Here is a 66,317-nt window from a genome sequence, read left to right as displayed (position 1 = left end):
TGTTTGTTGAGGGGGGGGGGGGGGGGGGAGCATGTGTATATTATAGAGGGTTTTTAAACTACATTTCCCAACTTATGTTTGAATACCAGTGAAGAAATCATAAACATTGGACAACCCAAACACGAGATTTAATCATATTATTAAAATATTAAAAAAGTGTGAAAACTATACGTCAAACTATTAAAGAAGATTTAGAGGTCAATGGTTTGGCTATCACCATGATTTGTGATAGAATAATATGGTGTTTGATTCATGTAGCCAACCACTGGGTCGGATAAGACTTAGTTACTGTTGTTGTAAAAAATGTGTAGAAATTTTTTTCAAGATCATCGATTAGTGCCATCATGCAAAAATTACAATTCCAACAGCTTATACCTGTGCATCCTTTTCTAGTTTGATGTAATAAACACAATACCTGCATCTTTGACGTAGCAACAGACTTATCTTCAATTGATCCCTCACTTTTTGCACCAACATTCTTCTTTACTGAGCCACCAGCATTGAGATGATCTCGTGATGGTCGGAGCTGCACCACTGCATTAACTGGATGCAGGTGCAACTGCAACCAAGAAGGAGGCAGTCAAATTTACAAATTTTCCCAAATTAAAAATCAACTAACGTATCACCGTGATATAATTCATAAATCTCTCGGTAATCAGAAGAAACAAGAAGACATAAATCACGAAATTGAAGATAACACTAGTGGATCAGAACTCGAATATACTTGTTGGTTGTAGTCATAATTATAATTATACTTTCTTAATGTTGTTGATACAATTCCCTTAGATTATTATTTTCCATATCTTTACAGATCCTCATTTTCCCCATTTTCACAACTATTTGAAACATACCCAGTTATACACTTCTAGCTGGATTAGCTTTTCAATGAGCTTTTAATTAAAGATACACATTAATTAATTGCCCCTACTTCAGTTCAAAACCTAAATAAGCTATACCCCATCTAAAACAAGAAGAAACTCATCCTCAGAAGTATTTTTAAGCAAAACTCACCTGACCCAAATTTATTGAAGAAGAATTAAATGCTTAATAAAAAAAATGACAGTCTTCGCCATGGCAATGGCATACCTTACACAATGTTGTTCAGGTAATTTACCACTTTGAAAGGAAACTACAAGTACCTTATCTCCCATAAGAAGCCCAACAGCACAGCCATCTGCAGGAGGGGGCTTCCATTTAGTTGATAGAGTCTGGAAAGAGTTAAAGTAGTGTGAAATCATTAGTTATAGTATATAATATTTTTCTGAGACTGCTTCACAAACAAAACACAACCGTTCACATTCATGTTTTAATCATATATAACAAAAGTATGTCTAGCAATTCAATAAACGAAGAGGAGTACATTTAGAAAATAGACTGAAAAATTAGAAACAAAAAATACATTGATAACAGTGCATGTGTACAACCAAGAATTACCATACTAGACAGGATAAACTACATGAATTAAAGTTCAAACAATGTATTGGGGTCTGTAATATTAGCATAGTTGTATCATTGATTCAAGTGATAAATATTTTACACAATTTCATGTTCATATGTTGATTAACTGACGTGCATTAGTAATCTGCCATGCAAGCTTTTCACATTTTATAATTTTTTGCAATATTTCAAGAAACAATATGTTTTTTTAGAACAAAGCAGCAGACTTTCTGCTAACAAGTGAAGCAAGCTTTCCTCAAAACAAAAAATTTATTGTAACATCGAACTGAACACACAATGTGCATCAAATTCTACAATTGAACCGCAACAATTAAAGATAGGTATAGAAATATCGTCCTAAACCTATGCTCAGAAGCAGAAAGTAAACAATAACACACTGCCCTAACATAGAGTCAACTTGTTGAAAATTTAATGTACCAATTATCATGCATAATTTATGTTAATTATAATCTTGGTTCCCTCCTTTTAATCATTAATTAATAAATACTCTGTTTTGAACCTTTGTACAGGATCAATCAAAGGTCCAGACATCCTTCTTTTGACCTATGGTGAAAGTAAGAAGTAGAGTCGCCCTTGAGAGAGTCCTCCTAGACTAACACCAATTTTCCTAAAGGATGATTTCTTGCATGTTTATTCCAATACCAAACTACCCTTTTTATAGGCTGCAAATAATGAAGATGTCTTAATCAAACTTACACAGCTAAGAATTCTGATAGGCAGGATCTTATCTAGTTAAAAGAGATAGAGAAATCCTAATCAGCAAATCCTAAATAATAGAAATTTAAAAAGATTAAATAATCCTAATCGGTAATTCATGATTTAAGCTGGTTTCTTCTTCTTTCTCTAGTATTACATCCACATCATATTTTCCAGCAAAAGTAACTGGCCTTGACCTATTTCAAAGATGCATATGCCAGTAAGTAGAAGCAATATATAATGATTTTGGGGCCTATAGTTTAAAACAAGTAGCCCACATATTAAGAAGGAGCATTGAGCCATTGATATATTCTAGAGTCGTGGATTCTAAACTATCAAGCTGTCAACAAGATGGCTACAATCTTTTCATCAAAATACACACAAGAAATGCACAACCATTACTAATTTCAATGGCAATGAATCATCGAGGCTTCTTTGTCAAATATTTAACATTTGGTATGATTATTTACTAATTGAAACATGCACATTAAAACACATGTTGTATTGCTGATCTTGGTGGTGCGTTAACTTTTATAGCATATCATTTGATTAACAATACATTCTTATAGATAATGAAAATACCTGCTTCTTATAGTTGAGTTTATTAGCTTGATCTTCGTCAACATTACTTGACCTCAAATCAACAGACAAATCAATTTGTACTTCTGAACTTTTAGGATTCAACCTAACCTACACAATCAAAAACACAATAATGAGTCAATAGGATTGTCAATTTGTTCCCTAAAAAAATTAATAAGAAACTCACCTCTTCACATTCTTCATCAAAATCATATGGCCTCCAATTAGGTCTCAAAGGATATTGCAAAATGTACAACTAAAAGCAACAAAAAAAACAAATTAGACTACCGAGGTAAATTGCATAATCCAACACTCAAAATTCAAAATTGCAGAATCAATAGCAAACCTGAGTGTCAGCATCGATGGAAGGTGAAAAGTACACGTCGATTACGCGCACAACTGCGTCCTCTTCCTCCATGGGATCGTCAACTTGTCTAGAATCTTCTTCTGCTTCAGCCATTTCTTCATCCACGGAATCTACTCTTGTTGAATCTTCTTTGGCTTCGGGCTTTAATACAACATCATTTTTAACAGCGTCGTTAGGTTCTGGCTTCGTCTGAGTTGGTTCTGGCTTCGTCTGAGTTGGTTCTGGCTTCGTCTGAGTTGGCGCCATAGTTTCAAAGCAATTTTCATCCTGTTTGGCAGTTAAACCTGGTTCTTGTGGCTCTGTTTTGGTGGAGGGTAACGATGATGGTTCTTGTTTGGGAACGAGATGTGGTTCTTTTTTAGGTTTGAGTTTTGATGATTTTGGCGCGAATCTAGAGACTCGAGAAGCGACGGCCTGATTCGGCGGTTCTAGGTCGTCGAAATCCATAACAAAGTTTCACTGATAACAAAACAACTGAGGAAGTTGAAAAAATCATAAAAACAATCAATACGAAGAAAATACGATAGTAAAAAGAGAGTATATAAAATTTTCAAGTAACTAAATTCCTTCTTCATCAGTCTAATATACCAGTTCACAATTCACAAATAGTAAAAGAGAAAAAACCTACATGAAAGTCGGAGAGAGGCTGCGTGCGCAGCAGGGAGATGCGAGAAGAGAGAGTGGGAGACGCGACGCAAGACAGAGGGAGAGGCACGAACGAGCGGTGGGAGAGACGCCGGAGGCCAGCCGGCAGAAGTGAACGAGCGGACTGAGACAGTAGAGGGAGATGAATGGATGAGGATGCGATTATTTGAATGCCCGGGGTTCCGCGAAAGAATTGACGGCAATGGCCACAGGGTTTAAGGATACAATGAAGCAACTGTGCACACCCTAACACCGCCAGAATGAAGAGGTAATAACGGACCACTAAGCTTGGGCTTTGGGCAGCTTCGTTTGGTATTATCGGAGAAAATAGAAAAACTAAAACGCACTTTTCGCTTTCAAATTTAAAGACTCTGTTTGGGTTTTTTATTTGTTAAATATTATGTCTTTTATAATAAATATCATTTAATTTTTTAGTATAATTATTAAAAAAAATATAATAATAATAATAATTATTATTATTATTCAACTTTTTATTTTATAAAAAAAATTAAATTACGAAATCAAATGAGGTAGATAAATAACTTATTGGAGAAAAATGTTTGATGGGAATATTTGTGAATGATGATGATGTGTGAATCGTATTAGTCACAATTGCATAGTCTAATTTAAAAATAAGTAAAGTAAAATTGAGTTGTTGTGCAAGCTTGATGCATAATCTTAAAGTCCAAAGTTCATCCCACACCTTAGAACAAGAACCAATTCTAATGTAAAAAAAACATTTGACAAATTTATCATCTATCACGAACAAGTTCACTACATGTAGAACTACCAGAAGAAGCCTTAGAGGAACAATTCACATTTAATTTGAACCAACCTTAGGGGTTTGTGTCATGCAATATCTACTTATTGATTAGTTGAGGACTGCTGAGGTTTCTGCTGAAGAATAATTTTATCAATTGATTGAGCTTGATTGAGAATCTGAAGAGAAAAAAAATACAAAGTTTTTTCTAAGGAGGAAGATTGAAAAAACACTAGGCTATTGCGACCATTCCAAACCTCGTATACGTTGCACGAAATAAGGAACTCTAATAAGATTTAACTTGACCAGTGTCGTTGGTAGACAAATTTCACTATAACCAAAATATACATACTAAAGCTTAAAAACCTAATCACGTGGAAATCCCTCTATAATATATTTAATCATTTGTAATATTTTGAGACAACGAGGGGACGATTAAGATCATTTCAACTCCAAAGATGATCAAATATAGGATCATGATTAGGAGTGGTATCTTATCAACTAATTTTATATTTTGTTGTAATGGTAATCATAATTTGTAGATGTATTAAAAGTACCCAGTTCGAAACTAAATATTTACAATTTTGTCAATCAAACAACTATGTTTACGATAAAAATAACAAAAATAAGTCTCGTGGAGACTTGAACCAAAGAGATGAGATTTTTGAAAATCTGAATTACCACTAAGCTACTTCACAATTTGATATTATTAGTGTGACATTGGTTATATATACCGCAAATTATAAATAAATATTATTATAGATATACCTATTTTTATTGAAGAAATTTTTTTGGGGTGGTCGTGGCCTCCTCCTGTCACAACTAAGATTTGCCCCTGGTCTTCCTATAGCAGGGGTTTAATAGAAATAATTGTGTCATAAATCTCTCTTGGCACATACCTCTCAATCTTGTTTGAGTTCCATCTACCTTCTGAAGCATAATTAAATATTGAAAAATCAGATTCCCCGATAGGAATAACCTCAGATAAATGTGATTAAAGGTTATTAAAGTCTATAATCCAATGGTTCTTCAAAAATATTGTACCATGATCATCTTGAATTACCCAAATAATTTGTTCTTTGATATCTTCCAAAAAAATTACAATAGCCTTCCAAGTAGAGGAGGAGACATAACGAAAATTCATATAAAGGATACTGGAAGAACCGTAAACATATTTGACTCTCGTAATCTTAACCCACAATTTATTTGAATAGGTTATAAGATGTCAAGCTAATTTCATCATGTAAGCCTTATTTAGCATCCTCAAACTTTTGAAATCAAACTCTACCTCATATTAGGATGACGCATTTTTTTGCCAAAAGACAAACTACACTTTACGTTGATTAATAGTAGTTCTCCAATTAAAATATCTATAAATCTTTTATGATTCACCACAGACAGCCATATGAATTTGGTGTGATTGAATAACATATTCAAAAATATTGGAGAACGAAGCTTGAATTAGGATTACCCTACCTACAAAAGAAAGGCAATAATGTCTTCCAACCTGTAAGCTTCTTTCTCATTTTATCCAAGATAAAGCAAAAATAATTATTTGTAGCTCGTTGGTGAAACATTGATGCTCCAAGTTAAATACCAAAGTCATTTTTGGCTTTTATACCTAATTATTGACTCAAAGAATAATAAGCTATTTCATGAGACATATTGTTTGAAAAAAAATTGTGTAGATTGACTTGTTAGCCGGAGTTAGCACAAAACTTATCAAATATTTATTTGATCCGCAAAACCAAACTACGCGTATTGACTATTGGTGGATATTGTTATTAATATTAATGCAAACCATAACAGTACTTTGAAAATTGTGTATTTATTAATCATTGAACATAACAATAAAAAATAATAATTAAAGTTGCATTAAAATTTGTAAATGATTATTATTTTGAGACAAAACTTTTAGTTAAAATCACACTCTCAAAAAGATGAAGTAGTAATTTTCACCCTTAACTTTATATTCTTGAATAATGCAAACAATACACTTTATAACATAAATTTTTGTTGCTAAAAATTGACATAGGTGTCCCACAAAATTTATATGGAATTAAGATGATTTAGTGGAATCTATGTGAATTTCAACTAATCATAAATAATATGTTAGAGAATATGTTGTCTAACACTTCTTATATTATGTTTTATAAAAGTCAAAGTCCTTTTAATTTTGATCCGATATACATTGACGCTCACTCGTTTTGATTGGAAACATTTATGTGGGTTTATTTTTAAAACATATGTATGAATATTTGAAAATTAATTAAATAAAAAATTATATATTAATTATAAATTTTAATTACTTAAAATAATAAAAAAAATTCATTTTATTATATTAATTAAATAACTATACTTTTTATTTAAAATTTTACATATATTGGTATATGTAAGGAAACTAGACTCGTTGACGGTGAATATACTCAATTTTAAAACGTGACGACTTCAAAGTAGTTGTCATATTTTCGCGGATAGTTGAAGCAAGATGTGAGAAACAAATTCGTTATCGCTCCTTCGCTATACCAATATTGGTTAAGAGTCTTTAAGTGATAATTTAATTAATGAAGGACATTTACAATTGGGGGTGCTTTCTCTATTTAGCGTCAAATAAGCACCTGAAGTGTGGAATAATAAATTTGGGTGTCTATTAGGAAATGTGACAATATTGTTGGAATTCAAGTGTGATTGGTAAATTCCACATCAGCTAATAAATGACAAAATATAAAAAATATAAATCATATATTAGTCTTGAGGTTTTTGGTTGAGATGTGATGTAAAAGTTTTTTGTGGATCATAAAACATTTGATTCGTTGTTGTTTTTTTTGCGCTCCTCGATAAGTGGTATCAGAGTCATGGTTCGATTTTGTGGATGAACGAGAGTAGATCCTGATGTTGGACCCTAGTACCTAATGTCTTCTTGGACCTGTAGTTAAGAGACGAGTCTCGTTGGTAATAAATATAGTACAGATATATGATGTGAAAGACTCTTGAGGAAAACAATATTAAGTTCAAGTGTGAACGAGTAAATCTCACATTGAGTATGAGTATGACAAATATTATATATATAAGAGTGACGACATCTATATCTAATGTTTTTAAGTTTTAGATTGAGGTGTGATGTCAAAGTATTTTATAATCTTAAATCATATTTGATTTGTTGTTGTGTCGAAGAAAATAAGATTATTAAATATAATATATTCATATGAGATCCATTTAAACTTTAAAATAAAAGTGTTCTATTATGCATCTTCTAAGTATCTATTTACTATGCCTACAAAAAAAGTAATTTAAACTTTAAAATAAAAGTGTTCTATTATGCATCTTCTAAGTAAGTATTTACTATGCCTACGAAAAAAGTAGTTGTTTATCGGAAATAATCGGGTTTTTTTCTTTCAATATCTCATTTTATAAAATAAATTACCAAACTACTCCATACTTCATTTTCAAAACTATATATTAATATACTTTTTTTTTCTTCTCTCTTAGAAGACGCCGTTGCAAATGGCGACTTTCTTAAGGAAGTCTGCATTTGTAAAGGCAACTTCTTTAAGCAATTTTAAAAATAAAAAAAAATATTCATTTTTTTTCAAATTAACAAAAATAAAATATTATATATCTATATATATAATTAATATAATTCATAAAAATACATAACACACAAGCTTTAAATTACATAGATTAACTAGAGTTATCTGTAATATTTGAACAATATTTTTGAGTATGACGGTTAACTCACATGGTCCGCATTTTCTTGGCACTTTTTCAATTTTTTTAATAAATATATATAATTAATATAATTCATTCATAAAAAACATTAAAATTTTTACAAAAATTACTATAAAAATAATATCGAATGTTGCCTCCAATACCATATTGTCGAGGTTTTCTCACACGCAATAGACATAAATTAACGTTTTAATATATTATATCGTTAACGACCATGATAAGGAGGTGTATTGCCAAATTTCACTCTATTTTCACTATATTTACGAAATTAAATTTGAACGTTAGTGTATTAATTAATAATTTTATAAATACAATATTTACCTTTTTATGAACAGAAAATGACGATGTACACTATGTAATTATTTCTTCATCCAATGATTCAGGAGTTAACATTGAAAATATTTTTCTCAGCCATTTTAATTTTATAAATTTTTCGTACGTGTGAGAAAACCTCAACAATGTGGTACTAGAGGTCACATTCGATATTAATTTTATCGTAATTTTTATAAAATTTGTGATGTTGTTTTTTTATGAATGAATTATATTAATTATATATATTTGTTAAAAAAATTTGAAAAAGTACTAAGAAAATACGGAATATGTCGGTTAACTGGTCATACTAAAAAACATTGTCTAAATGTTACATGCAACTCTAATCAATCTATGTAATTTAAAATTTGTGTTTATGTTTTTTTTGTGAATTATATATATATAATATTATTTTTTTGTTATTTTGAAAAAAATTTGCTTAAGGAAGTCGCCTTGACTTCCTTAACGAAATCGTCATTTGCAAAGACGACTTATAAGAGAGAAAAAACAAAAGTTATATTGATATATATTTTTGAAAAGGGAGTAGTATGATAAAAAAAATTGAAAATAGATTATTAAAAAAAAAGAAAAAAAAAAGATATATTGGTATATAAGAAAAAGGAGTAGTTTGATAATTTTTTTTTGAAAATAGGTTATTGTAAAAAAAAAAGGCTTAATTGCAGTTTTGATCCCCCTATTTTAGCTGAATCGCGAAAGTAGTCCCTCCATTTTGTTTCTCCCCAGTTTTGGTCCCCCAAGCAGAATTTTGGTCCAAAACTTCATGAAATTTTATTTTTTTTGCATTTATTTAAGTCATACCATGTCTCAAGATCTCATTTGCAACAATTATACCTGAAATATATGATCATAAATGGTGTAGTATGACTTTAAAAAATAAAATTTCATCAAATTTTAGACCAAAATTCTATTTGGGGGACCAAAACTGGAGAGAAACAAAATGAAGTAACTATTTTTGCGATTTAGCTAAAATGAGGAGACCAAAACTGCAATTAAGCAAAAAAAAAACTCGTAATAAACCCCTGTTAAACGAGAATTCCTTAAACTTATTTTCTAATAAGCAGTGCAAAGTGATAAATTAACGAATTGAATTTAAATTGTTTGAAAGAATTAACTGATAAATATAAATTATACAATTCAACTCATAATTTTTTTTTTGTCAAAACAACATTTTTAACTAATATTTAATTAGTAAAAAAAATTAAACATTTCAAAAAATCTAGACAAAATGTTTATACAGTTCTTTTATCTTAAATTTGTCTTTTATGTTATTTAAATATAATGGTTCATTGATTTTTTTCTTCTTCCTATTAGATAATTTAGTTTCTGATAAGTGGACAGAGTTATTTTATTTATGCTAATGTGTATATGTTAGCAATATTTCATTTTTTTGACAATTTAAAAAAAAAAAATCTAACTATAGACTTCTAAGTAAAATACGAATTGTAATAATTTTTGTGAATATTAGTTTATATAAAATTACAATAATTTATTGTAATTTTATCGATACAAATAGAGAACTACTTATGCACAATTCATTTCTCTTTTGATCTTTATCTTAAAATTCAAAAAAATCCAATCTAACAACCACCATTCAAATAATTCTCATTTTCAATAATAATCTTCATCATCAAAACATAGAGACACTTAAATCGAAAACATCTGCATATAAAATACAAATACCATACTTGTTGTCTTTAAATATAAATATTCTTTTAAATATACTTGTATTTATTATTTTTCTGAAACATAGTCCATAATAATAATAATATTACTAATTTATTTTTTGAAAAAGTCAATTTAAATACATAAAAATAGTGTACGAAGATTGTTATTATTTATAACAATAAATCCAATTATGCGATATAAAAAAAAGAGACAGACCCAAAATATCCAGAAAAAAGAAAAGATAAATCGAAATAAAAATGAAAAATAAAAACCAGTTGAAGGCGGACAAATAGGAATTTGAGATAGCATTAAATTTGAAACTTAAAAACTCTATCTCCAAACTCTCTAGGTTTTTTGTGGAGAGGCGCAAACTCTCTCAAAACCACAAACAAATTATTCGTATGATATTGAATTCAATTCTCATGCAATTTTTTTTATTTTCATTTTCTATCTCGGTGTTTCTTTTCATAATATTGCTAACTTTAATTATTAAAATTTCAATGTTTCAGAATCTGGGTGCACTTCAATCCTCTTGAAAGAAGGGTTGGTTCAGGAAAGGAATGTGCCTTCTCACATCATTATCTGAATTAAGGGTATTTTTTTGCATTTAATTAAGATGCTATGTGGTAGTAGTAACAATCTCTCAAAGCTTAATGCTACAATTTACTATCATATTCATGAAGCAATAACAAGCCAAAAAACATTACCTATATCATTGTATAGGAATAAGAAAAATCCCGTTTTGTATCTTCCTTCATTAAGTAATAAGTTTGGTAGAAAATCAATGGCTTCTTCATCTTCCAATGCTATGTTGGGGGATGTTTACGTTGATGAATTGATCTCAAGTTACGGCGGTGTTCAAGACTTCACAAAACCTGCTGGTGTTTACTTTAAAGAAAGATCTCATAAAGGTTTGATGAGAGGTAGTGTGAGTTTGAGAAGACCACATCAGCTTTTGTATGGTCCTCTAAATTTCGGGCGTTCGAATTTTTATTCTAGTTGGAGTATTCAAAATTCAGGTTTGGTTCATGGACCATGGCAGAAGAATTTCTCTGCATCTTCTTCTGCTTGCTGCTTAGCTAGGGCCGAACACGATGTGTCGTTGGACAGCAGCCTTCCTGATGAACAACCGGGAAATTCATCCACTTGGCCTAACCTGTATGTGATTATTGTTCTTTCTATTTTAATTTCTGCTTTGAACTATTCTTAGGTAAGATAAGATGATTTAGATACCAATTCCTATACTATTGAAGATTTGAAGTTTATCCCATTAGTTTATACTGTTTGAAAGATAGGCTAATGGTTACAATGTGATGCCTATTATTACAGAAAATTGCAGACAAATACAACCACAATTGCGGCCGCAATGCAATTGTAGTTGTAGGTCTCCAAAACCTTTATACTGCAGCTGCAATTGTGGTTGCAACCCATAATTTAAAACCATGATTTATATTTTCCATACTGTCACTGATTTTCAGTGAGATCTCAAGTTTCTGCTGTCGTAGATTAATTAAATATACTACTTGTATTTTCAGAACTACTCTTGGTCGCAAGCCCTTGAAGATGTTATCAGGATCATGTTACCTACCACATCCAGATAAGGAGGCGACAGGGGGAGAGGATGCTCATTTTATTTGCACAGACGAACAAGCAATTGGTGTTGCAGATGGTGTAGGTGGCTGGGCAGATGTTGGTGTTAATGCAGGACTGTTTGCACAGGAACTTATATCCAATTCAGTAAGAGCAGTTCAAGAGGAGCCCAAAGGTTCTTTTAATCCATTAAGGGTATTAGAGAAGGCTCACTCAAATACAAAGGCCAAGGGTTCATCAACTGCCTGTATTGTCGCTCTTGCCGATGAGGTACTACATTTTTTATTCTTCACTTTGATGGTCAAAACAATTTTGTCAATTTGTGGATGAAGGTGTGGACTTAATCTTATAGTATGCTTCATGCATACTGAACATCCATCAACATGGAAATTTTAACTATTTCACTTGTGTCTGGTATAATGAAAATCATGATCACGAATCATAATCTGCATTTTTCTCCAACCTTCATGTTTACTTTCCTCTACAACACGGGCATACACATAAACAAGTGTATAGTTGTTTATTCTTAAATATTGTCTTACTTGTTCACGAGTCATAAGCTCTTAAGTATAATGTTTGATTAGTGTTTTATCCGCATCTTGATTGGCTGCTTCTTGAGCTATATGAAAGGAATATTAACACCACTGATTTCCTTGTGGTTGGTTTCTTGGTTCAGGCACTAAATGCTATTAATTTGGGGGACAGTGGATTCATTGTGATTAGAGGTGGAAGCATCATTTTCAAGTCCCCTGTTCAACAGCACGATTTTAATTTCACATATCAGTTGGAGAGTGGTAATGGCGGTGATCTACCGAGCTCCGGCGAGGTAAAGCTCACTCATTAAAATTAATGGAGGATGGAAGTTAATTGTTTTTTTTTTCTTTTAAACAAGTTTATTAATTTCTGACTTTGTGAGATGTTAAAAACAAACTAAGCACATATTTTGCAATAATGTGTACAGGTTTTTACAATACCTGTTGCACCAGGAGATGTGATTGTGGCTGGAACAGATGGATTATTTGACAACTTGTACAACAATGATATCACTGCAGTGGTTGTAAATGCAACTAGAGCTAGATTAGAACCCCAGACAACTGCTCAGAAGATAGCGGCATTGGCTCGTCAGCGAGCACTGGACAAGAAACGGCCGTCACCGTTTTCAGCTGCTGCTCTCGAGGCTGGATACCGATATTATGGAGGAAAACTTGATGACATAACAGTTGTTGTGTCATACATATCCAGCTCAATCAGTGAGTGACGATTTTGTCAATTTCATTTTGACTCATTTTGTGTATATTTGGCTGCTGTGGGGTTAAGACTCCTTGCATTTTTTAATTTGAATCCACTCTTACTTTTTCTAGTACTTATCTCAAACATTAGTTGTTAAGCTACGTTGATGAATACATTTTTTTATCCTTACAAAAAGGTTATTACGGTTTCTTTATTTACATTATACAATATCCCTCCAAAGAAACAAAATAAATACTCAGTTTTATTGTCATTTGTAAAACATTATTCTGAAATTGAACGTGAAGAAGTAAAGTCTGTTATTATCCCCTCACACTTATATTGGTCTGAAACGAAATTTGAGAATACCGCGGAGGCAAGTTAGAAAGCCGTTGCCAATCTTTGTTAACAATACTTTTGATTTCAAGTCCTAAAAGGGTACCTATTATTTTATAAAAAAACACCTTCATTATTTTAACATTTATTGTTAATTTTGCTCTGTTAAATGTTTGATGTGAAAATAGATTATCACATCAGCATTATCATGTGTGTTTTTGGTCTTTATTGTTAGTTATACACTCTTATTTTTTTATTTTAATGAAGTTTGATTTTTCAACTAGTTATTTATCCTCAACAATCCAAGGTATAGCATAGTATGGTGTGTCTCAACAATATATAAACAAAAAAATTAGAAACACTAGCTTTATGATGAACTATATGATGAACTACATATAAAAAGGAAGTATATACGTTCACCCTCTCATTGTCTTAATCTATATCTATCGTATTATTTCTTTAGCACATTGTTGTAACAAAAACAAATTTATACCATCCAATAAGCTTCATGAAAGAAATACCTTCAACTTTGTAACAAGCTAGTAGAAAACAGATATTGCAAAACATAACAATAGATTGAAGACTGAAGGTTTTTATTGTAATACACATGAGTACCTAACAATAGCTCTTATTCTAATTAACACTAGACATGAATGCCGGGCAAGCTTCATGAAACATAGACCTTCAAATTTTAAAACACACAGAAACAGAAACAGGGAAACAGATGTGCATAAAAAAGTTCTTATTTTAATACACATCATTTACATATAAGTAGTGAACCCTCTTGATAGTTAAGAGTTTAGACACAATCACACATTCCTCGGAATCTTCAGAACTCTCCTTCCATCAAAGCTGCTTTCATTGCTTTTTCCTTTCATGGATTTGTTATCACTGCCATGCTCTCTTCTCCTCTCCCTTTCTTCTTGCTGTCTTTTGGCTACTTCTTCTTCCCATTCTGTTGTTTCTTCTTCTCTGCTTCTTCTTCTTTGTCTCCTTCCTCCTTCGCTCTCGGTCTCTTCTTCTTCCTCCTCGGTCTTAGCTTCACCCTCCCCCTCTGATTCTTCTTCTTGCTCCCTTTCTTCTCGTTTCCTTTCCCTCTTCTCTTGTTGTCTTCTAGCTGCCTCTTCCTCACTCTCTGCCTCTTCAGTTCTTCTTTCTTTTCCCTTCTCTGCCTTCTTTTCTTCCCTTTCCCTTTCTTTCTGTCTTCTAATTTCTTCTTGCTTCCTCCTCGCCTCTTCCCGTCTCCTCGCTTCCTTCTCTTCTCGCTTCCTTTCCCTCTCTTCTTGTTGTCTTTTAGCTTCTTCTTCTTCTCTTTTCCTTTCTTCCTCTCTTCTTCTAACTTCCTCCTCCTCTTCTTCTTTTCTTCTTCGTTCTCTCTCTTTTTCTTCTTCCTCTCTTTTTTTAGCTTCCTCTTTTTCTCTCCCTTTCTCCTCTTCTTCCTCTTCCTCTCTTTTCCTCTTCTCTTCCTCCTCCTTTTCCTTCTCTTTTTCTTCCTCCATTAACTTCTCCTCTTCCTCAGCGCAAGAATTACACCCGAAAATGATCGAATCATCCGGAGAATCCAAAAGCTGGTCAATAGTTCTTTTGCTTACACATAAAGAGGTAGCCACTATCTGTTTGTCTAGAATCTGAAGCACCGATCCTTTACCTGCCAAAAACTGAGGATGATTTTTCTTTGCAGCAGTGCTGAACCCCATAAAAACAAGTGGCTCTTTATCAAATGACATGTGAGCCATTGGATGAAACCTAGGAACCAGAAAAACATCTCCTTGCTTAACTCTAAACCTCTTGTTTTGGCATTCATCAACATTGTTGCTTCCACATACTACTCTAACCATGCCTTCCCCTTCCAACACCACCGCTATCTCTGTTGCCAATGGATTCCAATGAGGCCCCAACATTGATTCCTTTCACAAAACAAATTCAATATATAACTTTCTAAACATGTACAAAACAATCATGTAAGTTATAATATTAACTAATTATGAAGTTATATATAATATAATCACTGACCATGGTCAAATTCACCATGAGAAATCCAATGTTGTGTTGCTTTAATGGTTTAAGTTGCTTTTTGGTAACTGTTAAGGTCCAACCATGACTGTTTTTGAAGTCAGGGTCATTATCAAAGATATTGTATGTTTGGAGCTTCTTGGAGTTGGATTCAATGCCTATGAAGTATTTAAGAAACGAAGGCTCCAATTCCAAAACACTGTTATGCTTCCTCTTTGAAGGAGCATGCACTATAGCTGGTGTCTCTTTCTTGTTTGTGATTGCCTCAACCAAATCTTCCGGAACCTTCCAAAAATCAGAATATAAATTCAGAATTTTGTGCACACTATTTATATTTGTAACAAAGGACTCTTTATAATTGCTAAAAAAATAAAATGTGTAATTTTGCTATTTACTATTATGAACACAACATATTTAGTGTTGCACATTGTGAGTCTATGTACCTTAAAAGCTGCTTGGATGATTTTCTTATCAAAGCCTTTGACTAGTTCATTGATCCTTGAGTAAGCACCAATTGATGGATCCTGCAATTTTTGTTAACATGAACAATTACAAACAAACAAGGCTTTGAAAAAGAATACAAGTGCATAGGGCTTACAAAAGTGCTATCATCTGTATTGGTGAACATTGCATAAATCCTTAGTTTCTTCCTTTGTGCTTCCAAGTTGCTGTGTATATAGAAAACAGATCCTTCTCTGAGGCTGCCTACATCTCCTTCACATATTTCCGTCGTGCCAGTTTCATCTTCATTTGCCCAACTCAGCTTTCCACTCCCTGAAACCCCTCTAAGTTGAATATAATTTGTTTTTAAGATAATATATATAAATTGAAAGGGTACCTACCTGTATGAACATAAAAGACCATAGCTGCATGGAGAAGCACAGGAAGAAAGACAGAGTTGGGTTCCAATGTAAAGAATTGAAGATGGTATGGTAGTGTTTTGTTTCCATCTTTGACATCAATGGCAGAGATCTCTCCATATTCAGTGTCAAATAATGTCCTCCTTTCATCCCTCTCTACCACAGGTCCCTTATGAGGCTTCACACTGTGTTCCTCACTTGATTCCTTTCCTTCACACAAGGAAATGGTAATAACAAGGAAGAAAATCAACAAGGAGGAAAATTGGGAAGCTAAGAAAGATTTTCGAGGCTCCATTATCAAAAGAGTGACAAAGCAGAAGTTGGATAGAAGTGATTTTGCACGTAACAAAGGTGTCACTATATAGAGAGCATTTTTTAGAGCTGCATGTCTTGTTTTCAGACACGTTAATTGTTTGAACAGGTGGCAGTTTGGTAGGTGCATGTGTGTGTGCTACTAAATTCCAAACAGATGATAACGAATGAGTGACATCACTATGAGTATTTGTAAATTGGATTTCAACAGCAAGCATCCTTGTACACTCTCTCCGGTTACAACGAAGTGGAGAGAGTGTAATATTTGATCATGTTTGTGAATTTTACCTTTTATTTTGAAAATACCAAAATACATGTATATACACATACAATTTTGTGGCTGTGAAATTGATTTGTATAAGACAAATTTTTTTAAAGGTGATATCAAAAAAAACAATAAATCAACTTATAAAAGTTGTAATTGGCAAATTAGAAGTAATAAGAGATAAAAATTTGTAAAATATGATTGTAGTTTTCTTTATTATCTGTTAAATTTTTAAACTAAAGTGAAGCAAATAAAATTTAAACAAAATTATAAAGACAATTTATTAAATGTTTAATTTTATTAATGATAAACTTATAATGTGTATGAAAGTAGTTTTAAATTTTTTATTAATGATAATTTATCACGTGTATGATAGTTTAATTTCATAAATCATAATTAATTATTTTAAAATAATAAGCAAGTTATTTTGTATTTATTTACAATAATAAGATTTACTTTTTCTTGAAAATAAATAAACAAATAATCTATGAAAAATATTTTCTATTGAAAAAATACTTAAAATAATATCTTATTTGAAAATTCTTTTACAATTTTTTTTCAAATTCACATTTTCTTGATACATAATGTGATTATTTTAACATTTAATTAAATAAAAAAACAGTGACAAACAACCATAATCCTTTCAGTTACTTAGTCAGTTATGATTATTTTTCCATTCTAACAGGTCAAGACGTTTAATTCTTTATGATTATTTGTTAACTATGTCAGTTATGATGTCACGTCAATCAGTAAAAATCATTAGAGGATACCAGCTAAGAAGAGGATACCAGCTAAGAAGAGACAAAGATCTCATACCTTTTTATTTTCATGGAAGGTAGGGTGATTTTTTTTTCCTTCTTTCTCTTCTATATCTCTTGGTTGAAATTCATATATATAACATTTAGGTTAATTTTATAAAACAACAACATAATATAAAATAATAATATGATTATAAATATAATAAAATTAACATATTTATAATTTTATATTAATAATGTTGACAACGTTGAAATTATTGATTAAAATTTATAATAAATAAGTTAAAATTTATTTTATTGTATAAATTGAACAAACACTATAATCAAATAAAAAAATTAAAACAAATTAAAAGGATAATTCTAGACAAAAAAAAGAGAGTTATAAATTTCTCTTATATCACTATCACTCATTTTGTATATATAATTACTCTTACATTTTTTCCTCATAAAATCTATTAAAATCATCGTTAAAAAAAATAATATTAAAATAATATTTTTAAAATTTTCCACCACAAAGAGATACAGTGTCAATGAACATCTATGAGAGTAGCTCTGATTGCTTCCAAAAAAAGAGTATACTTTAATTTTATAAATTTTAAAATTTAAAATTGATTTAAATATTTATAAAATTTAAAACTTAACATTGAGACAAATTGAACAATTAAATCATTCAGAAAACGTTGCATATTAAATTATTAATAGATTGGTTTTGTATTACGGAAGTTTCAATTAAAAAAAGTCTAACACATATTAACGTGTGAGTGTTTTAAACTCTCAAAATATTAAATTTGAATTTTTTTTTTCATAAATAAAATAATAAAAAAACTCATATACAATTATAAGATTTTGAGTTTAAATTTTAGATATAGTATTACATTTAAAGATATTGATATTTGTCAATTAAATTAAATTTTATGGATATTAAATTTGATGTTTAATCATAAAACAAAATTTAAAATATAATATATATTTGATTTAATTGGATTGAATAGCTAATATTTTTCTGAGGTAAACTACTATTTATTATTATTATGAATTTAATTTTTATATATCGTCAGTGCATATAATCTTTACATGTTAATGATAATAATTAGATTATTAAAAATAATAGACTTTTATCATAAATATCTTTAAAATTATGTATATGAATGATTGCGATATAATAATACTGTTAAATTTTTTACAATCGATAAACTGGTAGTGCATAACAATAAAATTATATTATTATTATTTTGGTATTTAACAAAAATAATATAAATTTAGTTACGGTTTTGATCTCCTAATTTCATTAATTTACAGAATTAATCCCTCTATTTTTAGATTTAACAGTTTTGATCTTTCTCATATTTTTGAAAAAAAAAAATGACGATGTAATATATTTTAAATGGCGTAGTATATATATGATAGAACTATCTAAATATATTATTTATTTATATGTAATTAATTAAATTATAAAAATAAATTATTTCAGAAATTAAAACTAAAATTTTTAGAGAATTTTATTGCAATTTCATGAGTGTTAGTTATTCTATATCATATATCATATAAAACTATAACTACAATTAAATCAATAATATATTTATTGTTTTGTTTTAAATTCATAATAATAATTAAAAATTTGATTATCTATGAATACATTTGGTTATATTTTAAATTTAACATAACAAATTTTTAAAATTTTATCTTTTAAATCGAATTTATTTAATTATTTAAATCAAAATTAAATAAATAATCGTACAAAAACTCTTAATTGTTATTACTGTCCTTTAGTAAAAACTATAAAAATACCGATATGAACTTATTAGAAAAAATGATTGGTAAAATCTGACATGATTTAAATCTTAAATTTGCATCGTAGTATTGTATAATATAAATAGAGAATAAATGTTGGGAAGAAAGACAATGGTGGTTTGCGGTGCGACTTAGAAGAATGGCTCTCCTCGGATCAAACATAGCAAGCGAGGTATTCATATTCACAGCCTTATCATTCATCTTAATTTGTATTTATATTATTACAATCATCATCATGTTCATTATTTCTAGGTCCTCACAAAATTCCCCAATTGCCATAGCTTCTTGCCCTAAACCATACCTATTTGATTTCTGAACTATCTGTTGCATTGCAGGTTGGACTCCGTTTACTCCTTTCTCCTCTTGGTTCCCACGTTGTAATTCGAACCGCATGGTAACCTATTTTTCATTTCACTATTACTACCATTTCTAATTTTTAATTAATGTGGGTTCTTGTCATATGGTTAAAATTGTATTTTTTTAAAGCTGTTCTGTGGGGATTGGTTTGCCTGTGTACTCTACATTCAAGGCAATTGAAAGTAAAAATCAAGATGCTCAACAAAGGTGTCTTATCTACTGGGCAGGTATCAATTTATTTACCGTTTTCTTGATATATGTTTATCTCTTTTTATTAGCCCCTAAATAATCACTTAGATTTTCTCCTTCGATTTCATATATAAGCAAGAAAAAACTAGGGTACATTATTATAGTTGATCTCATTTGATTTTCTTAAAGTAACAAAATAAGTAATTGCATTATCTAAATTGCCCCTCATGTAATCTTGTTTACGAGAATACAATCCATGTGCAACCACACGGTCCCAATTAGGGAGCGCCTCAATCTTTCTTTTTTATTATAGAAATCTTGATGTTAGGGTGTTCTGTTATTTGTTTGAAATGGTTGATTTATTTATTCAATGATATTATGAACTTATTAGTTTAACTCATGTTAGATTTTTAGATTTTAAAAACTCATTTTACAATGGCACTAATAAGAAAATGTCAAATAATAAAATGTCTCGAAAACTAATTAAGAAAGAGAAGGAAAACTGAAGAAAAAAACCAAGTTTTTAAAAGAATTACTTCAATAATGAAATTCCTTTTGAAATATTATCTAAATTTTGGGTTATATAGTCGGTATATTTTATGAGTAGAATTGTTTTTGTTTTTATGAGTAGAATTGTGGTTGTTGTGTTATCATCATCGAATATGAGAAGGTGACATAGTATCTGTACATTTTTTCTTGTAGATTGGTATGTGTAGAGTGCATCATGTAGATTGGTACGTGTTTATGGACTAAAATTTATTTTACCAATTTTTTTAATTATTAGAATTGCACTTTTTTTATTAGGGACTCAATTTTGAAGATTAGAACACGGTTTCCAAAATCTTTAAGACGACTCTGATTAAATCCAACTTAATTAAAGTGTATTTCATGAATAATACCATTGAATATGATAGAATTAGTTAAGTTTTTTCTTATATTTTAAACCACAAAACATGATTTTGTTGTTGCTTATATTCGAAGATGAAGTAGATGAAAAAAAACGAAACTTTTCTAATGACTGGATAGTTCGATCAGTGATGTGGCTATCCAACATGGCTATGTTGTGCCAGGCTCTCTGTTTTTTTCTTCTTAAAACCTACCTGGTTTTGCTATATTGTTGCTAATGACAGGAAATGTTAATTGTGTCTCTTGTTTTGCCGATGGTTGTCATTTTCAAAATTAGAAGGAACCAAATTGGGTCCAAGAAACCCATTGATTTATTTTCTGCCACTAGCACCACAATCTATTCTGATATCTGGTGTCAAGTTACTGAAGTTCTAAGTTCTAACAAGCTCACACCTCCTAATATGATAATTGAATATTATATTTACCATGATTTATTTTTCTCTTCTTTTGACATTTACAGCCTACGGCTCATTCAGTCTTGTAGAAGTATTCACGGACAAGCTTATTTCCTGGTATAGTTTGATCCATTCTAATCCATTAAGTTGGTTGTATGGGGATGTTCCTCTTTATATTTCGAAGTTCAACCTTTTTTTGCTTAATATATGACGCACTCTTTTCTTGATCAAAAGATTCTATCTCTCTCTCTTTTATTTATTATTAATTCTTATGGATGGCAGTATTTTTTCATTTGGATTAACAGCTTTGTGACCTGCAATAACTAAATTAGTTGTCGTTATTTTTCATTTTTTTCAGGGTTCCCATGTACTATCACTTGAAGTTTGCATTTCTTGTTTGGCTTCAACTTCCACCTACCAATGTGAGTTTCTTAAAAACTCAGGTTGATTCTTTATGATGTTTTCAGCCATCTGTTACTGAAATAGATTTTTATTGCATTCTATCTTTGTCCTTTTGTTTTTTTTTCTTTCTTTTTCCTTTGGTCCTTAGTCATTTACTGACTCTCTTACCTTTTTTTGTCCATTAGTTCCTTTTTCTTTTACTGTGATTCGATTATCATATTTCTTAGTTCAAAATATGTTATTCACCATGTGTTTAATTAGAGTATTAATTTCTTTGCAAAAGTTGAAATTTTCATCATTTTCTTGTGGTTGACACTTGTCTTTTCTTTCTATGCAAAAGGTAAATTGCGTTAAATAGTACAAATAGATACTTTAAACATTACTTTTATATTAAGTTTAAACATTAATTTTATATTTAGTAAACTCTTCGGAGTCTACACAAACTCTCGTGTTTGACAAAGTTAGTTATAAGTTGATTCCCAATCCCACATTTGGATATATATCTGTAATTTGTAATTCTGAGGAATTTCAACCCCCCCTTTATTTTTATTTTTATTTTTATCTTTTTCTCATATTCTTACCCTAATCCTATTTTGTATATGTTGAGAGTTCCATATTGGATAGTGATATGACTTGGACAATAGTTACATGTGGGGGGAATCCCTCATTCATGAACTAGCTTGTGGCCATAAGTTAGTCGCAGACTCATTCTAAGATGGTACTACAGCCTATCCTAGATCCTTTGGATCTCCGGCAAATGTCCAATCGTGCAAACATCACGCTCCAGATATCCAGTCCTTGGTGTGAGGGATATTTGTTCCCACATTGAATTATGATATGACCTGAACAATGGTTATAAGTGGGGGCAACTCTCACCCGGCAAGCTAGTTTTTTGGCGTTTAGTTAGGCCCAAACCCAAAAGGGCAATTTATTTCGCGGTCATTTACAGCACTATATTGTTCTCTAGATTTAACACGTTATATTTTTAAAAATTTGCCTCTTTAATGCCTCAACTCGGTTATGTTATTTTGCTAATGAACTTCTTGCATTCAAGCAGGGAGCAAAACAGTTATACACGAACCACCTACGTCCCTTCTTGTTGAAGCATCAAGAGAATGTTGATCGCGTTTTAGGCCTTGCATATTGTGAAGTGGTTTGTCCTATCCATTTTTTTAACTCTAGCAAGAAGAATCTTGTGTTTTCATCAATGATGAAAAAATGCAGTGTAGCTTGTTTATATTGAGTATCATATTGATTGGTATTAATCTGCCAATAGCTGGCAGAAGGAATATTTCTCAGACTCCTTTTTCAAATGCGGCGTTTGTTTTTAAGCTTTTAAGAACAAACTGTATTTAACAGTTGAATTCGTCTAAACACATGCAGATCAAACTCGTCAATTCATATCAAAAAGAGATCCAGTCAGTCAGGAGTATAGTAGGAAAGATAACTGAATCAGGTGAAACATCATGTTTATGTGTTCTGCAATAGCTTTTACCTATTATGTAGATGATTGCAAAATGCAAATTGAATTTCTTTATATGAATGGATCAGCTGATCATTTGCTGAGAAGCCCACCTGCATCAGATAGAAAGTCACAAGGTGGTTCAGAGGATCATGTGGCGCCTTCTCACGCCGAGCCTGACCAAAACAATAGCTAATCAACCAGAAGGGTTCGGTGCACCGAGACTCATGAGTCGATGAGCGTTGTCCCCAACAGTTCCTGTTAGACTTAAAATAACAGATACTAGACTTACATCTATTAGTCTTTTCTAAAATATTGAAACTCGTTGTCACCCAAAAAACTTGAAGCTTTCTCTTGATTAGGATATATAGTAGATAAATTTTATGAGGTTTGCTGCTTTTTGCAAAAACTGGAAGCTGTCAATATTATATTTTGTTGATACATTTACTAAACACTCCACATGTCTCTAATTTGTGTGTTGATTTTATAGATTCACTTACTTTTAACGATTGACATGCTTAATTTTGAGGAAACAAAGCTGTTAATATTTAACTATTTAATTCTTTAACTTATTTTTTGATTTTACTTTAGTTTTCTAATTATTTTTAGTTTCGTTTTTAGCATTTATTTATATTTTCATCAGTCAAATTGGTCAATTCTGTAAAATCTGTCATTTTTTTCTTGTTGTTGTTGTCATCTCTTTGATCTCATTGAACAAGAGAATGTGACTAAAAAGAGCTTGGAGAGCTTTTTCTGCTGTAATTCTCTTTGATCCCCCAAGCAGCTAATGTTTCAGTTTTTATTTATATTGTTTTATTTTTTATCTTAGAAGATATGGTAAAATTTATTATAATTAATTTACATAATATTTTTTTATTTTATTTTTAGAAGATATAATAAATTTTATTATAATTAAATCAAACATTCAGTATATTTTTTTATTTTAATTAAAACAAGCTCGTGACAATAAAAAAAGAGTCAACGTCTGTCATTTTTTTTAGGATGAGTTAACGTCTATCGTAAACTTCACAACACCAATTTATGGCCAATTTATTGAGGTTATCAACAATTGAAACATTTCATGTTGTAAAAGTATTAATATTCAATAGTTTATTTCAAAAAAATTGATTTTCATTTTAATATAAGTGATATTCAAAAAATATTAATCTTATATATAATCATTTATTTGCATGCTACTTTGGTTTTATTTAGTTTTACTTTATTTCTAAATTTCTAAACATCTCACTATGTTTTTATAATTTTTAATAAAAATAAAACTCATTATAAAAAGATAAACGTAAATTTATTGATAAACATTATCTGAATTCTAAAATTTTCTCTATTTTAGATTGAGAGTCTATTCTTTTATCTTATTTTTTTTTAAACATTAAGAACAAAACTTTTATTTAAAAAATAATTTTAAGCCAAAAAATTGTAGAATTAACAAACAACTTTTACTTTATTTTCAATGCCATTATTTTAGCTTAAAAAAATCTGAGTTGAAAAATTCAAAAAATACATCAAATATATAACCTTTAAAATTCATAATTTACAAATTTAATAGATAACTTAAAAACTCACAACCTTTTAAGTTTTTATGGATCTCTTGATATAATAGACAACTTAAAACTACGTATTTTTTATTAGATAGAAAATATTTGTAAAAAAATAATTTATTTTAAATGTTGTTAGTTTTAAGGAAATGGCTTGTGGTGTGAGGAGTAAATTTGTAAAACAAAATACTAGTTTGATAAAAGGGTATGATTGATTTGATAAAGAAAAAACAGTTAAGTACGAGAAATTAATTACGAGAGTTTGTTGAATTGTGTTATCTAATTCTTATAAAACAATTAGCACTGTCCAATTTATTCATTTATTTTTCTTTTTTCTTTTTTACTTTGTATATGGTGATCAGGCTTGTAATTGGCCCATGCCACATGTGAAGTATTAATGGATATCCATATACAAGGATTTATTTCTCACTTATAAATTTCACATTAAAATCACACCATTACGTGATTCAGATTAGGTAGCATGGATTGATTAAAAAAGTCTACCGAATATTTTAACATTTTTATGGCTCATCCTTAATTTAATGGAAATCCAAAAAACAATCCACCATCTCAAGATCTTGTTTAGAAGCCGATTATAACTGTTTCAACCATCCAATTCCTCTCTACCGTATCAATAAATTTCACTTTCCATAAATGCATCAAACACATCCACATCGTTAAATATGTTTTTTTGTCTTCATATATAACAAATTTTTCCTTTAAATTTTTGTCTCTCCCACATATATATATATATATTTCATAAGCCGCTAAATATAATCTCTTATACTATTTTTAATCATGGTCGTTCTATAAAGTGACACATATTTAACGCATTCGACGAAGTAGTAACACAAACTCAAAATTAATTATTAATATTCACACACCGACATTGATAATAATTAAAAATAAAATAAAAATAATTGAATTAAATTAAATGAAATATATGTTTGGTGTGATACACCAAAAAAGTCTTTTAAGTACGAGGAGCATTAAGCTATTTGACATGTGATATCAAGAAGCAAAGCAACAACGAAAACAAGAAAACAAACGGTTGATCTTATTTTTCTTTTTTGGCTTCCTTTGCACTAAGGCTGGGAGAATTCCATTGTGAGATTGAGATTGAGACTTGCCATGTGTTCCATCATTGGGTTTTATAGTCTCATTCTCAAGTTTGGGAATGTTTTCATTCTTCTTAGAGGACTCTAGGCTTGTTGTGGAAAGTGTCTTTGCACTTTCTTCCTCATGAATTTTGCTATCAACTTCTTTTATATCCCCATGCTCACTAATATTCTTTGTTGAGTAAAGATTTTGGAGAATCCTTTTTAGTGTTTCAACTATTTCGGTGAATTCGGGTCGGAGTTTTGGATCATCATCCCAACAAGATTGCAACAAGGGGAGTATATCTTTTGGAAATCCATCCACACTTGGTCTCATATTCTGCATTCATATAACCAACAACATTTCTTAATTATACAACAATACGCTCTATAAATTTTAAGGACGAAATGTGAAAAATAAAGTTACCATAAATTTTTCTATTCACAAAATTTTCGACAAATAAATTTATTTGAGATACCTAAATATATATTATTAAGATAATTAACTATGAAATAGATATATCAATTTATTAAAAAAGTGGAGTAGTTAAGACTATCCTATACACACATAACTACGACCTTAATCTTAGTTATATTTAGAAGTAAATATTAAATTTTGTTATTAAACTATCACTTTCATTTTCACCTTCTACGGTTCTTGGACACCATAGGAATATAATAAATTGTCCTTAAACTATTCATAATTTACCAAATATTATTTTCTTTTGTATTTTTAAAATACGAGAAATTAACTTGATAAATTGAGAATGTTTTAAGGTATTTTTAAAGTATGAGAAATTAACTTGATAAATTGAGAGTATTTTAGGGAAGTATATTATATTTCTATAATTTAGAGATAAAATACTAGAAAAAGTAATAGTTTAGATATGAAATTGAAGGCTTACTCTATATTTTGCATTTCTATATACTAAATTTTACTAGTTACGATGTCAATATAATATAATAGCAAGCATATATGGCAAGCACCTCATCAATTATAGATAACACAAAATCTTGTGAGAAAAATCTATTAAAATATTATGTTAAAAAAATATACAAAGAAAAGAGTAAAAGATTAGAGGTGTAATTAATTACATACGTTAGCCATAGCATATGCTGCCATGAAGTCTTTCCTTTCTTTAAATGGAGTTTGATTTTTGATCAAAGACCACATAACTATTGCAAAACTGTACACATCTGCCTTACGATCATAGCTTTTCTTTGCTCCCTTTGGAAGTGGATCTTTGCTGAATAGCTATATAGTGCATGCAAATATAGGAACAATTAATTAAACATGTAAAGTAACATTACGATTTCAACAATATTTATATACAGATCCTATAATTAATTATGTATTCTTACGTGGAAACAAATTATATTTACATCTTTAACTCATCGTCATAAAATCGATTTATAAAGTAAAGAGAGATATCTCCTATTTATAATATGATAGTATATGGACAACATGTTATAATTTGATTTGAGCTTAATTCATTCTATAAATTAAACTGATTTATAAACTAAGTGATCTGATAGCGGATGAGTCAACAAATTTTAAATAGATTATAATAACTTATAACTTTGTTTAGCTTACCACAACGTATAAAATGATTTTTAAAATAAATAATATTTTTTATTTATAAATTGAATATAAATGATGGATGACTCGACCACTAAACTATGATAATATATTTGATTTATACCTCAGGAGCCATATATCTATAAGTACCAGCTTCACATGTCATCTCATCACATATATCCTCTCTAGCTGTTCCAAAGTCAGCAACTTTAACATTAATCTTGTCTTCTGTAAGCAGTAAGTTACCTACAAAAAAAACATTATAATTTAGCTTAAGCATTTATTTAACTTGATTTTGAAGCATTCTCAAAAGCACAAGCAAAAGATGAATAAAAAAAACCTAGAAAAATTACCAGGCTTGAGATCACGATGAATGATGCCATTTGCATGCAAATATTCCATAGCTTGAGAAATATCCAGAGCATAATTTAAACATTGTTCTAAAGAAAAAGCTGTTGGATAAATGCTCTTCAAGTTTTTTTGAAGTGAACCTCCTTCTAAAAGTTCTGTAATTATCATCATTGATGGTTTCACAGTGGCTCCAATAAACTGCAAAAATAACCTAAGTCATCAGCTTGTTTCTAAAAACTTGAGCAAATAAATATTTTGGAAATATAAATAAGAAATTTGATTAAATCAAAGATAAGACATTTCACAAAAGATAGCACTATATATATATAAATAAATAAAAAATAAAATAATAAAAGCTTATTTTGGTCGTTGAAAAATTTGGAGAGATCCAATTTTGTCTTTGAGAAAAATAAAAGTTTAATCTCTAAGAAAAATAAACCAGACTAAATTAGTTCTTTTGTAAACACAGTTAATTTTTTTTATTATTTACTGATTTGTCATCAACTTGATTATCACACATGTAATTTCTATAAAAATGACAATTAGATCATTGACAATAATTAAAAATAGACAATTAAGTCTTGAAAGGGACTCTAAGGCTGTTCATTAATCCATATCAGAGAATTAACTGTCTATTTTTAATTATCATCAATGATCTAATTGTCCTCTCTTATAAAAATTATATGTAGGATAATAAAGTTGACAAGTTATCGAACCAAGTCAGAATTAAAAAAAAAACTCAATATTTTAAATGTGATTTATATAAGAAATAATTTAGTCTGATTTATTTTTCTTAAATAATAAAAGTATTTTTATTTTTTTTCAAATATTAAATTGAGTCTCTCAAAATTTCTCTTAGATCAAAATACTTTTACTCGAAAAAATAATAACGACAGAATTTTTGTTTTTTATAAGCAATTAGCAACAAAAATTTAGTGAACAAAAAGTAAGAAATCTCTTTCACAAAATTTTGCAACGATAAAATTAGTGATGAATTTAATTTTTTTTTCTTCTCTATATTTGGTTACTAATTCTATTTTTTTTATAATAGTGAGAGAGTGTGCGTGAGAGAGATTAATTTAAGTATATTCAAATTAGTGATTAGTACCGCGTTCGATTTTACTTATTGATATAAAATAATGAATAGATGAATTTGAATACATAGAGTTTTAAAGTAAAATACAAAGTATTTGATTAGAAATCCATAGATGTAAATACTTCAACATTTGGAACTCACAGCACAAGCAACTGCCTATGAAAATTAACTCTAGTTTGGGATCGACATAATTAACTCTTGACAAAATTTTACACGAAAATAATATATTAGTTATTTATAATTTTGTATAACAAGTTGGTCTTTTATTAGTATCAAATTCGCTGCAGATATTTACACCAATGATTTTAATTTCAAATCAGCAAAATTAAAATTTAAAATTCTTAATTTTTTCAATAGACTCGTACAATTTTTAAGGGGTTTTGATTGCAATAATAATAAGAACATAAACACTCGATCTAATTTAAAAAAAATGATTAAACAAATGAGAAGTCGAGTGAGATATATTTTAAAGTTTTTAAAATTAAACGCAAATTTTAACTAAAAATGATTGAAATGAAATTATAATAAAATTAATTCAACATTATAACTTTTATAAATACAAATAATTAATTTAAACGATCAATTTAATATTTTTGTGTCACTACACATGTATTTTACCTTAATTTTTAATTAACTAAAGTTTTGAATAAAAGAGAATTTCATAGTTTCTTTTAAAGGAAATATACCTTCACAACATTTCTATGATCAATCCCAGATAATAACTTCACCTCCCTCTGAAATTTGGCCTTACATTCTGGTGTAGCATCCTTTGTTCTTTGAGGGAGTATCATCTTAATAGCTACGGGACGACTTTCATACCTGAAATAAATAAATTATTGATTATATTAGTTTTCACGATATAAACACATAACCAGGCCCGATTCCACACGTTATTAGGTTTAAAACGAAATGTTAGACGAATAAATAAATTATTAAAATTTTATTTAATAATTATAATTTTTTTAGCTGAATTAATGATATTTTTAAATCTATTTTATTTATATTTTTTAAAAAATAAAATAAGACATTTCGACTGTTCTACTGTAACATTAAAATATCGTATAAATTTTTTCATCGATCTAAGAAAATCGTGTATATATGTATTTGAAGGACTTGCTTTGTTAGCCTTGTCCTTTGTGCACATAACCATCTGATTTGAACATTAAAAATACAAAATACAATATTTCATTGACTAGTTCAATACTCGAAAAAACAATAGGTCTCAATCAAGTGGCTTAATCAAAATCCGACAATGTGTTTGAAATGCAAATGTATCTTATCATTCACATAAATTAAAAATAAAGTCACTACACAAAATTTCAATTAACTACACCTTATAATTAGTGAGCTATTATTTTTCTTGATGTATTTGTATGAATATAAATGTCAAGAAATAAAAAATCAACTGGACCACAAAGCTACGATGATCAAAATTGAACTCAAGCATTTACTCTACAAATAATAATTAATCAATTGTAACACATACGTTATAATTAAATTTGCATGCAGAATCAGTGAATAAGTTAATCATACAAATAAAAAAGTTTTTTTGTTGAGGGACATACAAATTAAAAAATAAAACCATCACACCAAAATACATATGCACAAAATTATGAAAAAGGTAATAATCATAAGTATAAAATTAGATTAAAAAAAAAACTAACCATCCTTTATATACAATAGAGTAAGATCCTTCTCCAATCATTTCACCAATGTCTAATTTATCACAATTCACAAGTAAACATGGATCAATATCAAACACAAAACCATCATCAAAATCGGAAACATCATCAACACTTATCCCGTTTTCGTCGTTCTGCGACGAACAGGTGAGTGAGAGATGAAAAAGGAGCATAGTATTTGAGACTGAGAATGAGAGCTGCTGTGATGAATATTCCTTTGCCATTGCAGATTGTTACTGACCAAATACATGAACATGATTCATATATAACATTTAAAATCAAAATTTATAAGGAAAAGGTGTAAAGTTAAAAGTGTTGTTGCATAATTGGAAACTCATTTTCTTCCTATTTGAGCATTATCATGGTGCATCATTTAGAGATTAGTTAACTTTAAATGATTAATTAGTCTCAATTTAAAATAAATTATTTTAAAGAATCTAAATTAATTAAATCCTAACCAAAATAATGTTTTGGCAGGATGGTCATTGTGATTGTCAATGCCACTTAGAACCATGGTTAGGAAAAAAAATGGTGCATGATAGATGATGTTGTATGTACAACTAAAAGTTCATTAAAAAGATACTATACTTCATAGATCTGTTACTAGTAGTGATTTAAAGTTTTAACATATAAATCATTAATACATACAATATATTTATTGTAAATTTCATGATATATCTTGTGTATCGTATTAAATTATCATTTATTCTCGTATACATAACAATGATCGAAAATGAGATATCAATATTGATAAAGAGTATAATGAAAAAATTATTAATATTCCGTTGATATTGTAAAATGATAAATAAAATATAAAAATATTTTTATTTATTAAAATAAATTATAATTAGGAACAGAGTGAATATTACTTCATTTCCATTATAATGTCATCCAAATTAATGAGTTTTAAGAGTCTCAATAAATATATAATATTATACTTTTTAATATTTTATTGTATATATTAATTTATAGTTTCCTAAAATATATTTAGGTCTATTTAGAAAAAAATACTGAATAAAATATCTGATTGCATATTAATATTACAAGATAAAATAATAATTAAGCTATTTAATCATTGAAGATTGATGTGTTAATAAAAAAAATTAGAAAATCATTTAAGAAATATAAAAACATTTAAAAATTGAAATGATTAATATTATAAATATGAAATGATACAAAATTAAAGAAAATAGTTAGAATTGGGTGGATAACATGATGTATTACGATATGATGACACGTAGAATTGATTAATATTATAAATAATTTTATTAATAAATATAATAATATAAAATTACTAATAATAATTTTTTAATTATCAATAATTATTTAATTAATTCACAATATTAAATATTTAATTAATGAATTAATTATACTAATTTAGAAATAATTAACATTTAGATATCAAAATCATAAATTTATTTTTAATATAGATTATAAATAATATAAAAATAATGAGATTACTAAACATAAAAATGTAGTTAGTTTAATTAAGCAAATAGTTTCATAAAAATTAGATGTCGTTTTCAACGTGCAATTCAACATTAATTATTTTATATCTAGATAAGATCAAATGAATATGAAGATTCAAATAAACCAATTAAATTGATTTAATTTTTTTTTGTTCAAATTTAAATAGAACTTAAACTATCAAATTCAACTTCTATTATTTTAGATATCATTTTCATTTTATTCATATTCAATTTCTCAAAATTTGAAGTAAATTGTTATATTTTATTAATATTTGAAATTAATAGTATTATATTAAAGATTAGTCCCTTAATTTAATTTCAATTAACATTTTAATTATTTATCTTTTATTTTATTTTATTTTATTTTATTTCCCCGATCTGGCCCTCACTATTGTCACGTTTTAGAAACTTCCATAAGGATATTATCCTCTCACTATCATATTTCAGAAACTTTCATAAGGCTTAGCTCTCACTCTTCTACGTGTTCATTGGACTTTGACCCTAACAAATGATAATTTTTTATTCAATTTAAATTTAATTAAATTTATTATATTTAAATTGATTATTATATTATAATAAATTGATTATGTAATTAAATAAATTATTTCAAATATATATGAAATTGAATAAAATTTCATTTTCATTAAAATAATAATAAAGCTAAATACTAAAACATTAATTAAATTAAATTATTTAAAATGATTAATAAGACAGACAAATAAATTTAAAAATAAAGCTAAATACGAAAACATTAATTAATATCCCAATATTACAAAAAATCAGAAAATGGAGAAAAGAGAGATCAATGGAGAAAAGAGAAAATGGACAAAAAATAATAATTTACATACTAAGATAGTAAAGAGAGATAAAAAAATAAAAAAAGAGATATCGAAAATGGAAAATAGAGATAATGAAACTACGGAAAGAGATGAGAGTAGAGTATAAAATTTGAAAATAAAGAAGAGAAAGAAAAAGAAGAATAGAAATGAGGAAGAATAGAGAGAAAAAAAAAAAGAGAGAGAAGAGAGAAAAGAGCTAAGCGCATTTTGCAACAAAAATATTCCTTGCCCATATTTTAATCGAGAACTTTAGTCGTAACAAAATTTTAATGGAAAAAGAACTCATAGACTTTGATCCTAACAAATATTTAATGGAACAACACCTAAGGTTATGATTCTCACAAATTTTAAGTGTCCATATTTTAGGGCTATAACACTCAAAATTCAACACAATTATATAGTGAAATTCCCTAGTGAGAACTAAAAGGTCCTAACAATTTCCTGGGGCTTTTATTTGAAGTTATTCTTGTTGTGAGTTAAATTTAAGACCTTCTTATTATTTCAATGTTATGGCCCTTACCCCAAACTACCTCTATATCTTTAAAAATATTATTGTTTTTTTTAAATCCATAAGACCAACTTTACTAATATGTGCGATTAAAAAGTAATTTAAATATTGTGCAATAACTTATATATAATGATTTGATTTAACAAATATAGTACTATTTAAATTTCTTATTAAGGAGATGTCCTATTCTATCTTGAGCATGTCTCTAAGAGGAGTGCTAATCTGGATATATAATATACATTGAAATTTATAATAAAATATTAAATTTGAATAAGGTGAAAACAATAAAAGTAGATGAGAGGTAATTCCTATTTTGTTTGTAATGCTTGAAATTAAGGTCGTGCGTGCCCTTAAATGACAAACAATTCTTTTAAATTAAAGCTTTTGTCTATTTTTTAAGGGTTTGTTTGGGAATTGAATTTTGAAGTATTTTAATAGGGATGATTTTGAAACTAAATCTATCTCAATTTAGATATTTTATAGTTTCTTTGATTTAAAAAAAATGACATCTCCTCTCTTTGACTCTAAAACACCCATTCAAACATATCCATATTCAAGCACCCACCCATACTTATACTTAGGAGGAATAACACATGCGGTTAAGTCACATGCATTATTTCTTGGGTTGGTTCATATATAGGGTAGGTAGATCAATTGATTTGTTTTATTTGTTTATTTATTTATTTATTTCTTTCTAGGGTGTAAATCAATGGATTGTGTATCCTAGATAACGATTTCAGAATCATTTTGTAATAGAATGAAGGATCTTTTATATTCTTTTTAATAAAGAAATTTCTTTTAAAAATACTTTAATTTTGGGTGAAAAAAAAAAGCAAACAATCTTTAGGAATAAAATCAGACCGCACTTTATACTATCTATATATGTCAAGTTAAGGGAAAAAGATCAATTAAAATAGTTATAATTACCTTTACACCATTGATGTACAGATAAGTATGTTATATAATCTTCTATGTGAGAAAAAAAAAATCTCGTATATTGAGGGCAAGGAGTGGATAATTTTAATTCAGGATTGATTGACACAATCATCATATATATATGATAGCTTGAATGTGTTCATATACACTAGAAATAAACGGTATATATATGCAAATATAAGTTAATAAGGAATTCCATTGTTATTAATTACATATTCCGAAATTATAAATCTGAAAAATTTGCATATATTGCCAAAAATAAAGCATAAATAAGGTGACCCGGTTGGTTAGAATTCAATATGATTAATTACCATATATAGCCCAGCTTATCCAATGAACAGTTTCACTTAATAATTAATTTCAATTTTGTATAATTTGATGAGACGCAAATACACGGAACATATTTATAGTATATATCCTCTACTAATTTAGTGCAACCAAAAAAGATATTGCCATTTGGGGGTCAAAATAAAAATCATTATGTTAATGGATATATATATTATATTCCCAAACCATAGTCAAATTAAATACACACACTAGCTAGGAACAATTTAATTTACATATTGGATCATATAATTCACATTCACGTTATCTACAAATGCCTAAATTGGTAAATATTCTTATTGTTTTTTAGATATACAAATTGATCCATTCCATGCCATTGAAGTAATGTGTCTCATTAGGCACGTAAAACACATCATCATCATATACATCAACTCCAAATTCACCTAGAAATGGTGGGTCCACCACTTCCATTGATTGTGACTCATGTGATGAAGTACTTGAGCTATTACTTGGGTCGACTCTTTCAATGGGTTCTCGAAGCCTTTGAATCTCTTTCTCTGCCTCACAAAGTTGCTCCCTTAGCTTTAAAACCTATACAAACAAAACAAGTAATGGATCACATGGAGTAAGATTTTGAATTCTGATGATGATAAGATCTACACAAAGATTAAAAAAGTTACGATTATTTAATGAAATAGACACGTGGTAGACATTGATTAGAGAATTATATGGAGTTTCACGTGGGAAGATATGTCACGTTTCTACTTCATAGTAAGTGGGCCTTGAGAAAAGCCCAACATGAAATAATGTTGTACGGAATTATGAAACAAGTTGAACAAACAGTGTTGTTTGTTGTCTACTAAGGTAGCACTTTGTTGTTCTTTTGTTTGTGTTCTTATCTTTCTTTTTTTGTATTATTAATTATTTTTTTAGAAAAATTCACATGACATTATTTTTTAAAAGAAAAATGAAAGATAAAAAAATAACTATTAATTAAAATCACATTAATGTATCAAACGAAATTAAAATTATATCTCTTAAGATTTCATCGTATAATGTAAAATACATTCTTCATAAACATTTTTTTTTCTTCTATTAATTTAATGTTTTATATGTGATTGTAGAAGATTTAAATTCCTACTTCGAGCCTAGAGCTCATATGCACATTCATGTGGTGGGTCTAAGTTTCCGACTTTTTTTTTTCTAATGGATTTCTTTTCTTTTTGCTTTGTCCTTAAGAACCGGTTGCATGCGAGTGCTTATTCTCTATTTCAAAACTTATGGGATTAAACTACGCAAACAACTTTTTTAAATAAATAAAGGCAACAACGACATGTAGAGCTAAAGTAACAACAATATAAAGAATAAAAAAATATCAAGACCACTAGAGAAGAAACATGGTGGCATTCATGCCACAAATTGACCTAAAAAAATCACACTAGTACTATATATTGTTGAGAGCAAAAACTAGTATACTTGGCTAACTACAAAGTAATTGAAGGAAAACATGGTAGTTTTAACTTTCAAATTAACTCTCTAGACTATAGTATGAGCCAATGAAATTGTCTCTATCACTTGCAAATTCACGAGCTCTTACTTTTAAATAATAGTTAATTTTTGAAAAAAAATTAACCTATAGTTTATTGAAATTATAGCTAGGTTAGTTGTAATAATAAAATAAAAATATATATACCTCAGTTTCAAGGCGACATTTCTCGAGCAAAGTGGATTCATTAATTTTTTTAAGATTTGAGTATTCTTCTTCAAGTTTTTTGTTCTTCCAACGAGCTCTTCTATTTTGAAACCAAACAGCAACTTGTCTAGGATCCAAACCAAGCTCCATTGCAAGCCTATCTTTCCTTTCTGACTCAAGTTTGTGTTCATTTCCAAAATTTTGTTCAAGCAAATTAACTTGTTCTTCACTTAGCTTTCTCTTTTTGTTCATTTCATTACCACCGTTTTCTCCTCCTTTGCTCTTCTTATTACGTCTCCGTCTTGCCTTCTTATTCTCCCCTAAAAAAATAATAATTATATAATTAATATTATAACATATGATACAAGAAAATGCTAATTAATTAAAGTGCATGGATTTGATGGTAATTAACCTTGTTGAGAAATAATTTGAGTGTATGCACTAGAGGGGAATAGTTGAGAAATGAGCATCATTTGGTCTTGGGTTGGTCCATGGTTCATTGTTGTTGTTTATATTGTGTCTTATGATAAGTATCACTCTCTTTGTTCCTAACTCAATGGATAGCTTTCTCTTTTATCCTAAAAGAATGAGTGAGATGTTTTCCTTGTTTTTGGAGAGACAACATAGGCCTTCTATATATTTATATAGGGAAAATGATGCGTGTCCATTTAGCTTGTGTTCATCAAAGCCCTTTGTCGAAGTGCCCCATGCATATAGTGCCATTCTTTATTTTATTTTACTAGTATTAAAAATTGTTGTTAACACATGATGTGTATGTACGGACGCAGCACAATAAACAGATCATAAGATATACAATTTTTGTATGAAATATACACAATATATCTATACATATGTTGTTCATATATACAACATATACCAATTTTAGGGTAACACTTTTTCTTTAATTTGATCCGTAAGTCAAGGGATCTCGAATTTAAACTCAAAAAATTAACGTAACAATTAATTTATTAATATTTGTTGACAAATATAGTATTTCAATGGTTTATTTTAAGATATCAGATATAAAAATTTTATTTTGAAACTTTTGCTTTTGACTATTAATTTCAAAATTCAAAAGGTTGATTATTTAACAAAAAAAAGATTATAGTTTAAAATCTTTAACTTGTGCCCTTATAAACCCATATTTATTTATTAAAAAAATAATTGAATTTTTCCAATAACCACATCCAATTTTATAAGTTGTAATTTTTAGATGGTTAGTCATAGTTATAGTTTTTGAGAGAAAAGAAAAAGAAACAATAATAAAAAGAGAAAAATGAGAAGAAAATGAAACACAAATAAATACAGCGAAATTGATATGATACATTGGTGTTTTATTAATACTATGTATTCATTAATTTGTCAATGGCAAATCTCCATCTATAAAACTCAATTTCATTAAAACTAATGTAATATTAGTTATAAGAATATGATTATAATAAGAATATAGTCCGTATAATTTTTACACCATATTTAATTTTTCCTATTGAAGTTTGATATTCCTTCCATTTTTTTTTATAATTTTCATATTTTGACTTTTAACTCATATCAATACAATCAACAAATTTTGTTATTTTTAATATTATTATTATTTATATTTTTTCTGTAACATTTTTAATTATTTATCATTTCATTACGTTTCTTTCCTTCTATAATAAATAATTAAAAATATTAATAACAACTCAATTAAAAACAATGTATTAAATTTTAAAACGATAAATAAATAGAAATAATAATTTTATGCATATGCAACAATTAAAAAGAACGAAAGAATTATAATTATTTATATGGATATATACTACGCATAAACTTCTCAATTAATATTTCTTATTTTGAATAAGCGTAGATATTTTCACTCATAGAAAATATTAGTAAAAAAAGTAAATGAATTATCTACAATGTGTACGTGGCGGATCATGTATAGGACTATACCATCTCCCACCTTTTCTTTAATATTGATCACAGAATGGAGTAACATTGCAAGATAAGTATTGATATAATGCTCTTGTTTGTGTATAAACGGAAAGTCATCCACAAGTTAGGCTTTCCCAAATATGTTATTTAGAAAGAAAAATAAAGAGAGTGGAGGGATCATAAATTCATAATGGTGTGTGTGAAGAAATAGTTGGCCCCTACCCAAATAAATGTAATCTTTTTATTTTATCTTAAATATAAGGTAAAATAAATTAATAAAAATAAATGTAGTAATTTTTGTTGATCAAGAGTATAATTTTTAATATAAAAAGAAAAAATTGTGGATGGGTTGTGATCCCAAAGCTGAGCATCTCGACTATAGTAAACAATGAAGAGCCGTTAGCATTTGGATTTGGAAAAATGTAAGGCACTTTAATTTGTTGTCCAATTGGGAGGTACTACTCACTCACTTCTATGTGTTTGAGCCTAAGCCACACTCATTATAGCTTTGTGTTTTGTGGTTAGAGGCATGCGTGGCTCGAGATGAGTGAAGATTTGAGAATTCTATGCTTAGCAATTTACAAGTGACAAATCAACTTCCTTTCTATAGGTCCCCCACATCCAGCCTCTATTAGGCTTGTCGTCATTGTTGACGTAGTTACAACATTTTACAGTTAACTAACCTTTGAAAAAATATTTCATTGAGTTGCCTATTAAAATATATTAATGGACTATGTTTTCACATCTCTCCTTTTGTGGGATAATTTTGATCTTATCTTCGTCTATTCAAAATTGGAGTTTAGAAAGGTTTACTAGTTTTCAAGTGCATTTGAATTTGAATTTGGTACAAATTTGTTGAGGATTATAAGGATACGTGAGTTAGAGTTGGTTTTGATTTTTAAAATTACAAGGGATTTTCTACCATTTTTCAACTAAAAATCATAAGATATGGAATATACAAAGTCTTCTCTCTTACATATTTAATATCTAAATCATAGTCAATATTAAATTAATTATTTAAGTTTGAACTCAACAATCTTCTCTATAAGTGGGAGTCTTAATATTCTACGTTGTTATAAAACGAATTATCTTTTGTGACTATAACTTCAGAAAGATTTTCGACACAAAGATTTAATACTATAAGATTGACTCATACTCCCCCACCAAGTTGAATCAGTCTATGATATTATTTGCTGTGAACATCAGTCATAGACAAATTTAAGGAACACAAAAATATAACAAACGCCAAAATCGAAGAAAAATCATGACAATTGTCTAATGACAACAAAAAAATAACATTATGTGAGTTTTTTGCAATACACAAACTTCTCTCATACACTCAATACAATTTTAACATAAAAATATAAGAAAAATAAATCATTAAATACAAATTTAAAGTGTTACGAACTAATTCATCTTATAACGAATAATAAGAGCTCATACATATAATTTTAAAGTCTCTATGTCTTTATAATACTAGATGGAGTTCTACGAATTGAGATATTTGCTTCTCTAATAAGATAAATCTTGTAAGTTCGTTCAATGTTTGAACCTTGGCGTACCAACATCACAATAAAAGCTTCATGTAGTATACGGGACGAAGATACTCCATGAATCCAATTTCTTCCTCCCCATTCTACAGTTTTTAAATGTATTTTCCTAATTTGATCACGATTATTATTTTTCATTAATAATATGAAACCCTTTATTTTTGTTTTTAATAAATAAAATACTACCTCGTAAAAAACATTTTGGTATCCCTCTAAAAATTAAATCTTTATTGGTTGCTCATCTTAATCGTACTCAAAACCACAAAACCAAAACGATGAAAGTAGAAGAAAAATTGATATGTTAGATTAATTTGCAATTAATAGTTAATTAGTAGTGTGTATCCCACCTTAAATGTGAGGCACTATTAGAGTATATATTATCACAATTGTATTCACACATATTAAATATTATTTTCATTCCATAAAAAAAAATGAGTTTTACGATCACTCTGCACAAATTCTTAATCTCATTAACCACTGTCATAGTTTTTTTACTTCAACTGCTTATAAAATAAATATTTATTATTAGCATTTTGTTTATGAAAGAGCTAAATTCATGATCTACTTACCATTTCAATTCTTATATTTTTAATCACATAAATTGTTAAATCACTCTATCATGGTATTGTATTGTCAAATTTGATGTATATGAAATAGATATTGTTTCGTATATTAAGTGTTAGTCAAGAAGTTTCGCATTAAATGAAACAAATAGATATTAAATACTATATAAGTGAGAAAAATTCATACATTCATTATCTTAAGATTTTTTATTAAGATGTATTGTTTAATTCACTTTTGTGATTGTTCTTAACTCAATATAATGATATATTCGAACCTCCTCATGATCAAATAGTGGTGTCAAAACTGGTGGTTGAATAGGATTTGTCAGATTCTTTGTATTGAATTAAATTCTTCAGGATTAAGGGTGTTCAAACGGTGTGTTCCGTTTTACGGAGCCACCGACGTTGCAAACGTATGTAGATAAAATAGCTTTTGCATGTAAGAAATAGCATACTCATATGAATGAATAGACTCGCTCGCACTTGAGGGAGAGATTAATAATGTCATCTATGACTTAAAAGTCCATATTAAAAAATGAAAGTTGAACAATATACAAGTAATAAAAATCATATATCCATTATTTTAAAGCTTTGAATAAAAGTGGTTATGAATCTATTTGTGTGATTACTCGTAATTCAATATATTGATCTTTAGCTCAAAATATAGTCTTTGGAGACACTGTTCTAAAGACATAAGTTAACGAAACCAACTATAAAATAAAATTTTTTGTTAAAAATACATGAAACAGTTGTGTCTAAAGGGAAATTGTTAGATATTGTTTTTGTGTGTCAAAAGTATTGGATTTGAGTTATTGGTTGGTGTAAAAAAATCAAAAGGTGTACAGTAGTTTGTTGAGCGTACATAATTGCTGTCGATCTTTACAAGCCAGCCAGTGAATTGGGACTAATAGCATATATACTAGGCTCGATTCCACATGCGAATAAAAAAACAAAAACTTGTCATTACGTTTATATGGTTTGGGTGTAGTGTAAGTGTTAGTGTAAGTGTAAGTGTAGTACCGCACACACACAGCACAAAACAAAATGGACCCTGTTCTGACTACATCCTTGTCATCCATCACCACTTTATATTTTTCTCACTTTCACTTTTTTTTCTTTTCAATGTTTTCCCTTATAAATTAAATTGACTGATACTACGTGGCAATAATCTAGTCAACCTATTGAGGAATATTCAGATTCAATCCTTGACAAGAAATAAAGTGTGGCCACTTTGTCTGTCCTTCAAAAAGGTTCTCTACATCAACATGTCTTGGACTTGATTGATGAATGAATGAATGGAGTTATATATGTGTCAAGCAATAAACAATGAATGAAGTTAATTTGTTTTTCATGGTGTGGTGATCAAAATTAATTTAGTACCATTATTTCTATTTAATCACATTTAAATATATTAAAATTAATTATTTTTTTAATAAAAAATATAATAAATATCATTGATTCATACAATTGAGAGATTTAAAATTAAAATTATTAATATCAATATATTTATCAGTTAAAACAAAATTTAAAGACAATTATTTCTTTTATTTTATAATAAATATCACTTTTAAAAATAAATTTTTTTTATAAATTTAATTTAGATATATCAACTTGTTAATAACTATTTTTGTTTATATTTTATTTCAAACAAAATACTTTTTAATAATTTAATAATATCTACAATTTATATTCACCGGCAACTTTTTGTAATAGATGTAACAAATACCATAGAACTTATAATTAAAGACATAGATAATATATTATATTTTATATTTATGATAATGATTAAAACACTAATATCAAAGTAAATAACGCGATAAAAATATTATACTCTCAATGAATGATCTATTTATATAAAAAAAAATATTTTAAAATAAATTATCATTTTAATTTTAATATAATATCAATTAATGTTTTTAATTGTATGGAAAAATTAATTTTTATTTATTTATTTAAAAGTGAAATAAATTGATAAGAAAAATGGGAAAAAAGCATAAGTGATATTTTACTCTCTTCCCTATCCGTAACCAATGACATACATCTGTTTCTTTCATCATACCTCTGAAGTGTTTATTCTCGTGTGCAATGATCAAATTAGCTTATTTTTCAGGGTTCCCTAAGGAGACATATGTACCTTGTTTTTTTTTTTTTTGCAGACTTTTTCTTTTTTCTCTTTTTAATTCTGGTATCTGTTCTATCCACGACTTTCATTGGACACCTTTTAATTAGCCTGCTGTACTACCAAATTGGACAACTTCCAATCATGTCACATTTTTATCAAATTTTTTTTTTTCTCCAAAAGAAAAGTACGACATAATTTTTACCTTGGTTAATTAAATCAGAACCCTTTTGAATTTGATAAATTAATTAAATTATAAAATGAAGGGACATATAAATTAATTGAGGATATAAAGTTATTAATAACACTGCCAATTTACTTTGGCCAAGAACATCACTTCTCTCTTTTTTTTTTCCTAAAGCAAAAAGTAGATATGAAAGAACCTCACTTCTTCAGCTCACAGACTAGTGAAAGTAGTGAAGGCAGGTTTGTTAGTAAAGAGATGTTTGTGGGTGCTAAAGAGCTGGCAAGTTGGAACATGATAATGCAGCACAATTGAATTTGTTGATAGAAAGGCATGCAAAGACAAATAACTTTATATAGTTATGCTTATTTTTTAAAAATATCTAATTTTATTCTACTAATTTTTATGTTAAAATGAATTTTATTTATTAATTTTTTTAATAAAAAATAGTTATGGAGTAGAAGTTTTGTATGCCCATGATCTAAAAATCTAAACTTCATAAATGTATAATTACATAGTTTATTAAATTAAAGAGCTTAATTATGATCTATAATTAAATTACATTTTCTATCATGTGAATTGACATTATGATTTTTAGGTTTATTATCTATGAAAAATCTACCGTAAAATACTACTCATAAAACTTATTTTTCATTGAGTAATCTTTTAGAAATAGCTCATATGGATTAATTTAAAACAAATGAATTATTTTAGTGTGAGAAAATCTCAACAATTTAAATGATTATTTTGAAACATTTCTAAGGATAAAAACACATGATTAAATAATATTCTTACTAGTATTATTATTATTATAATAACATTAATATTCTTAATTGTGTTGACAATGAAAACTATCATTATCTTCTACTCATAAGACTATCGATCTCCCTTTCGGCAAACTTAACTTTTTCCAGTAGTAGTGTTGTTAGCAAGTAATTGCAATTGCCATGTATGGTGAAAAAGAAGGAAAAAGGAAAGAAAAGAATAAACCTTGCACTATAGTATTTAGTTTATCAACGACCTTCTAAAAAGAATACATGCTTTTCTCGTGATTATATGATTATTAAAAAAGAAAGACAATGTTAAGAAAGTTAATTTAATTAGTGAAAGGGTTTGGAATATGTAAGAATGAGAGAAAAAAAGATGTATTATCCAAAATGTGAATAGGAAAGGGAAGCACATGGGTTCAACTGAAGAAACTCATTGCGTGTCAACTCCCCTTAATGACTTGAAGGGACCACACACTCTATCCACATTACACGCGTAACTTTTTTCTTCCTCTTCATTTACACCTACTGTAGCCGCCACAATTGACAACAAATATTCATATTTTTCATTTTACATTTTTTCATTTTATTTTATTGGCTTCAAGAAGACTTACAAGAGAAACGATACTTAATATGGTTAAAGTGTGTTCCCTTAGACAAAAGCTCTTTGTCAAAAACTACCCACAAATTCATAACTAAAATGCTGGATGAATTCAACGAACCTGTCCACAAAAGTGAGAGGTGAATATATCAACAACATTAGCCATGCGGGACATTGATTGAGATTGATACTATATTATTATATGGTTATTTACATTAATATCCAATTCCTTCATATCGTTTTCAATCCAAAAGTGAAAACGGATATGTTTTGGAAATTTTCCATTTCTAGGGGTTAAAGCTAGGATTATTTTTTGGGGGGGTAATAGATCATATTTATTTTAAGTAATATTGGATATGGTGAGATTATAAAGTAGTCTTATTTACTAGAGGTGATAAATAAATGGATTTAAAGTATAAAGATAAAAGGTGTGGTAATTAATAGAGGATAAGGATGAAGATCATAAATCTAAGTCAGCAGTGAAAAAGAGGAAATATATATATATAGAGAGAGAGATTCGATCTTAAGTTATTTATGCTGGCAATTGAAGCTAATTTTGGGATTAATCAATTTGACATATTTTAATTGTTTAATTAATAAATATAGATAGTAAAATATGCTAAAGAACATGCGCGTGACACGGGCGAGATTCCTTTGGTTATGCTTTTGAGTTGTTTTATAATCTTAACTTTAATTTAACTAAACTAATCAATCAACTCAAAACAAAAATTTGGGCTTAAACAAGTGGGTGTCATGTTTATTCCGACACATCCAGCCCTTGTTTCCTATCTTCCAAACTTTCTTTTAATTTGATGAAGTATCTTAATCAAGTTTTTTAGTCGCACACTCTTGCTAATCAAAGTGGATTAATATTTCCATTGATTATGATATTTCATTTCATAATCAACGTGTGATGAACCAATAAAATCTAGTCATAAGAATTACTAGTTAGTTTGATATAATTTCCCTTTTTGTTGCTTTTAAAAAAATAAACACAATTTAGCATAGTGGACCCGCTTTTATGAATCTAACACGTTGGTTGAGACACAAAATAAAAGTTCAACGTATACGCATGACTAATGTGTAGTAATTTTTATGAGCAAAAATATAGGTTTTCTCCACGGAACCTAGTTCCATTGTTCAAACACCAAATTTGGTTGTAAAAATTAATATATGAATAGATATTTATAATCATTAGGAACCTCTCAAATCTCTATAGATATTAATTTGAACGGTCGACATGGATAATGATATTGTAATAATGATACATGTGACGTGACCTATATTATAAACATCAAACGATTAATTTTGTTTGTGTTGTAAGCGTCACAACAATACACTTCCATGTTTCCCTCCTTCCAGACTAATCCCTTTCACCCTAGCTTTAGCCATTAATAAAATATTACTACTACGTGCTTAATTTATATATCATTTTTCAATGCAAGATTAATGGTTTGTGTAATTGAATCGTAAGCCTACACTATTTCTTTCCTTTATATATATATATATATATATATATATATTTTAATTAAAATACGTAACCTAGCTATAGGCCTAGTTTTCAACAATTAACCCCTAAATTGCGCCACAATTTGGGCCATCATAGCTAGAATAGATTAATTTGTTCTCTATGACTCTTGGCTAGCTCGAACTTCAAGGTTAGAGTGGCTCACGCACCCACACAATACAAACCAATCACTCCAAAGCCCTTGGACCAAGACAATGTCATTGGTTCATGAACAAACAAAATGTTATGTCAGCAAGTGCCTTTTATGTTAGAGAGCGACTAGCAATCAATTAACCCCCACTCATTTGGTAAAAATAAAATACTATTGAGAGGGATAAGAATATGAATTTAATTTCATTCAAATGCTTATTGATTTGATTCTAAACAAAATCATTGTTATTAATTAATAAAAAAGATAAAAAAGATTTGTATTAGATTGACCCAATTAATTGAAGTTATTTAGTACATAATGTAATTTCTTAATTACAAAAATCTAAGAAGAAAAACAATGATAAGCCTTACTCTTAAGATCTTAATTATAAAAGAATTTTATTTAATAATTTACTATCTCAATTTCGTCAAAAAATAATTGATTGTCTTAAGTAGTGAATATATTTGCTCTCTCAATTTCTTATTATCTATTCTTTATAATACACTTAAAAAAAAACAAATATTAAGATCTTTTATAGTACATTAAAAAAAAACAAATATTAAGACCTTTTCTTAGGATGCATGTTGTAAAATCAGGAAAATAAAGTTTTATGTTAAAATAAATAATTTTAATTTTTTTTAAATTTCATACACCACTTCTAAAATAATATATTTATATTTGATTTCTCAATATTTGTTTTTAAAACACTTGTTAATATTTGACTTCAAAATAATATTAAAAAATTACAATAATAAATGGAGCTAGCTTGTTGATTTTGATAAAAGAAGAGTGTAGAAAAAGCCATCCAAAAAGAGAGAGCATTTTTCCATTGGAAGGCAAAGCCAAAGCCAAAGCTAGTCCTTTTCATCAAAAAGTTTGAAGTGTTAATTATGAACACACATACATATAGGTTGGATTATTCCCCTATTAAAAGCAACAAATCTCCACAGCTAAGTCAGTATCTTCGAGAGAGTTGTATAAATATATTAATCAAAGATTCTGCTACTTGATTTAAATAATTTTTAATCCCTTAATTACTAATTAAAAAATAATTAATTGTTATTAAAGAATTAAGCAAATGTACGAAACGTGGCAGGTTGAGTTGTGGGTATGTGGCGTTACTTCCTCCTTTGGTTCCAATTTATTTCACACTCTTTAAGGGATTCCAAGCTGGCTAAAGCACATGGATGCCACTGATTTTGTTGCTATATTTTTTTATCTCTTTTGGGGTTCTCAATATGGAGCTGAAAACTAATACTTTCATAATAGTAACATTGAGTACTAATTAAAGATAATGTGTGGTACAAAAATGGAACACGTGGGTCATGTGTCCATCTAGGAGATATCGAAATGGAATCTTGGAACCAAATAAGATCGTTACCTAGATTGATTTCATTTTCAGGTGTTCTTTGATCCGAAGACAGCTACCAAGATTTATCATCCGCTCTTACCCTCTACCTTTTTATTTTTATTTTTATATAATTTTATCTTAACTTTGAGTTATGCATCACATTGCTTCGTGGTTCATATAAACCTCACATTCATCAATGGTATAGACGGGGCACAAAGGTTACCCGTTTCGTTAAATGGAAATTATATATACAATGTCTTATGAGAAGTTCTATGGTATATAAATTAAGAATTTAATTTATATATTGTAAGTGTAAAAATATTTAACAATTTGTTCTAATTATTATATTATTAAAAATATTTGATTTTTATTATAATTACCATGAAATTAATTCATGTGAATGGTTTTGATATGTAGATAATTTAAATTTTTTAAATTGATAATATTCAAGAATTAAACTCTTAAATTAATAGTTAAATAATTTTATTAAATAAATTATTTTTTATTATAATAACTAAATATCATCTATTAAAAATGCCAACGAAATAAAACTTATTTTTTCTTGAATTTTTATTACTCATGATAGTAAATATTTAATATTTTTTACGATAAAATGTAAAAAAAAAATGTAATACTTGTAAACAATGAAATGATATTTTTTCTTATGAAATAATTTATTTTAAAATACAAAAGTCAATATATATATATATATATATATATATATATATATATATATTTATTTGATTCATAATATCTAATATTAATTTATTGATTTAGAGCACAAATATATCAAAATACTTTAATCTATAAATATACCATAGAAGCTTCCGTATCTTATTTATATCAAAGTAGATATCTTTTATGTGAATATTAATTAGCGAACATTCATAGATATTTACGAATATCATTTTTTTAAGAAAATGTTATTTATATGATAAGTTTCCTCCTCTTTTGACAAGACAAAAAAGTATTAGCACATAAATGTTAAGAATGTGTTTGTTTTAAATTATTTGGAGAGAAAATCACTTTTTGTAATAACAATTCATCATGTATGTTTAAGGATTTTTTCTTTCAAAAATCATTTTGTTTTAAAAAGGACTTTTTTGTTAATTAAAAATAAAAAATAAAAAATAAAAACTAATTTGATTAGCTTTTGAACAAAAATCATTTTTCACGAAAGAGAACAAAATACACAATATTTTTTAAAAAAATTTTAAACTATTTAAAATTATAAAATTACTTTTATTTTAATATATAACAAAAATATACCCTAATACATTAACACATAAACAAAATTCATCACAAAATTCCACCAAAAAATATTAATAAATTAATACATAAATAAAGTACATTACAATTTAGTATTTTTATCAATTTACTAACGAGAATGGATACTCGCGAGTACAAATACAATTAAATCTACCTTTATATTCATTAATGGACGACAAATTGCAATATATGTTGATATTTACATATACAAAGTTTTTGCCATATCTAATCATGCTTTTTATTGTTTCATACCTTGATTTCCACCTTAAGTCAGCGACACTAGATTTATGAGGTATTGTTTGTGGCATTGCATTTCTAAGTCATCCTAGTTTTGTCTTTTGTAAAAGGTGTTTTAGTGGATTGAGGAGTATGACTGTTTATAAAGTACTCTTGTTTTCTAAATAGTGTGAATTTTTTTATGTGCCGGTATTGTAGTCCCATAATCAAGGTTTAAGAGGAACGTCAACTCCCATGTCTGGCTTAGGCCATTTTTTAACGTTAATATTTTGAGCTCAATTTGCAACTCTATATTTTTAAAGATATTGTCTACTTTATATAGATTTTGTGTGGGTTCTCACCATTTTGTTCATTGTAAAAAGTGTCTCAATAGATTGAGTTGTAAATATTTATAAACTACCTTTTATCTCAGTTTTCAAGCAATGTTTTGTTTTTTTTAGTATATTAGAAAATTTGGCTATATAATAAGTGGGTCAAATCAACATTACACACTTTTACCATATTAGCAAATACACAATTAGGGTTAGAGATAACATATTTCCTTCACCTTTAAGAAACCTAAGAGTGTTCCAATTATTATGCAATTGATGACTAGTTGACCCCAATAACCTCTAAAGTTCTCCTTACTGAATAATCATGCATTGAAGCTACCTTTACCAAAAGTACATCCTCAGGTCCAATCGTCATCAAGGATTTCACCATTACAAAAATGACCTCCCGATTCATCAGTTGAATGATGCTTACTAGTAGTTGGAAATATGAGAGAATTTTATCTCTTATTGTCCTTTACTTCACTTAAAAACGTAGATGTCGACTAATTAGTTAAATACTCAATCCATTCTTAAATATAAGATTATCATGAGGTTTTTCATTGTCTCTTTTTGTAAGATTGTTTGCAATATTTAATTGTATTAATCATTTATTTTGTAACATACTCCTAATTACGTTACATTTTTTTAACTTATAAGAAATATTATATAAGAAAAAAATCAATTTCCTAATAAGGTTAAATTTGTAAAGTAATACTAACTTTTTACAAATTTAACACTAGTGGTAACTTTTCCTTAATTTTTCGTGTTACGACAATGCTTTGGAAGATGACACACAATAAACTCTTGACAAATGCTAAGAGATGTCATAGAAACATGACATTTAAAGATCTTCGTCAACATTGTCTCTACCTAAGACCTTTATGCACGCTGTGAATGATTATGAAGAAGTCCAATTGTTATGGAATAAAGTTATTAAGCCTTGATTTTGGAGTAAATTTTGTAGCTTTGGTACTTACGCTTGGCTTTAGTAAAATCTTACTCACATCCACATTGGAAACATCTTGTGGGCATGGAAAATGTTCTTTGATATGGTGGTTAATAAACTATGAAAATATCAAAACTCTTCGATTTTCTCCCAAAGTACAAAGATAGAGAGTAATTTTTGACATTACATTTCTAACCAAGTTGACTTTATTCATAACTCTTTGATCAAAATCAAGGTTCTGAAGTAAAACTTTATTAACCATAGTCAAAAAGCATGGATTAAACTCATTGTGAGGGTTGTGAAGATGAATGTTGATGTTGCTTACACACATATTGATGGCTCGTCAGCTTATGGAGGAATCCTTCGCAACTATAATAGCGAGTTCATATGTGATTTCTACTGCAAAGTAATATTCAATAGCTATTTATTTTCAATGTGGACATTTTACAATGGTGTTTTATTATATGATGATAAATATATTCGTAATGTTATTTTTAGAATTGACTATCTAACTCTCTTCTTCAATCATTTAATGCCACATCAAGTTTTCATATTTAATTAAATTTAATTTTGAATTATCTTTGTCTTGTGTTGTGGGTATCATTATCCAACAAAACTCCAAGATACTCATTCCAATTTCAAATATAAACAAAAGGAGAATAAAAAAATTGATGTATTTGTTACAAATTTTAAACCAATTACATAAATTTTCTTTAATCATACTTTTACTTTTATTTGAGTGTAGGGGTTGTACTAAAAAATTCCCTTAAAATGTTTTTGGTCAATACAATTTCCCTGAAATTTAAGGAAACACGTGAAGGCGAGAAAATAGAAAGGGAAATTATATAAGCAATTCAGGCAACGAAGGATAAGGACAGTAAGGTTTACACGTTATGATGATGTCGGGCCTAAACCATAGTATAGTATTTAATCCTCAACAAGACACGGTTACTAAACTCTTTTTTTTTAAATTTGAATAATCGTATATGCATGCGTTTAATTGACTTATTAGGCCCATTAATCGTAAGTAAAAGTGGATTTATATACTATGTAGGGTGAGGTAGTAATTTGAAGTCCTGATTGGTGATGAAAAACATTATTTTTATAATGTAAGACCAATATTCTCTTTCCTACTTTCTTTACAAGTTATGTATATACAAACACTTCATAAAAAAAAAATAGATTGTTACTATTAAATTCCCCATTGAGAAATCTTTACACAAGAAAGGCATTAGCAGGCCAATTTCACACCTTGGAGGATTTGCGGACTTTTTACCATTTCCGATCCATTCACATTCCGCGCCCATACAAGACTTGTGTGCTTTCTATCTCAAAGTGAACGATAGTGACGTTTATGCCAAACCCATCCAATAATTTATTATCAAGCCAATAAATTAACTAGACTTGGTTTTAGTGAAATAAATATATATAATTAGGAAATGGCTTGTCGTCCCTCAAGAAATGCGTTGTTTTACCCTATAGTAGGTTTTATAAGTTAAAAAAAAGGATAAATACACTACTAGAAGCGTGAATCCGATAATACATTTTGCTAATTGTGAATAAAGATGAGTTATGAGATGAACAATCGTCATATAATTATATTCTTTTCAGGTTTCATTTGGGCCAATAATAATGAGTTATTTTTAGTTTCTTTTGACCTCATCCAACTTGTTTCCGATTGGACTTTAGTTTACCAAGCCCAATATCATCATATCCCAACAAAAAGCATTACACTAGATAACTTTCAAGGCAATTTTTTTTTTTCAAATAAAAAAATTAGATTGAGAATATATGAATTTTTTTATAACTCATTAGTAATTTGTAAATAAGTTTATATTTGGTTCCTTCACTATTAAAGAAATGATAGAACCAACCACCCACTACCATTTTGTGAGGTGGTTTTCATAGTCTTTCTTATTCAATAACCAATTGTAGGTTTAGTAGTTTTTTAAAATCATTCTCAAATCAAATTCAGTTCTAAACTGATTTGAAAATTGATTTATAAATATAAATTAGTTTAATATTTTAAATAAATTTTTAATAAAAAATTATTTTAAATTAGTTCTTTGGGAAAATAATTTTGAAATTTTCAAACAAAAATTTGGATTTAAAAAAAAAAAGATGTAAAAAGATTTCGATTATTTTTCAAAAATTTTTGGAGAAGATTTTTTTAGAAGAAAGTTTCAATTATTTTAAAAAAAAAATCAAAATAAAATGATTTAATTTTTTTTCAAAAAATGATTTTAATTTTTTTTCAAAAAGAGTTTCAATATTTTTTCGAGAAAAATCAATTTCAATTTTTTTTAAATCTTAATTGAGATTAAAATAATTAAATTTAATTAACTGATTTATTATAAATATACGATTTAATTCATTAAACATTTAATATGTTTGATTTTTTTAGTACAGTCAAATTCAACTTATTAATGGTTCAATTAACCATATATTTTACACACCCTTGTTATTAGTATAAATATTCAAAGCTTAAAGAAAAAACAGAGGTTGAATCTGGATTAAAAATTTTGTTGCAAGTTGAAATTATGTAGATGCCATAGTAAAAATTAAACTTACAATTTTAAGATTTTTTATGAGCACTAAAGAAGAGAGCGTTTGTGCAATGAAAATAATGCTATAAGAATAGATGAAAAGCATAGAGGAATAGATTTTTAGTTAGTATATATTTGATTAAGAGAGAAAGAAAAAATGATTTTTAACCGCATCTCCAACCAATGAAGAAGTAAATTTGTGAATTAACGTACGCAAAAAGCGAAAAGCGTGGCCGTTTCGATTAGGCTGGGTTGATGACGTGTATTTTTTTCATTTGAGTGATCCCACCCCAGTGACGCTACCAATCATTTGCTAAAAAAAAAAGGGTCTGTAGTCTCAGTCTCATCTCTGAAATTCTGAAGAAAAAACAAATCAAAATCACTCCCAAATTTTGGATGCTTCCATTTCTATTCAGTTCAAGTAGAATTTAATTTCACATTTCACATTTAACATTTCCAATTTTCTTTCCCTTTTTTTCTTCTTAATATGGGAAAAGGAAGAGGCTGTGTTCCCAGCAAGAAAAGAGTACCGGCTGTAACCGAAGAATCTCCGCCGATAACCACCACAGAATCCGACGACTCAATCCAAGAACCACCGTCAGTTCTAACCGATGTCAAACTGAAGGTCTTCATCGTGTTCTATTCAATGTACGGTCACGTAGAAGGGTTGGCGAAGAGGTTGAAGCAAGGCGTCGACGCTGTCGATGGTGTTGAAGGGGTTTTGTACAGAGTGCCTGAGACATTGTCGATTGAGGTCTTGAATCAGGTTAAAGCATCGCCTAAGGATGAAACTATTCCGGTGATTACGCCGGAGGAGCTTCCCGCTGCCGATGGTGTTTTGTTTGGGTTTCCAACTAGGTATGGCTCCATGGCTGCGCAAATGAAGGCTTTCTTTGATTCTACTGGAAGTTTGTGGCAGGGGCAGAAACTTGCCGGAAAACCCGCCGGTGTCTTTGTGAGTACTGGAACTCAAGGCGGCGGTCAAGAAACCACTGCGTAAGCTTTCGGCAATATTTGTTAGTTTTTTTATTTTATTATTATCTTAATAATCTGGTTCTGGGAATTTGGTTTGTTAATAGTTAAATTGTTGTAATTAAACTTTAGTGGGATAGCATTAGCATGTTTATGTTTTAATTGAGTTTAATTTTGACACATGTTACAAGTTTTACGATATCAACCAATTATAATCGTTCATATGTGTGACTTTAGGAATAGTCATGTAAAAAGTGGAACATTTTTAACAATATGACGGTTATGAACAAAATGTATAGAGGCACTATGAATGGTGCATGGATTGCAGCTTGCAAGCCTTGCATCCACGATGAGTAAAAAGAAAAAGCCTTGCATCCAGGTATGAAGATTTTGTTATTTTGATGCCTCAACTCTGAGCTAGTTGTTGATATGTGCAACAAGGTCTTATTGTGAATAGTACAAAGGGGACTGTTTTAAAAATGACTTTACTTGAATAGGTCAGCTAGCTCATTTTTTCATAAGATGAAAGATTGGTTTTGATGTTCAAGACAGTTAATGAATTTTAGTATATATCACAATGATAGAAATTGAAAATGGCTTGAGATTTTTCATGAACATATGCTTTTCAAGGGCTATATTGTAAGTGATTCTCTTAAACATGTATGATATATGTATGTACTCTTTGTCTGCACATTTATATTCAGAGGTTTGTCTTCAGCTCTGGTTCTTGTTTCATACAAGATGGATATTGCATGGCTTGTATTCAATTTTCATACTGCATATCATTTTTTTTCACTTGGCAAAGGGGGGAAGAGTGTGCTTATATATTTTCCTATTGCCTAGTATGATCCCATGGATGTTTATTTTCAAGCTGAATGGTGTGCAAGAAACCTTTTTACTAGCAGCACAGAATATTGCTTAGTAGGCCAAATGTATTCATGAATCATGTGAGTTGCATGAAATTGATGATTCATATTCGCATCTAGATTACCAACCTAGTAAATTTTCAGTTATCATTTCTGGATGATGTCAAAAGATGGTAATATGCAAAGCTTATTAAGGGATGACCACATGTGGCCACCAATTTTCTTAAAAGTTTGCGTTAAAACAAGTTGATAAAGATTTTAGGCAAAAATACATCTATAGTCCTTTAAGTTTAACTGAATTCCTGCTTAGGCCCTTTAAGTTTATTTTATCTCGAATTGATCTTTTAAGTTACATTATGTTTGCACTGTTAGTCCTTTATCTTAATTTCGACAACAATTAATTCAATTAAAAGTTTTTGATCATTTGAAAGTCTACCAAATTCTGCAACAATATATCCCTCATACTAATCATTCATAAAACATTCATCAAATTTTATAAATGGCCTATAATTCTTAATTTTCTCTACAACAATTTAAACACACGTATAGCTTAAAAACAAGGTAATAAAGGCTTATCTACATAATTAATGTCTTTAACTTCCTTCTCTTGAAAAATAGTTTGGATAGTCAACTTGTTGCTATGTTTCAATTATATCTTAACATTTCATGGTTGTAATTCGAGAAATTTTTTAAACTTAAAGGACTGTATGCATAATTTAAAATATCTTATAGGCTAATGGTGCAAATGAATGCAATTTAAATGATCGAATCCAGAAGAAATAAACTTAAAGGACCTAAGCGAAAATTGAGCTAAACTTAAAGGACTAAAGGTGTATTTTTGCCAAGATTTCACTGTATTCTTTGGGAGGATGGTCTTTATGTTGGCATGGTAATTGGATGTTCTTGTATTTGAAAAATAAGTCAAGCAAATAAGTTGTATTTGAAGAATGTATTATATTGAACTATTGAAGTGCATGTCTTCTGTTTCACTGTTTGGTATTCAGATTTGACTCCTTTTAGAAGGTAGGAATTACTTTAGACTTTGGATTTGGTGGGAAAATTGAATGTTATATAGCCCTCTATTTTGACGTGGGCTATTATAGTTGGACATGTAGTTCAATTCAACTAATTATGGATTTCTTGTGTAAAAGATTCAAAAATCATTGTAATTCTCTCTTTTTTCCCTTTGCCATTGCAATTTCTAAATAACAAATTTTAAACTTTCTATATGGATGAAATATATAATAATATGGAACCACTTTGAAATTTCCTGTGAAATTAGGCATGAAAAATAGCCACTGCGTTTTTTATATTTCTTACTTTTTTTTATCTCAAGTGAATTGTCAATTTAGAGAAGTTTAACATTATATATATTATGTGGTAATTCCGACGAAGACATTATTTCACTTCATGATGGAAATTAGAGTGCTCTCTTGGATAATACTGCTTGGAAAACATGATCAGATATTTATTTTTGTGCTTTTTATAATTTATTACAGTTGGACGGCAATTACTCAGCTTGCACACCAAGGAATGTTGTTTGTTCCTATTGGATATACATTTGGACCTGGAATGTTCAATATGGAATCCATTAGAGGTGGTTCTCCATATGGTGCAGGAACGTTTGCGGGTGATGGCACAAGAGAGCCAAGTGAAACAGAGCTGGCACTTGCTGAGCATCAGGGCAAGTATATGGCTGCCGTAGTCAAGCGACTCGCCAAGTCCTGATGCTGTTTTCTTGATTTCATTCTAGTATTGTTGGTCATCTTTCTTTTTTATTTTACCTTTGTTTGTTGTTAAATTGATTTTGGCATTTTTCCATTGCATTGTGAGGAGGAATGACAGTTCTGTTGCACACTGTCAGTGTCAATTGTGATGGGGATAAGGATTCTCGTGTTGTTCTAGGTTCTGCATTGTTCTGGAAGTTGTACATGTTTTTTTAAATACATACCAAATGATATTGTGAATTTGTGTATCTTCATGTCCCCCTTTTTTTTGGCAAAAAGAGGGCTAAAGGCTCAAGCTACAAACAAATTCTAAGACAACATCCTTAAGAAGGTGACTACAGCACGCCGGAGAATCTTGAAGCACTTGTAGAGTGTATACCAAGCGGAAAGTTCCAGCACAAGATGCAGGAGAACTTGGATGAAGTACTGAGCCATCTGAGTTTACTCATGCATTAAAAACCAAGACTCACTGATGTGAGTTTAGACATTCCAATTAATGTTCCTAGAACAGATTATTCTTATACCCTTTTTTACCATACACTCTTTTAGAAGAAAAAAAAGTGTATATATCTATAAACTAATTTTAAATTCTAGATACATTTACAGGAACTTTTGTTTCAAGAGGTATTAGATACGAGAGAAGGGGAGAAAACGTAGTTGAGCTAGAAATGCACACAGCCGGTCTAATGGAGAGGCACGTCAAACACTTGTTTTAGGCCTCGTCAATAAATAATTTTTTATTTTAATTTTTATACAGTAAATAAACCTAATAATATGTTATAAAAAGTCTTTATACATGGCAGAAAAGAAAAAGACCTCCAAAAAATTTACAACAATACACAAAAAAGGCATTTAAGAGGAGGATAGTGTAAAAGTATCTTTCAATATTAAAAATATTCTTTTTCACTAAATAGCATCTTATGATATTAAAGAAATTATTTTTTCACTAAAAAATGTCTCTTAAAATATCGTATTGAAACTTTTGTCTGAAATTTGCTATCAACACAACAAAATAATTGTCTTCACTTTGACCATACTTCTTTATTTAAATTTATCATTGACGTTTTTAACTTATATAAATTTGATAAAATCTTTTATATAATGTTTTTGTAGAACAGTTGAAAATTTTATTTTATTTATTAAAAAAATATAAAAAAAATGAATTTAAAATGCCACAATTTCTATCAAATAATGTTTTTATAGTTATTAAATAAAATATTAATAATTTATTTATTAACTATTAAAAAAGTCTTTTGATAATTTTGTTTTATGTTTCATAACGTGTTGGGTCGGCCTAAAAATACAAGACTTCTTTTGTTTGGATGTCAGTGAAATTTAAAAAAAAAAAAAAAAAAAAAAAAAAACTGTGGATGTCTTAAGTATTTTCCAAGATAGACATGAGAGAAGATATTTTATTCTTTCTTCCGCGTGTATTTTTTCATTAATTGTTTTAACATTCAACTATACTCATTACTCATATCACAAAATTACACCGCACACGCAAATAGAGATGGCAATCTGCATTAGTAGGTAGAGATCTTCACATGAACGATCCTATTTGGTACCTTATTGGTAGAAAAATTTCTTCGTAGGGACAAGAATCGAGAGAAAGTTCCTCTATGTTGTTCGAAGAGTGGGATTGAAATCGTACCACATGCATACCTTGTCCCTGAACTATGCACCAAAGTATTATATATATGAGCATATATAAATAATTCATATGTCATATTTAGTTGTCTTTTCACATATATAGGTAGACACACACAAAAATGATTGATCAAAGACTATGAAATAAAGAAAATGAAAAAAAGCAAAAAATAAGATAAAAAGAGACATAAATATCTTTATTCTAATACTATATATACTATATTGAGAAATGTGATAAAGTCCAACGTAATACAAAATTAAATTGAGAGAAATATAAATTATTTAAAATGATTAAATTAGAACATAATATACACTTTATACAATGACTCTAACTAAACTAAGAATCTTAACTAACTCGTAAAAATCTCGAACTCTATCACTTGGGGCACTCAAGATAAGTTATAACTACTATAACAAACTATATGCGCAACAAATCTTGTATGATCAAATAATAAATCCGTAACCGTTAAAAACAAAGCAACAGTGACGATCGTTCTATATCAAGTAGAATAGAATCTATCTATATAATAAAGCTGTCAGCATTATAATTTATCATTTCATTTCTCACTCAAAAACTCGAAAGTCTTAAGCGGCGTGACTCAGAAACCAAAACGAAACGGAAAAGAAATGGCAGACACACTCTCTGCTTTGAGGTCTTTGATGGCTTCTCACTCTCCGCCTCTCCATGCCTTAGTTGTTCCCTCTGAAGATTATCATCAGGTTAATCAATCATCGATAAATTTTTTTTTCTTCCAATTTTACTTAGATCGAAGTATTTTTAATTATCTCTTATAATCCGATCTTTTATTTGTATTTAGTCAATTTGAAATCTATTTCTTCATGCGATTTTCATTTTCATTTTCATTTTGCAGAGTGAATATGTATCTGGACGAGACAAGCGTCGCCAATTCGTTTCTGGCTTCACTGGAAGTGCTGGTCAGTTTCTATCCAGGAATTGTGTTTGATGCGTTTTCTATTTTTTCTTTTGTTAATTTAGGGTTTATGCAATCAGTATGATGATCAAAGGAAACCTTTGTCTTCATTTATGTTTTACTGTATCTGTTATCTGTTAGTTTTAACATTTATCTGTTTATTGGATTCAGAAGTTATGAAATGTTGGAAATAGTAGTAGAAATTAATAATCAGATTCATGTAGCAGTTGTTTCTCTGTTATCTTTATTGAATATCATTGTTGTCAATTGCGGATCGAAGAAAATAGCGGTTTGTTCAAATTATGTTACCTACCAGTGCTATAGTACCACTATAGCAGCTATTTGGCAACAATTTGTATTAAATAGCTTAATGCAGAACAATAGCAATTTGTTTAAATTTCACTATAATATAGTGGTATAGCCCGCAATTTAACAACACTTTTAAATATAAGTTACATTTATTTCCAGAGATATATAAATATCATACTTGTGTAGTGCTATTTACTCAAGCAATTTAGAAAGAAAAAAATCAGTAAAATTCTCTGAACTTTCCTCAAGTTACATAATTGGTTTCAGTGAAAGTAAATCTTGTTTCTATAAGTTTGAAAAATACATTAGGCTTTCTATAAGTGTGACTAGTGACTAATTATCTTGAAAAAAACTCTTTTCTATTTTAGCTATGTCATGGTCTTATTATGTATTTCAATTTTAAAAGATGATTTAATTAGTGAAGTGTTTTTCTTTCTTGTTTTTCATTTTCTTTTTAAAATGGCATTCAGGTTTGGCACTTATAACAAAGGATGAAGCATTGCTTTGGACCGATGGACGTTATTTTTTGCAGGCTGAACAACAACTTAGTGATCAGTGGAAACTGATGCGTATGGCCGAAGATCCTGCTGTAGATATATGGATGGCTGATGTGAGCCTTTAGAAAAACATTTTTTTTATGTATGCTACTTTTAAATGACAAAAGTTACCGAATGATGTTTTTCATATGGGTTTCTCTCTTGTCTGGCCTTACCAAATCTTTCTACGTCTTGGCATTTTTATATGTTGTCCACAAGTAGATTTTCCTTGATTAGGTGCTGGCTGAGGTTGTACTTGCTTTATTGTTAAAAAATTGAAGTTAGAAAAAAAGAATTTGGAAGAGAAACAGAGAGTGATAGGAAGAGAAAGAAAGGCATCGTAAATTCGTAGAAGATAGAAATGTCAAAATAGAGATAAGACTTGAAACTATTAGAAATTTTAAAAGGAAAAAAAAAAATCCTATTCATAAATCCAAAACATAAACTCACTAGTTTTAATGAAGACAATGCAGTGGATTAGGCTTGTCTCATCCATGAATTGCTTCTGAGTGGTCTAATTTCTATTTATCTCATACGTGTATATCTGTATTTTTTTTTATGGTATGTTTGTACTAATTAGTCATTTCCATTCACTAGAACTTGCCAAAAGATGCAGCCATTGGGGTTGACCCTTGGTGCATTTCAATTGATACTGCTCAACGATGGGAACGTGCTTTTGCCAAAAACCAGCAGAAGCTGGTCCAAACTACAAAAAATTTGGTAGATGAAGTTTGGACAAATCGTCCACCAGCAGAGATTAATGCGGTCACTGTACAGCCATTAAAGTTTGCAGGCCGTTCTGTCACAGATAAGTTGAAAGATTTGAGAAAAAAGCTTGTACAGGAGCATGCTCGAGGAATAATTTTTACAACACTCGACGAAGTGAGTGTATCCTCTTAGTAGTTCTTCATTTTTGTTTCTTTCCCCGTAACAGTTTTTCTGAATCAGAGAGTATTTTCTGCCTCAAATGTTCATCCTTTTGAAGATCATTTTCTTTTTCATTTTATTGTCATTCAATACAGGTTGCATGGCTGTATAATATTCGTGGAAATGATGTGGCATATTGTCCGGTTGTTCATGCATTTGCTATTGTGACATCCAATTCTGCCTTCATTTATTTGGACACACGAAAGTTGTCTATTGAGGTCAGTTCAAGTTGTGTCTCATCAGCTCCGAATTTGTTCCACTGAGTGCTTGTCACATGGCTGTCTGCCTTTTTTTTAAAGGAAATTCGTCTGCCTTATATATGTATATATTGTAATAAGAATGATAGGATCTGATTTTAAAATACCAGTTCGACTCATCTGAATCCTATGGCTTTAAAAGTACCAGCAATTGAAATATATTATATCAAGTTATGATAGGTCTATACGATGCTTAAACCATGATAAAAATTCTTCTGCCCTTGTATATGTATATAATGTAATGTAATAAGAATGATAGGATTTGAATACTACTCATCTGAAACCTGGGAAAACATTCATTCATGCATGGTTGACCTAAACTGAAGTTTATTTACTTGGGAAGAGTAAGAAAGATCTATTGGTTGAGTAGTACTTTGGTTAATGATCTCCGTATCTTTAGACTGGGAGATGCAACTTTGGAAACACAACCTACTGAAAATTGTATTTTGTGCCAGGTAAAAACTCATTTAGAGGAGAATGGAATTGAAATCAAAGAGTATACATCAGTAAGCTTTGACGTGGCATTACTTGCGACTGATGAGCTTGATTCCGTGTCTACTGGTACTCTTGCTGAAGTTTCGAAGGAATCTGCAAAGATTCCCAGTGAAACCCATAAGAGCGTAAATGGTAAACATCAAGCAGGAGAAAATAGTAGCAACTTCATATGGGCTGATCCAGGTTCATGCTGCTTTGCTTTGTATTCAAAACTGAATCCTGATACAGTTCTCTTGCAGCAATCACCTCTGGCTCTTCCAAAAGCTTTAAAGGTTGTATGCTTATACCCCTTTAATAAAGAACATTTGATTGTTGGCGAAGTAGAGAAGTTAATGTCTAGTTTTGACATTTTAGGAAATTGAGAAAAATATTTCAGCAATTAATTTCGCTTAATGTTAAATGTTAATTACTTAATTCCTTGTAGAACCCAGTGGAATTGGATGGGTTAAGAAAGGCACATATTCGGGATGGTGCGGCTGTTGTGCAATATCTTGTTTGGCTGGATAAGAAGGTTAGTATTTAGATCTTGTGTCTCTAGACATATTTTATTTTTTTGATTACGACATTTAAGTCTCCATTCTCTTAATTATTATATTTTTCTCTTTGATGATGCAAAATATTGGTTCAATGTGCAGATGCAAGAAATTTATGGAGCATCTGGATACTTTTTAGAGGAGAATTCTGTTAAAAAGGAGAAACATTTGTAAGTATTCAGTCACGACACTTTATTATTGAGTGAAATTCATGTGAGGTCTACTAAATCACAAGTAGGTCCAATCAAATTGAGAGTGGGGTCCACATGTTTTAGTGACACCAATGTAGACTTACCTAGGAAATAGAGATAGTGTATTGAAAAAAGCACATTAGAGAGTGTGTTACTAGCATGGTTCATCCTCTCAAATATGATATGTCCTAAACTCTATCATGCTTAATATTATATAACCTTGAGAAAAAGTTGGCAAGCTAGTTTCACTTGTTAGTCTGGGTTGGTAGTTGTGACAGTGATAATCCCACTATAAAGCCTTTCGTGAAAATTAACTTAACCTCTATCAGCATATTGTATAAGTGAAACAAAGAAGATTGTTTTTTTACCTTTCTTGATGTGATGATGATGCTTTTCCTGATTCCTGAAAATGTTGAGTCTGGGAAAATCTTTCATGTAATTAGCTCAATATGCATCAGTAAAAAGATGAATCGTACACTACGCTTACAGATATTTTCTGACTATGGCAGGAAACCCTTGAAATTGACTGAGGTGACTGTAAGTGACAAGCTTGAAGAGTTCCGAGCATCAAAAGAGGTGGAGTTAACTAAACAATAAGTATTCTTTTGGATAAGTTTTTGGTAGCAAAAATATTGTGGCAAGGAAAAAGCACTTTTGGAGATGCCAAAGATTTTGGCTTCTGAAATAAGCAGCGGAGAAAATTTGTTTCGATCTTTCCCAGAAAGCTGAATTTTTTATTTTTTTCAAAAGTTTTGTTTGTTGCAAAAGCATTTTTTTTAGTGTTATCTCTAGAGTCTGTTAAACCCATTATGTGTGAGTAGTGACCGACCTTTTCAGCTGTTGCTTATATAATATTTCTGCAGACTCTGCACCATAACATGCAGGAATCACACAGTAATACTTTTGTTTTTCAACTTATTTTACCGGCATACTTGACCAAATGTTTGAAGAGAAGAGAATTAAAGTAACAAGGAGAATCTTTCTTCGTATGAACTCAATAAATATGAATGCATGAAAGTAGATTTGCTTGCACGGTTAAGAGAGTATGCGGTCTGTGTTCAATTCTAACTTAAATTTTTTATCTAATCTGTTTTCAGCATTTCAGAGGATTGAGTTTCCCTACTATTTCTTCCGTTGGCCCAAATGCCGCTATTATTCATTATTCTCCACAGGCAGACACATGTGCCGAGCTTGATCCAGACAAAATTTATCTTTTTGATTCTGGAGCCCAGGTCTGTCTAGAATGCGTCATAGATATTTACTGAAGTCTGTGGAGATTGTTATTATTAGTGAAACTTAATTGTTTTGGTGTATTCTGATCATGATATCCACTTCTGTATATTGATAATTGGCGTTGTCTTTGAAGTATCTGGATGGAACAACAGATATTACACGAACAGTTCATTTTGGGAGACCTTCGGATCATGAAAAATCATGTTATACAGCAGTATGTGCCTTTATTTACTTTTTCTAAAGGTTGCATGGTTTCAAACTATTATCATGAATCATTTATTATCCAAGATTTCCCCCTCAATAGGAAATGAGATTTTGATGAGGGGAACAAGTTTAGAAATTATTCTCTTGGTGTTATATTTTTTTTGTTTTTAAACATTTAATATCTTTTAAATACAAGTAAAGCTGCTAGCTTATTTTTTTGTCCCAGTTTCTCAATTTTATTTATACTTTAAAGCGGGTTTATGTTAAGTTGCCTGATTTGCTGAATTTGGTGCAGGTCCTAAAGGGTCACATTGCTCTGGGAAATGCTAAATTTCCTAATGGGACAAATGGTATTACAAATTTGACTATTGTGTCAAATTCTTTGGGCATAATTTGAACTAGTCTCCATTTCAATCATGAAAACTTAGCTACTTTCTCCGTTTTTGAAAATTCTTGTAGGTCACACGCTTGATATTCTTGCTCGAATTCCTTTGTGGAACTATGGCCTTGATTATCGACATGGAACTGGTCACGGTATTGGGTCCTACCTGAATGTCCATGAAGGTATAGATAAACTATCACAATTTCCCTATTGCTAATGTCATTCCATTTTCAATTTATTTCCTTTTTCAAGTTAATTCAAAATGAGATTTTAAATTAATATCATATAAGTTGTGCAGGACCTCAATTAATCAGTTTCAGAATACGAAATGTACCACTGCAATCTTCCATGACTGTTACAGATGGTTAGTATCTTGATATTGTTATAGCCTGTTTGCTGTAGCCTACGGGATTGGCACATAAATTTTCTTTTATCTTAATTGATTGTTCTGAATCATTTTCAATTTATTTTACTGGCCATTTAAAAGTCTGCAAATGTTCAATTATACTTAAGTTTATTTGGTTTATTCATTGGAATTGGTTTTTAGAACCTGGTTACTATGAGGATGGAGAATTTGGGATACGATTGGAGAATGTGCTTATTGTCAAGGAGGCTGATACAAAATTTAATTTTGGTGATAAAGGTTACTTGTCTTTTGAGCATATTACCTGGGTAAGTCCTAACCTGTGTATTTAGTGTGTAGCTTCTTTCCATGGGATCTTTATTTTTAACTGAACTAAACATTAAAAAATGCTTTGGAGTTGGGTTTATTTTTAAATGCTTGAACTAGAAATATATTTGTATGGTTAATTTTATCACCCTTAGTTCCATCAAAATTTCCTTTCAGCATATATAATTCTATTATGTATTTCCATTTTCCTTTTAATTTTATATCAACATGCAAGTTAAATAATACAGCATATCATCAATGGAGGGAGAACCATGTTTGTTTGGATTTTTCATGGTGTTACTAGTAGTGCTACTATTAAAAGACATAAATGCTCCCTTTTATTTAGCTGTTACTTATTTAGGTTTGTAGTTCTTTCTGACATTTGTGGATTAATAACTGTACTTAAAATGGGAGAATTTCCTATAATTAAATTAATTTGTATTATTTACTAGATCCCTGTCACTGACAATAGAACCTTTCATAAGTGTTTGATGTTTCTTGTCCAGGCACCATACCAAACGAAGCTGATTGACCTGAACCTTCTAAATCCAGAAGAGATAAATTGGTTGAACTCCTATCATTCCAAGTGTAGAGATATTTTGGCGCCATATTTGGATGAAGCTGAAAATGCATGGCTGAAGAAAGCCACTCAACCTGTCGCTGTGTGAGTTGTATTCTGAATTGAAAAGTTAAGAAAGTACGTTGTTTCAGAGTAAAATAATGTGTGCTGTCTTGAGTATCCATAGTGTTTACTGTATTTTAGATTTTAAATGTCCTTCCTATTGGGATGACCAATCCTTCAAATTAGTATACACCATGTACATTTACTCTGCTGCTCATTATATAAGGTTTACTCATGTGTTGAATTGCATATTCACTCAGTAAGAGTCCTTTTGTATTACCTAGTAGTTTTATCATCATCAACCTAATTTTGCAAATAAGATGATGAATCTTTTGCCTTTCGCCTGAAAAGGACAAGAACCAAGTTTTATTCCAAGATGCTCTCTTGCTTGACAGCTCGTAATTGAGTTAGCCATTTTTAGGGGGCTGTCAGGGTGAGTGGTTTTCCTCACTGTTGAAAGAAGACATTTGTTTGCAGTCCTTGCGTATAGGATATCACTTGAAGCATAAGTTTACCCTTTACAGAAGTATCTTTTATATAGTACAAAACTTAACCATGACAGTAGCTAAAAATGTTGGGGCATTTACTTAGTCTGATTTTAAGATTATCTCTATTTCTGTTATATTTTGGTAGTGAGATATATGTTCTTTAGCAATTGTATGAGTGAAGGAATTTGGCGGGAAGAAAAATAGATATTACTCATACAAATAGATCGTCTCATTTTATATATAGTTTTATGGTATCAACGTAGTATCATTGTTGTTTTTCTATTATATCTCTTATCATTTATTAATTTTTTTTTTCAAAAACATTTAATTTTTCTTTTTCATGTCATGAAGGGAAATTTGATAAGTGATAATTTCTGTTTTAAATACAAAATTAACTATATTTTTTAACTTATAATCTTATTTGTTAAAGGAAATTTGAGATGGTCCGAGTATTTTGTTTCATCAAATATCGAAAGAATCATCATAATCTTTTTTAGGTAACCTTGAAATATCACTCTAGTCTAAAAACACACATGTATCTATGAAGTTATTGATTCATGATGTAATTGACAATAGTTAATTTTGGACAAACTAATGATAAATAAATTATTCTTCTTAGCATTATCTTATACTTTTATGATAAATTTAATATATTTTTTACAGTGATAAATTAAATATTTTGTAAATAAAATTTTTGGTATTTTATATTTGTTAGAAAAATGTTAATAATCATATCATAAATATTGGAGAATTTTATCTCCTCCGTACTTTCAAAAGCCTCGGAACTTCATCTTTTTGTCGAATTTTTCTTATCATTATATAATAGTTTTTTTTTAAGCAGAAAATATATTGTAGAGAGTTTAATTTTCTCTATACCATTGCATAATTCTTCACAAAATCTATTGTATAGAAATTTGTGGGAGAATTGCCGCTTCCAATTGTCAAGCCATAGAATCGTCACTGCCCGTGGCTATACAAAGTTAGTCATATTGAACGTCAAATTAAAATCATGTGGTGTAGATTTTAAGTTCAATAATTTATATCGTAACAAAAAGTACACTAAAATTTGTACTATCTGATTTTTTTATTTTTTATTTTAACTAACACTATCTGATCCCGGTTGTACATTC

General features: G+C 29.1%; 8 protein-coding genes across 9 annotated transcripts in view; 4 read left to right on the top strand and 4 right to left on the bottom strand.

Moving 5' to 3' along the window:
• The window catches only part of LOC101493382 (uncharacterized), a 13,302-nt gene extending 9,217 nt beyond the window's left edge, over positions 1-4,085 (bottom strand). Inside the window, exons 1-6 of one of the 2 annotated variants that reach the window (XM_004511960.4) lie at positions 3,729-4,085; positions 3,080-3,559; positions 2,921-2,989; positions 2,737-2,844; positions 1,140-1,208; positions 416-559 (exon numbers count right to left, since the gene is read on the bottom strand). In XM_004511960.4, the coding sequence (XP_004512017.1) occupies positions 416-559; positions 1,140-1,208; positions 2,737-2,844; positions 2,921-2,989; positions 3,080-3,547 (858 nt within the window). In that variant the 5' untranslated portion in view covers positions 3,548-3,559; positions 3,729-4,085. Of the gene's footprint in view, positions 1-415; positions 560-1,139; positions 1,209-2,736; positions 2,845-2,920; positions 2,990-3,079; positions 3,575-3,728 lie in introns of both variants that reach the window. The other variant, XM_004511959.4, reaches the window with a different exon arrangement.
• Positions 4,086-10,488: 6,403 nt separating this feature from the next.
• On the top strand, positions 10,489-13,263 carry LOC101493059 (probable protein phosphatase 2C 80). The gene is made up of 5 exons (XM_004511958.4): positions 10,489-10,628; positions 10,739-11,387; positions 11,765-12,089; positions 12,496-12,645; positions 12,781-13,263. Exons 2-5 carry the CDS (start codon positions 10,846-10,848, stop codon positions 13,075-13,077), a joined length of 1,314 nt encoding a protein of 437 aa, XP_004512015.1. The 5' UTR covers positions 10,489-10,628; positions 10,739-10,845; the 3' UTR covers positions 13,078-13,263.
• A 789-nt stretch (positions 13,264-14,052) lies between these two features.
• Positions 14,053-16,599, bottom strand: LOC101506263 (vicilin-like seed storage protein At4g36700). The gene is made up of 5 exons (XM_004512165.4): positions 16,238-16,599; positions 15,994-16,169; positions 15,839-15,919; positions 15,396-15,680; positions 14,053-15,289 (listed from the first exon to the last, which is right to left on the bottom strand). Exons 1-5 carry the CDS (start codon positions 16,548-16,550, stop codon positions 14,192-14,194), a joined length of 1,953 nt encoding a protein of 650 aa, XP_004512222.4. The 5' UTR covers positions 16,551-16,599; the 3' UTR covers positions 14,053-14,191.
• A 2,809-nt stretch (positions 16,600-19,408) lies between these two features.
• On the top strand, positions 19,409-23,562 carry LOC101492726 (HVA22-like protein k). Its single transcript, XM_004511957.4, has 8 exons — positions 19,409-19,553; positions 19,717-19,775; positions 19,868-19,965; positions 21,294-21,345; positions 21,587-21,650; positions 22,688-22,783; positions 23,014-23,086; positions 23,182-23,562. The coding sequence occupies exons 1-8, from the start codon at positions 19,521-19,523 to the stop codon at positions 23,286-23,288; spliced, it is 582 nt and encodes a 193-aa protein (XP_004512014.1). The 5' UTR covers positions 19,409-19,520; the 3' UTR covers positions 23,289-23,562.
• A 2,094-nt stretch (positions 23,563-25,656) lies between these two features.
• LOC101505952 (serine/threonine/tyrosine-protein kinase HT1-like) lies at positions 25,657-30,678 on the bottom strand. The gene is made up of 6 exons (XM_004512164.3): positions 30,433-30,678; positions 29,455-29,587; positions 27,675-27,870; positions 27,446-27,567; positions 26,842-26,997; positions 25,657-26,082 (listed from the first exon to the last, which is right to left on the bottom strand). The coding sequence occupies exons 1-6, from the start codon at positions 30,672-30,674 to the stop codon at positions 25,657-25,659; spliced, it is 1,275 nt and encodes a 424-aa protein (XP_004512221.1). The 5' UTR covers positions 30,675-30,678.
• A 4,006-nt stretch (positions 30,679-34,684) lies between these two features.
• On the bottom strand, positions 34,685-36,811 carry LOC101492395 (homeobox-leucine zipper protein ATHB-40). The gene is made up of 3 exons (XM_004511956.4): positions 36,593-36,811; positions 36,181-36,500; positions 34,685-35,078 (listed from the first exon to the last, which is right to left on the bottom strand). Exons 1-3 carry the CDS (start codon positions 36,678-36,680, stop codon positions 34,833-34,835), a joined length of 654 nt encoding a protein of 217 aa, XP_004512013.1. The 5' UTR covers positions 36,681-36,811; the 3' UTR covers positions 34,685-34,832.
• Positions 36,812-52,480: 15,669 nt separating this feature from the next.
• LOC101492053 (probable NAD(P)H dehydrogenase (quinone) FQR1-like 2) lies at positions 52,481-56,009 on the top strand. Its single transcript, XM_004511955.3, has 2 exons — positions 52,481-53,192; positions 55,534-56,009. Exons 1-2 carry the CDS (start codon positions 52,684-52,686, stop codon positions 55,760-55,762), a joined length of 738 nt encoding a protein of 245 aa, XP_004512012.1. The 5' UTR covers positions 52,481-52,683; the 3' UTR covers positions 55,763-56,009.
• A 1,931-nt stretch (positions 56,010-57,940) lies between these two features.
• On the top strand, positions 57,941-64,948 carry LOC101491734 (aminopeptidase P1). Its single transcript, XM_004511954.4, has 16 exons — positions 57,941-58,128; positions 58,281-58,344; positions 59,120-59,259; positions 59,783-60,067; positions 60,208-60,330; positions 60,825-61,136; positions 61,289-61,375; positions 61,500-61,567; positions 62,098-62,164; positions 62,686-62,820; positions 62,955-63,035; positions 63,321-63,375; positions 63,485-63,589; positions 63,706-63,771; positions 63,955-64,079; positions 64,584-64,948. The coding sequence occupies exons 1-16, from the start codon at positions 58,036-58,038 to the stop codon at positions 64,743-64,745; spliced, it is 1,968 nt and encodes a 655-aa protein (XP_004512011.1). The 5' UTR covers positions 57,941-58,035; the 3' UTR covers positions 64,746-64,948.
• Positions 64,949-66,317: the final 1,369 nt, after the last annotated feature.

Source organism: Cicer arietinum, chromosome 8 (genome assembly GCF_000331145.2).
Source record: "Cicer arietinum cultivar CDC Frontier isolate Library 1 chromosome 8, Cicar.CDCFrontier_v2.0, whole genome shotgun sequence".
NCBI lineage: Eukaryota > Viridiplantae > Streptophyta > Magnoliopsida > Fabales > Fabaceae > Cicer > Cicer arietinum.
Note: the sequence above shows the minus strand (reverse complement) of the source record. Positions and strands in the feature narration are given on the sequence as shown.

Bases quoted from the DNA above. Each gene is read 5' to 3' on its own strand.
- LOC101492726 (XM_004511957.4), top strand. From the start codon at position 19,521: ATGGCTCTCCTCGGATCAAACATAGCAAGCGAG. The intron at 19,554-19,716 runs GTATTCATATTC...GTTGCATTGCAG, and splicing joins GATCAAACATAGCAAGCGAG to GTTGGACTCCGTTTACTCCT. The intron at 23,087-23,181 runs GTGAAACATCAT...TGAATGGATCAG, and splicing joins AGGAAAGATAACTGAATCAG to CTGATCATTTGCTGAGAAGC.
- LOC101492395 (XM_004511956.4), bottom strand. From the start codon at position 36,680: ATGAACCATGGACCAACCCAAGACCAAATGATGCTCATTTCTCAACTA. The intron at 36,501-36,592 runs GTTAATTACCAT...TTATTTTTTTAG, and splicing joins TCAAATTATTTCTCAACAAG to GGGAGAATAAGAAGGCAAGA. The intron at 35,079-36,180 runs GTATATATATTT...TTGTTTGTATAG, and splicing joins AATGTCGCCTTGAAACTGAG to GTTTTAAAGCTAAGGGAGCA.
- LOC101505952 (XM_004512164.3), bottom strand. From the start codon at position 30,674: ATGGCAAAGGAATATTCATCACAGCAGCTCTCATTCTCAGTCTCAAAT. The intron at 27,871-29,454 runs GTATATTTCCTT...TTATTTTTGCAG, and splicing joins ATCATAGAAATGTTGTGAAG to TTTATTGGAGCCACTGTGAA. The intron at 26,083-26,841 runs GTATGTAATTAA...ATATGAATGCAG, and splicing joins CAGCATATGCTATGGCTAAC to AATATGAGACCAAGTGTGGA.
- LOC101493059 (XM_004511958.4), top strand. From the start codon at position 10,846: ATGCTATGTGGTAGTAGTAACAATCTCTCAAAGCTTAATGCTACAATT. The intron at 11,388-11,764 runs GTATGTGATTAT...TTGTATTTTCAG, and splicing joins TCATCCACTTGGCCTAACCT to AACTACTCTTGGTCGCAAGC. The intron at 12,090-12,495 runs GTACTACATTTT...TTCTTGGTTCAG, and splicing joins TTGTCGCTCTTGCCGATGAG to GCACTAAATGCTATTAATTT.
- LOC101491734 (XM_004511954.4), top strand. From the start codon at position 58,036: ATGGCAGACACACTCTCTGCTTTGAGGTCTTTGATGGCTTCTCACTCT. The intron at 60,068-60,207 runs GTGAGTGTATCC...CATTCAATACAG, and splicing joins TTTTTACAACACTCGACGAA to GTTGCATGGCTGTATAATAT. The intron at 60,331-60,824 runs GTCAGTTCAAGT...ATTTTGTGCCAG, and splicing joins CACGAAAGTTGTCTATTGAG to GTAAAAACTCATTTAGAGGA.
- LOC101506263 (XM_004512165.4), bottom strand. From the start codon at position 16,550: ATGGAGCCTCGAAAATCTTTCTTAGCTTCCCAATTTTCCTCCTTGTTG. The intron at 16,170-16,237 runs GTAGGTACCCTT...GAGGGGTTTCAG, and splicing joins GGTCTTTTATGTTCATACAG to GGAGTGGAAAGCTGAGTTGG. The intron at 15,290-15,395 runs GTCAGTGATTAT...GTTTTGTGAAAG, and splicing joins TCATGGTGAATTTGACCATG to GAATCAATGTTGGGGCCTCA.
- LOC101492053 (XM_004511955.3), top strand. From the start codon at position 52,684: ATGGGAAAAGGAAGAGGCTGTGTTCCCAGCAAGAAAAGAGTACCGGCT. The intron at 53,193-55,533 runs GTAAGCTTTCGG...AATTTATTACAG, and splicing joins GGCGGTCAAGAAACCACTGC to TTGGACGGCAATTACTCAGC.